This window comes from Danio rerio, chromosome 3 (genome assembly GCF_049306965.1).
Source record: "Danio rerio strain Tuebingen ecotype United States chromosome 3, GRCz12tu, whole genome shotgun sequence".
NCBI classification, from domain to species: Eukaryota; Metazoa; Chordata; class Actinopteri; order Cypriniformes; family Danionidae; genus Danio; species Danio rerio.
The window spans coordinates 37506750-37573575 of NC_133178.1; the positions used below are offsets into that span (position 1 = coordinate 37506750).

The 66826-nt window shown below is 35.7% G+C and overlaps 1 protein-coding gene across 3 annotated transcripts; it reads right to left on the reverse strand.

Annotated features, from left to right (window-relative positions):
* Positions 1-15395: 15395 nt before the first annotated feature.
* On the reverse strand, positions 15396-60399 carry mpp3a (MAGUK p55 scaffold protein 3a). 3 transcript variants are annotated; one of them, XM_021474698.3, is made up of 20 exons: positions 60273-60399; positions 50787-50842; positions 50595-50713; positions 48469-48546; positions 46755-46835; positions 46524-46661; positions 44365-44446; positions 43735-43820; positions 41532-41606; positions 41014-41210; positions 39772-39836; positions 37605-37625; positions 35063-35104; positions 29763-29828; positions 29096-29257; positions 25437-25517; positions 23762-23855; positions 23568-23676; positions 18811-18939; positions 15396-18493 (listed from the first exon to the last, which is right to left on the reverse strand). In XM_021474698.3, the coding sequence occupies exons 2-20, from the start codon at positions 50821-50823 to the stop codon at positions 18314-18316; spliced, it is 1842 nt and encodes a 613-aa protein (XP_021330373.1). In that variant the 5' UTR covers positions 50824-50842; positions 60273-60399; the 3' UTR covers positions 15396-18313. The 3 variants fall into 3 exon arrangements, with proteins under 3 accessions (XP_021330373.1, XP_700838.5, XP_009297940.1); XM_695746.10 differs by lacking the exon at positions 29763-29828; XM_009299665.5 differs by lacking the exons at positions 29763-29828; positions 35063-35104.
* Positions 60400-66826: the final 6427 nt, after the last annotated feature.

The following is a 66826-nucleotide window of genomic DNA, read 5'->3' on the forward strand; positions in this document are numbered from 1 at the left end:
TGAGAGGCTGCTGGCTAATTGAATGGCTTATACTGTGATGATAAGGGCTCTGCACAGCAAACAGAACAAGGCCTGGGGAAATCAATGGCATTTCAAACGCTCGCCCAACAGCTCTAACCATGAACACATTGGTGTCAGCTATTTGAGCCGTTGTGCACCTTTCTCCCTACTGACAAATAATAATCTCAGTATGAGGCATTTACAGCACTTCACACACACAGGTCTCTCCACTGCTCTTCCTTTGGATTTAATATTACTGAATATCCAAGTTAAATACAAATACACACAATAAATATATATATATATATATTTTGAAGGGATTTATTTTGCCACCAGACAGGTTTGCTTATTACTTATTAATATATATATTTAGGTGTCACTTTCTTTTCATGGTCCTTGTTGTTCATGCTGTTGACTATAAGTTACATTGCAACTGCATGGCAACTTATTCTCATTAGGCTATTAGTAGACAGTCTGCTTAATATCTGCTGATACTGCACCATCAAAACATTTTAATAGTGCTGTATAACTGTGAGAAACTATAAGAAACTGACTATATGAACTTTGCAGATACATGCCAGCTTAGACTAACCCCTAACCTTATTATTGTCTGCAAGTACTAGCACTGACACATTATGGCTCGTTTCCACTGACTGGTACAGTACGGTACGGTTCGGTACGGGTCACTTTTATCAGGCTTGCATTTCCACTAAAAGGGCACCCTTTTGGTGGGCGTGGTGTATTGCAGGAAGTTTCAGTTGACGTCATTTTCACTCGAGAAAATGTCCACAGTAAAGCTGTACAGGTCGTTCACAAACCATATGAGAAGCACTTCTCACAAAACCGATGCTTTATACACATAAATACTTCTGTATAAATGTTTATTACTAACTTTTCTATGAACAGGAATGGATTATAACTGTAGATCAATGACAGTGCGAAATAGCCAACTGTAACGCCTGTAATTATATTAAATAAATAAATGCAATATATATGAACACATACAGTTCCTTACAGTCTCATTCATTCGTTTTCTTGTCGGCTTAGTTGGGTATCAAAAAAAGTGTGGTTCATTCACTCTCCAACTGTCACTGAGTTGCTATGGTTACTACTAATGTTTTGGTAATTTATTTCGTACTGTGATCAAAACTGGATCTAGCTGTGTATTAAATGATTTTATTGCACACCTTCCAGTCAATCAATATCAAGAATTTCAACAGACCATGAAATAAGTTAACATAAACAAAGAATATTTTATTCTATTTTATTAGTGTTTTAAATTATTTATTTATTTATTTATTCATTTATTTATTTATTTTAACAAACTGGTTTGATTTGACCAATAAGTTTGCTAAAAGGGTTTGATTTTTTTTAGCAGTACAAGTGCCGTCTTTAGCTTATGATATCCCAGATCTTCTAAAAGAACAGATAAACCGATGATTGTTACTGTCAGAACCAACATGTGATGATGACAGTTTGTCTGAGGCCTTAAATCTGTGTTTTTTATTCAATATATTCTTTTGATTTTAATGACAAAAATCCAATCTGTTGAAGAAGACATGGTGTCTGTTTGTAAGCCCCCTGAGGCTCAATACAACAGGTAGTATGCAGAGAGAGGATGTTCTACAGGAGGTAATTTATCTAAATCCTTCAAAGATGACACAGAGCTTGTATTGCCTTAGCATCTTACATCTATTGAATACTAATATCAGAGGAAAACATTTACTGTTTATGCACCTTTTTCGCTACACTCCATGCTTCGTCTGAATAAATGGGAAACTAGGCTTCTGAAAGTCTGCGAAAAATAAAAACTATGAATAATCAACAACAAAAAAGTCAAAATGAGTCTTGCAGCTAAATTAGCATCTAAATAATAAAATTACTGTAAAATTACACTAATGGAGTACAGTATTATTAATAACTGTACGAAATAGAAAATAATTTGTAGGGAGAGTTTTGACAGATATTCTTGTGATAATAGTGTTGCAGTAAAATATCAAACACAGCAATAAATTAAAAAAAAAATAAATAAATGGGGGGGAAGACACGGTGGCTCAGTGGTTAGCACTGTCTCTTCACAGGTTCGAGTGCTGACTAGGCCAGTTGGCATTTCTGTGTGGAGTTTGCATGTTCTCCCGTGTTGGCATCCAAAGACATGCGCTACATGTGAATTGATCAATTAAATTGTCAATAGTGTATGTGTGTAAATGTGAGAGTGTATGGGTGTTTCTCAGTACTGAGTTGCAGCTGGAAGGGTATCCACTGTGTAAAACATCTGCTGGATAAGTTGGCAGTTCATTCCTCTGTGGCGACATCTGTTTAATAAAGGGACTAAGCCGAAGGAAAATAAATGAATGAATAAAGAGAAAATATGGCATAAATAGATCTATGATGATATTTATTTTGTGTTTGCTGTTATTCTATTTCTTTCTCATTTCTGCTTAAGGTTGTTGGGCCTATTTATTTGAGTGTTCTTGGATTATTTTGATCTGTGTTATACATATATATTGTGTTTTTATCCTTTGCTTGCATAGGAATGCATCTTTGTTTTTAGTTTGCATGAGTATTATATATTTTTGTTAATCGCTTTTGTTTGCTTATTTGTTTCCTATTTTATTCCTAATTGTTGTCATTTATGTAAATAAATAGAAGGGCTGGTGTGTGTGAAATGAATGTGCACGTCTATGTCCAGAGATTACAGCAGCTCTGTAATCCGACACAGTGGTTTGCAAGGATTGCCTGTAATTTTTTTTTGTATTAAAGGTATATTACAGCCAAAAATAATAATAATAATGTCATCACTCTCTCACCATTGTTTTAAATCATTAAAGTTGTGTTTTTTTCTGTTAAACACGAAGGAAATATTCTGAAAAAAAAGCTGAAAACCTGTAAGCATTGACTTCCATTGTAAGAAAAACAAATACTATTGAGACTATTAGTTTTTTTTTCCTATTATGTAAGTTAATGGTTACAGGTTTTCAGATTTTTTAGATTATTTCCTTTTTTGTTCAAAAGGAGAAAGAAACCTATTATTACTTAATATTATAATGGAATATAACTTCCCCCAAATTTAAAAATGATTACCCTTTACTTGATATAAAACAGTTTGATTTTAGAGGATAATGATTTATATATATATATATATAAATTCCCCACACTCATTAAAAAATATCTCTCATTGTCTTCCCTAAAGGTTTGGAACCACATGAGGTTGAGTAAATAGTAAATTATTCTGTTTTGGGTCAACTTTACCTTAACTTGCCATAAACCATCTAGCAGAAAAAAATCTTCATCACACAATTAGCAGTATCTGATTTATTTGGCTTGGTATATAGCTAGGAATGTCAAATGGCCAAAAATGGTCAAATCTACACTAAAAACCAGTGTTCTTAACAAAATATTAAAATCAAATAATATTATAAGGAAAATATCAGTTTGCAGCAGTGAGCACTATAAACTCTTTTGTAGGCTAAAAATCAACAGAAGTGAATGAGAACAAATGTCTTAACACAAGCTACATTGGCTCCACCTCTTCAAAAATAAAGTAGAGAATAATTATTGTTTAAGCCTAAATTGTACAGTAAATACTAATTTACTGTACAACTGTCATTTTAATTTTTTTTAACTTTAATCATTATTCTTCAAGCCATTTGATTTTACCCATTGGATTTTTATAAATTGTTTCAAATATATTACAATATTCTATAATGGCTTATTTTATCTATTTTGATTATTACAGGATGGGGAAAAGTATGTGATTAATATATGTTACATCAAATGATAGAACATGCAATTACAAAAAAATACCATCAAAAAGAGAAGATATTCATCTGTTTGGCAGCACCCGTGTTGCAAATCCTCACAACACAAACACATAAAACACGAAAACGTGCAGCATTTTCTCACAACACATCGGAAATATTTCAAAGGGATTCTAAAACTTGACGGACTCGGCTATTTAGGTTATGGTTGTTTAAGCTAATAAAATTCAAAATACAAGGGAATCAGGATACTAAAATAAACAAACAAAAAAATAACCTTACATAGATCACCTACAACTTCACTGAGCAATAGTCACAGCACAGTGGCATCACGTTTTTGAGTCCCTTGAAACATTTCCACTGTGTTCCGTTCAATTGGTGTTGTGAGAAAATGCAGCGTGTTTTTTAATGCTTGTGTTGTAAGAAAATGCAGCATGTTTTTAATGTGTATGCATTGTGAGGATTTGCAGCATGTTTTATCAAACATCTCTTAATTTGCTGGTGTTTTTTTGAAATTGCGTGTGTTTTCTTAAATTGCAGCACATAAGCTCGCTCGGCCACAGTAGATATTGGATATTTAGAGGCATCAACAGTGTTGCCAGATTTGGCAGTTTCCCACACAATTGGGCGGCTTTGAATTTATTTTTGCGGGTAAAAAATGGTATTATTTGGTTCACAAAATTTGAGCAGTTTTGAAACATAAATATTACATGCAACATTTAACAAAACTGTGTGCTCCGACCAGTGCATAGTGCAAACCGTGTGGGCCCACCCACAAGAGGAGGTGAAAGAAAGTTGTATCAAAATCAGACTCATCTGACTTCACGTGCACGCACATCATACAGCGCCTCACATCAATTTATAATGACACTGATTCATTCATTAAATTTCTTTTTGGCTTAGTCCCTTTATTAATCAGGGGTCACCACAGGAATGAAACTTATCCAGCATATGTTTTACACAATGGATTTTTCATGACACTTTTATTTATCTTTTTTTTCCCCCGCAGTTAATAGCAACATTGAGGCATTATCTGCTTGACAAGCATTACATAATTATGATCAAAAGTATTTAAAATGCCAAATGGGATGATTTTATACCTTATTTGGAAAGTAAAACATACTCTAATAGGCAGTGTAATCAACATTAAGTGTAGTGTTTGGGTGAGGGGGGGCAGTGTTTCAATGTGATCTGGTTATGTTGTGGTTTTGTGATTGCTGATTTTGGTTGCTGTATGGTTAAAAATATGACAGTAAAGTAACTAGGTTAATTTTGATTTAAATAAATTAAAATATTAATATAATTTTTTTTTTTGTGCATTTGGACGGGTTGTGGACAGGAAAAGTCAGTTATATTCAGCCTGATCTCACAAGAAAACATAAGTATTTAAGTGGCTAAATTGTACAAATTCGTACAAGTTCAGTTGTACAAAATTGCACGATTTTAAAAAGGAGGCGTGGCACCTAACCCCACCCCTAAACCCAACCATCATTGGGGGATGAGCAAATCGTACTAAATTGTACGAATTAGATCATAAGAATTAGCCACTAAATGAAAAAGTTACGAATTGCAGTGAGATTGTGTTGTTATATCTGGCAACACTGAGCATCATAAGTATGAAAGTAGTTCTGCATCATAATTACAACAAAAAGTTTGCCATCAGGAGAAAAAATATATTTTACCTTTAGGCATACAGCAGCTTGTCATCAGGGCAGCATCCACGAAAATACACCCGTGTCTGTGCGCTGTGGTACTAATGTACCCTTCAGGCCACCGTGACAAGCTGTCGCACCCCTAAAGGTACAGAATTTCCACTTTTTTTCCCTTGACAGTACAGTATTCTCATTAAGTTTTAACAAGTTACAATGCCATCGGTGCTGTTTTTTCCGTAAACAGACATCACGGCATGTCTGACGTAACAGGCTGATAATCAAGCCTCAGGACACTAGTGGGACATTTTAAATGACTATGTAATGAATATAAAAGCTTTGAGTCAGAACAGCTGAGCCTAATTGTACAGACTGCACAAAAAGATGACGCAATTAGAAAGTCCCTTAGTCCATCGCAATATCATTTGCTCTCATGGCATTTGGTGAATCAAAATAAAGGTAGGCCACGATAAAGGCTACTGTTTTGTAAATGTTATTAATGTTGGCCTTTCGGAGCGTTATTAGCAAAGCTCCTTAATGATACGCGACACAATGCAGTGTAAATCATCATGCTGTCAGTCGCACGCTACACAAAAGGCTCAGATAAATGAATAGAGCAGCTAATGAGAATAGTTTCCCGCACAGAGATGAATGTCTGTTTTACATTTGTGTAATGTTTCGCTGAAGTTAATTGCAGTCTGGGCGATTTAAATTATCGCAGGAGTGTGTTATTAGCTACAGCTCCTGTGTTCTGAAAATGCTCTGTTTATGACTTTACGGGTTTGTTATAGAAATACACTCCTCTGCCAAGACTCCCATACTAATGAGATCAATTGCCACCCGTTTTAATTGTTTTTTTTCGTCGTCTTCCCATCTGTCTTTTAGGCCAGGCAGAATGTTCCAGAACTTAATTGCTCAAGAGGGAGAACGAGACTGAGATGGGATTACTTCAAAGGATCTTTCTGCCACCAAACAAATAAAGGTTCGTACCACGCAATCAAACAAACGTCAATTAGCAAGCATCACATCTCGTTCCCTCTTTCAGCCCAATTAAGCGGATGGAAGTCTATCACACAAACATACCATTGCTTAGAGACCTCTGAAAGAAAACTGGCAAAAGATAGCTGAGCGTCCACTGAATCCAAGCCTTCTGTCCATTTTCCAATTAAAGACCATGATCTACTAACGAACAAGCAAGTCTGACAGTCAATAGGTTGTTTGATCGGACGTTTGGCTTTTGCTGGCTGCTTTTAAAGGATTAAAGAATGCCTCCACTGAGGGAATGCAGCTTCTTTGGCTGTTCACGACTTTTAGGCCCCGTTCACACTGCCAGTTAAACGTGACCCAATTCAGAATTTTTTCTTGTATGTGACACAGATCTGTTCACGGATTTGTTCAATGACCGTTTAAACACGAAAAAAATGCATGAATTCAGATGTTCAGAGATTGGTTTCAGTCCTCCTTCATATGTGGAAATAAATCAGATATAAATCGGATATGTTTCGGGTCCTGTGTTCCACATGTGCTTGTTTTCACAAATGTGACCTTCCCCATGTGCTCCTTTATTCTGTTTCCCACCATTCCATTATGTTCATTATTTCCACCTGTGTCTCACCTCTGTATGCAATTAGTTTAATCATCCCCAGTGTATTAATTGTCCCTGTGCTTAGTTATTCATGGTCCGGTATTCTCAGTTGTTCTTCGTCATCACCCATGTTGTTCCTGTGTCTTCTGTGTTTTTCGATTGTCCGTCCAAGTTAGTGTTTGTAAGTAAATCTACGTGTTTGATAAATTTTGCAATCCTTATGCCTTCCTGAGTGAGCCAAGGCGTTACATAATACCTGACCCAAAAAAAAGTTTGTGGTGTGTTTTCCCTCAATTTTTTAATAGTCTTTTTTTTTTTTTTTGCCCCAGTGTTTTCTATTTATTCTCCTCCGGTTTCTCATGGAATCCATTTACACCCCCGAATTCCTGATCCTCATGATGAAGCAGGGAGAAAGCACCCTCGATGACCGTACAGACAGATTCCTGTTTCTGGTGAATCGATCCAGCTGGCCGGACGACGTGCTCTGCGGGATTTACAACTCCAACTTGAACGTTAGTTGCAGAAGACTGCCGTCCAAAGATGGTTCTTGGGTCAATCTCGCCACTTTTGTGCAGTGGACACTGGCGAGGAACAGACCATCGTTCACCGCCTGTATGGAAGAACTCGTCAGTGCCACTCCAGACCCAGTTACCAGCCCAACAACCATCTCCAGAGCCCACCGCAGACGGAGAGTATGTGAGCCATCACGATCCAGAGCAACAGAGCAGAACATCACTGAACAGGAGGAGCTCAACCAGTTTTGGGTGATGATCACATGGTGCAACTCTCCGCCTGAGAGACAGGCTGCAAACGCTGTTTGTATAATCTTTGTGCAGTGATGATGTTTATATTCATAAAAGGTCAGTTAAGTTTGCATTAATTTGCATGAATTTAATGTTTTAACATTTTAAAGTGTCATGATGTGATAAAATAAGCTTGACATAAAAAGTAATTATTGTAAAGATATTTTATTTCAAACTTTCATAAAAAGTTATTAAATGTAACATTAACTTCAAGTTAAACACAATATTAGTATATACTGAAATTGGTTTTGCTGGTGAAAAGAAGTTATGCACAATGTATGAAACACTATTTTAATCATGTATGGAACACCATTAATACCTATCATCTTCCAAACATATGCTTAGGTGGCACTTTTCCCATCTTTTCTCAAAAACTACTTTTTCAAAAGACATCAATCAAAATTTGGATTGTACAATATGTATTCACGCAGAGAACTATCACACAGACATGCTTACCTGGCTTTCAATGAAGTATTGGTCGTTTGAGTGCGCTGAATAGTGTAAAGTGTATGGAACATGGTTGGTCTACGTTACTTCTTCGCGATTAAATGGCGAAGAAGGAAGAGTGTGTATGGAGACTCCTATGCGGTAAAGAATAACAGGAAGAAACATGGAGGAGGAAAGTGGTCAGTGGTTGATGGCAGAAGTTACCTGCCTTGTTGCCCTGTGTGTGTGGAGAGTCATATCAAGATAAGATTAAAGGGACCTACAGAAACATCTTTTTTTGAAGATATTGTGGCTGCAATGGCCGAGCAGGGCTACAAACATTCCTGGCTACAGTGTCACTGAAAAATAAAGTCACTGAAATTCAAGTACAAAGTAGTGAAAGACCACAACAATAATAGTGGTCACAGGTGAGTTACATCCCCATTTTATGACCAAAATTTGGGCGACAGTCCTTATATAACCCATAGGCACAAGCTGCGAAGACCCTTTCCCTTCTCCTCCGCCTCAAAATCCTTTCAAAGTTTGGCAAACTTTGCATAATTCCCAGAGCTAAAAGCAAGACAATTTCTTTCATCAAGGTGTAAAGTTCTAAAAGCCCCCTTTACGTATGCGCAATGTCGTAAATTGTATGGCAAGTGTAAACACATGAATTAGGTCACAATAAAAAAATATATATAAATAATAAAAAAAAAAAAAAAAAAATTGGAATTAGGCATCAAGACCTGACAGTGTAACCGTGACCTTAGATTGAATTTGGCAGAGATAGTGTCCTCTCAGATTGATGCGAATACCTTTCTCGTAACTTTTTGTTGTTGCTAGTATATTATTTGAAATGATTCATACGAGTGTTGTGGACGTCTCAAATATTTCATCCAGATTGAACAAATCTAGCGTTGTTTATTTCAGTTCTGTTTAAGGACAGCAGCTGTCAAACTGTCATAAATGCAATCTAACATGAGAAGGGAAAACAATAGCCTGTAGAGCTTGGAAATGGGATAACGCAGTCTTGGAGTTGATTGCCCGCAGCAACGAATATATTCATAATGTTAATGTGCAATAGAGTGGCTGACAGAATAATCTGGAAAAGCCGTAGTACTGCTTGCTGTCATTTTGATCTTTTTGAGTCCTGTGAATTCATGAATTTTTTATTGACAAAGCAGAAGCAAATGTCTTGAAATGCGACATCTGAAAATGACCTTATATATGCAGAATAATGGATGAATTTGTATAAAATAATAAACGTGACATGTTAATATGGCCAAAACACAAACCAAAGTGGTCATTACATTCTGGTTGTGCTTTATTTTTTAATTTTTAATATTAAGATTTTTTTCTATTAAAGGTTCTTGTATGTTAGACTAATACAAGTCTTGCTTTTTGCTAATTCCATTATGTCAATTTAGGAACAGTATAGCTTGATAGCAGACTAATAATGTTATTTCAGGAAGGAAGTGAAAACTGTATAGTTTTAGATACTGTACTAAAAGATACGTTTTATTAAAAAAAAAGCAAAAAAAAACATCCAATGGTGTCTTTATATATAAGCTTTGGCTGGAATTAAAAAAAATGGAATATTACAAGCCCTATAATGTTGGCACAAGACTTGGTTGCACTTTAGTTTACAGTATGTGCACTTATATAACAGGGTGCCTATCTAAGTGGTTAATTATTGCGCCCTAAGTCTAGGGGAAACACCATGGGCATAATAAACGAAGAAAAACAAATGTGCTGGGGTGGTGGATTTCCCAAACAAAACAAAAACTTTATGCAAAAAGACTCCCTTCGGTCGACAACCCAACTCAGACACTCAGTTGAGAGTATATATGAATAGATTTATAATAGAAAAATGTGATTAATATTAATGAGCATCTTTTTAGGGTGACCACGGGCCAAAATAACAAACAAAGGAATCTATAAAGTAAATGCACTAAATTACCTATTACTATTTAAAGAAAAATACAAGAAAGCTTACCTTACTCTCTAAACATAAACCTAGTCAAAAGTAATCAAATAAATAGGCAGGTCACCCCTACACGCTCAAACTCTCAAAATATTTTAACGTATGATGAACATCAGTACAATATTGGTTGTTGGTCGTCGGCCGGAGGGGTGAGGGAAACCCAGGTGCTCCACTCCAAACACCGAACACACAGCTCTCCTAACCCTGCCGAAAGCTCCTTTATATACATGCCTCCTAGACCAGCAGCCAATCAGAACTCAAGGTCACGCCGGTATGGGAGCCTATGGAATAACAGAAAAATAACAGGAAGGCGGGACAACGAAAAAGACGTGCAATTGCCAATAATAAATAAATATAGGTAAAAAATATGGGATATTATATTATATTATATTATTTTATATTTTATTATATTATATTATATTATATTATATTATATTATATTATATTATATTATATTATATTATATTATATTATATTATATTATATTATATTATATTATATTATATTATATTATATTATGGGTAAAAATATCTGGTTGGTTTATTTATTATATATAAACATTGTTGGGGAAAGTTACTTTTGAAAATAATGCATTACAATATTGAATTACTCCCCCAAAAAATTAATTAGTTGCAATACTGATACTTTTTATGACAAGTAATGCATTACATTACTCTTGAGATATTGTTGCTTTACTTGTTCTGACCTGGCTGAGGCTTGATATGTTTCATAACTTGAGGGATTTTTTAAGGAGCTCTGCAGTTAACAATGCACCATATAGCATACACCATCATTTATCTAAAAAAAAAAAAAGTAAAAAAAAAAATCAAATATAATGCAGGATAATATTATCTTCTGGGAACTTCCTGACCCTCAAGCTATATGCCATATATACAGATTAATGAAGTGTAAAATAATGTGTTTACTACTAGTAGTACTTTAGTAGTGAAGTAAAGTCACTGCCCATTGAGACAATGCCCTTTTCCCTTTCTTTGATCCATTTAGAATAATAAGAAAACTTTCATTACAGAAATATAAGGCTCTGCCATCTTGGTTTCTGTCTGTTCCTGCATTCTCTCATTGAGTGGGGGATTCAATGTGACTATGTTCATTTAAATTCAGCTGTTTATTTTTAGTAGCTAATTAATCAAACTAAAAAATAATGTGCATTACATTTCCTTTAAAATATTGTTACTTTATTTTGAAAAGAAATGTGTTACTTTATAAGTTACTTTACTTTATTTTCAAGCATTTATACCAAGCCGGTGTGACCTTATACAGTAGCACTCTGTTACCTGTTAGAATTACAAAATGTTTCATCACTGGAATTAAGATTATATTAATTAATTTTTTTAACAACAGCCACCACAAAACCAGACCTTATAACAAAAAAAAAAAAAAAAAAAAAGTTTACTGTTGTTACAAAAATTTACATTTTATTTAGTTGTGAAGGGTGATTTTTGTGGCATTTGCAATAAAAAATACATCTAAGCTTTTGCAATTTTCATTTTTAAATCAAAGCAACTTAAATCCAAGTCAATCACATTTAGTGATCAATAAAACTGTCAATGAAACATATGAGGCAGAATTTTTCAGTTATTTAATGTAAATAATATGCTGTACCAAACTTAAACAAAGTATAGTATATAACAGCAAAAGCAAGAAAATCCAATAAAACCAGGTGCTTTTAAAAGTCAAAAAAGCCATAAAAAGCTTCTGAGCACCGTTATATTGATATTTGAGCATCGATGTGCACATCCCTAGTTGGCATGACAATTTTTCTATGTGATAACAACATAGAAGAACCACTGCAGAAGGCAGTTTAATTACACATTTTTCTCTATAACTGTAACAAATTACTATTACTTTTATTTTGTAATTAAATTAAATTTAAAAAAATTAAATTACGTTACGTGGTTACATGTAACTACTCCCCAACACTGCCAATCAGAATTGCGCAACTGAAATATGGGGAATGCCCACAATAAAAAAAAAAAAAAAAACAGACAAACAAACAGGGAAGCGAACGAGTGGGATAATGGCATCTGCCGCTTCAGAATCATTAATAGGTCCCACTTTATATTAAGTGTCCTTAACTACTATGTACTTACATCAAAAAAATAAATACAATGTACTTACTGTGTTCATAATGTATTTGAGAACACTTGTGGTGCTTTTGAGTTGGGATAGAGGTTGGGCTAGGGACAGGTTTGGTGGTATGGGTAGGTTTAAGGGTAGGTTAAGGTGTAAGGGATGGTCCACAGTGTATTTACAAATGTAATTGCAAAAGTTAATTACAGATGTAATTACATACATGTATTTAATCAAGCATAAGTACATAGTAAATACATGTATTTACACAATAAGTACATTGTAACAAACTATAAATTCCTGTGTAAGCATATATTAGTTAACCCCACTTAATATAAAGTGGGACCCATTAATAGACTAATTAGTATCAAAGAAAAACAGCACGTCACTTATATGGTAATATTTTGGTTTCAAAGTCACAAACACTGAACAAAAACAGGTAATGTGTAAGAGCTGTCGCAGAATTTTTGCCACAGCATGAGGAAATACAACAACCGACACCTAAAAAAGCACCACAGGCGGCTATACAAGGAGCATCTTACTAAAAAGTCAACTAAAAGTATTGCTAGTGACACTCAATCTAGTAGCTAGCAACGGCAAAGTACAATTTCAGAGATGTTTGCCAATATAAGTTCATATCTTTTAAGTTCCTTTTCTTAACTAACACACTGCATTTTAGCAGTAAGAAGCTCCAATACAGATTATTGAGCTGAAGCTGGACTACAAAATTAAATCGCTAATCACATCAAAATCGCACAACCTGTCAAAAAAAATTTAAAATAAAATAAAAATCACAATTAGATATTTACCTCAAATCGCACAGCCCTAGTTCTAACCCCCTGTCTTTATTCGTTATCCCTATTTCCCCCCTAGGCAGCTCTAATGGTAGCTTAATCAGGTACTCTATATAAACACTTAGGAAAGTACTTCGATGTAAAATAACACTGAATAGTCCTTTATGCATTAATCAAAGACAGAAAAAAGATTAAGCTTTAGATTAAGATTCAGTCAAGAGTAGTGTATGATTTATTTGACTTTGTAATTTGATTAACATAAATGTCAGACAGGTACATTCGGAGAATATCACTTTAGGAATGAATGTGCCGATTGTATAGACACACTTATTTTGATTCCTATGTTCTTTGTTTGTTCATTTTACATTTATTTTAGATATAACTGACTACATTGTGTGAGCATTTTGGCAACAACAAAAAAAGTGTATCTGACTATTTGAGAACCAAATAGGTTTGTGTAAAGTCTCTAATGATTGAACATTTGATTGTCAAGACTTAAAAAAACAGCAAATGGTAAACTTAGTGAGGTTGCTGCTCTGACAAGTGAATATTTCCTGAGGTAAACATCTTTTTTTATCGCAAATAATAAATAACTAGTGTCATTGAAAAATAAATTAGCTCATTCATGCCAAAACAAGTGCTTATGTGCCTGCATAGCAGCCTGAAAACAAAATCTGCTCAAACTTCAGTGATCTGTGTCAGCGAACACTTGGTTTTCAAGACTTAAAACACAGCAAATGTTAAACTTTAGTGAGGTTGCTGCAATGACAAGTGAAAATGTCTTTAGAATCTCCAAAAACAAGCACAAGTTAATTATCTCTGTGTGCTTCTCTCTTGCAGTGCAGATGCGATGTACTGATTTGAGGCCATTTGCGCATTGAAAGGTAAATGCTGTGCACTGAATCACTCTTGTTTATTGAATTCTCAAAGGGACTTTTCAAACAACTGTCCCGATCTGTGAATTTATTTAATCATTCAAGCTTCATACTGCAGTAAAAGCAATTTTGCCAGAGCATTACACTTTAAAGCACAGAACCTGTGAGAATGAGTAGAATTATACACAATATTCACTATATCTCACCCTGTTAGGCACATACCCACACAGCAGAATTTCTATGGCCCAGCTCTGGCCCACACAATCAGGTTTTGCTTGACCCACATGCCGCAGTGAATTAGGGCATACTCACACTATGCTCTCCGAACTGTGCCCAGGCCTATTTCTTGGATCGTTTGAGAAGTGTGAGTGCATTGATACGGGCTCAGGCACGGTTCAGTTGGCCGGCCCTGGCCCGGTTGGAAGAGGTGTGCCAGAGCACAGTTTATTTGGGTTTAGGCGCAGTACACTTATAGTGTATAAAGTTATAGTGCAAAGCGTGCCTGAGCCCGAAACTGAAGATGAGACAATGCCTTTTAAGGGACTATTTCTCTACGGAACATGACTGGACCAAATCTGGCTTCCAGACAAGGGCCAAACATGGACCATATCTAGGTCAAGTCTCAGCCAAGTTAATAACTCATAACTAGGCCTGAACTGGGTTAGATAGGTTGGTGTGTCACAATTGCAATGAAATTGATAAACCCATGAAGTATTGCGCTTTAAGCACACTATATAAGTGCTTTTTCTCAAAGTGAACTGATTAGTGGAATTTTTTTCTTTACTAAAAAAAAATTATTGTATTTTAAATGTGGGTCAAGACAGGCCAAACGTACGTTGCCCACATTTACATTTTTAACATCTGGGCCAAATACTGAATTTTACATCTGGCCAAAATCTTGTGTGCCGCCTTAAAGATAGTGCCACCTGTGCGGTTGCTAACTCTTTGCTACCTGGGTACTGTGCAGTAATTAGCAAATGTTTTATAGAGAAACATCCCACACCACAATTATTTGCACTCACACAAATGCTCCCAAATATATTTTCATGTCCCACTGAATATATTTTGGAACCATGAGCACAGTTTTGAGCCTGTTATACAACAAGTCTCTGTGTGCTTGTGTCTACACTGTTTGTGTTTTTGTATAGGAGAATGGGAGAAGGAGATTTTGTGGGTTTTTTTTTATAAATATAGGAAAGTTCCCTATTATTTATCTTAGTTGGTGGGTTTTAGATGTTTTGCTGTCATGGGTTTTAAACACTTTTAACACATCTGAAGTCATTCATGATCTGAGGCTATCATGATACACTAGAAATATTTTTGGTGTGTGTTTCTCTAAAAATAATTGTATACTTTAGAATATTCGTAGAATACTTTGTAGAAGATAGGAGCTAAATGATGTCAAAATTTGTGCTCAGTCAAGACAGGAAACTTTTTGATAATTTTTTTATTTTTTACTTGCAATCAGGACATAACATACACTTAGGAATTTACACCGAACAATGGCAGCTTACAACAAAGGCGACAGATTTCAGTTCAAAATCGGAGTGAGGTAGGATCAAAACAAATTATATGAATCTAGGAAATGGTAGAATGTTTTAGAAAGATGTGCAAGTTAAATGGCAAAAATGCATGAGCACATGATGCAGATATACACAGATGAACAATTACCTGTTCTGTTAGTTTAGAATAAGAGGCATGTTGAATAAGAGGTGTGCGATATTCATTGATGACAGCATCATAACTGTTGAAATTACAGTGTGCGAGTTCACATTATTGAATCACTCATTTTGCAAGTCTTTCAGAACAACCCTATGATTCAAGATATGAAACAAAACATCTCCCTCTATGATTTTTATACATATATATAGTATGAATTAATAAGGAAATATCACACAAGCAAGATTGTTATTGTCCTGAATATTAGCATGTGAGTTTTATCACAAGTGTGATATTGATTTTTTTACAATTCATTAAAAGAATTCTGCCAGAGCAGAAGATTTGTGCATTTCAGAGCAACCATCCTTTCTTGTTCCTGAATAAATCTTTTTTTAATGAATCTTTTGAGTCATGATTAGCATTATTCCCCGAATCACTCATTTAGACAGGACTGTGCCACTAACTACTGGCAGTTTTAGTGGCCTTAACTGGCGAAGGTACCAGAACAAAATCAGACCAAATAGTGTTTGTATAATATTTAACGCATCCCACAACCCCTTTAAAATGTAAAACCAAGAGATATATACAGTGCTCAGCATAAATGAGTACACCCTATTTTGAGAATGAATATTTTTAGCAATTTCTCATTGAATGTGGGTAATATATATTGGTGCATTTAAACAAAACAGATTTATTAAACAGATTTATTAAAATAATATTTTAGTCGAAGAAAATCTTTAGAAATGGAAAGACAATACATTTAAATTCATGCAAAAAATTACAAACTACAAAATTTCAACAAAATTATATATATTTTTTGTTTCTCTTTATATTTTTGAAAAAAAAAATTAATATTATTCCCTAACATACAGTTAAAGTCAGAATTATTAGCCCCCTGAATTATTAGGGCCCCTGTTTATTTTTTCCCCAATTTCTGTTTAACAGAGGGAAGATTGTTTCAGCACATTTCTAAGCATAATAGTTTTAATTACTCATTTCTAATAACTGATTTATTTTATCTTTGCCATGATGACAGTAAATAATATTTTACTAGATATTTTTCTAGACACTTCTATACAGCTTAAAGTGACATTTAAATGGTTAACTGGGTTAATAAGGTGAACTAGGCTGGTTAGGGTAATTAGGCAAGTTATTGAGAAATGATGGTTTGTTCTGTAGATTATCGAACTAATAAATTAGCTTAAAGGGGCTAATAATTTTGTCCCAAAAATGTTTTTTTTTTTTTATTAATAACTGCCTTCATTGTAGCCAAAATAAAAGAAATAAGACTTTCTCTAGAAGAAAAAAATATTATCAGACATACAGTGAAAATTTCCTTGCTCTGATGAAAATCATTTGGAAAAAAATCAAAAGGGGGCTAATAATTCTGACTTCAACTGTATATACATTTGGGCTACTAATTTTTGAAACCTTATTTTAAGTTGTTTAGTGAGATAAGCTCCAGATTTGGCTTCAGTACTAACTAATGTAATATAATATTGCACAAATGTAACATATTAAAGCATCCTATAAAAAAATATGAATTTAAATAAGAGATATGTGGGGGGTGCACTTAAACTGTATATGCTGAGCACTGTATACAGTATATCATTTTTGTCAACATCGCACACCCCCATGTATTACTGTCTCAGCACAACTACACCTAGGGAACTGAAACTCCATGATGCTTAGTTACATATTTACACAGCTTAAGTGCTTTGGCGTGGTATTTCATAACCTTCTGAATAAAGAAAATGTTAGAGGAAAAAAAGCTTGTAACATTGAGACAGTTGTTGGCACAGCAGGAGTTTAATAATTTCCTGTGAAACTATGATCAACCTTGCTCTACAAAAAGAAACTGATTTCTGCAATTAAATTCGACAACAAAAAGCTTGTAAAGTAAAATGTAAAATAATCTTAAATTAAAGACGTTATGCTTGCTAAATGAGTCTCTGCATGGGTATGTGTGGGGAACTGCTTGATTTTTTACAGGGTGACCTGCAAATTTCCCTTTTGATCAAGCCAGAAATTAACCCACAATCCACAGAACATTTTCTTACAAAGGTCAATCCCTTTATGACAGGGGTCACCAATCTCAGTCCAGGAGGGCCGGTGTCCCTGCAGGGTTTAGCTCTAACTTGCCTCAAAACACCTGCCTGGGTGTTTCAAGTATATTTAGTAAGACCTTGGTTAGCTTGTTCAGGTGTGTTTGATTAGGGTTGGAGCTAAAATCTGCAGGACACCGGCCTTCCAGGAACAAATTTTGTGACCCCTGCTTTATGATAACATAAGCTGACAGTTGCACACATAAAGTATTGCTTCAGTGAACCTAGCAGTTGAAACTGCTTAAATAACCTAAAAGGAAGCTACAACGTATCAAGTAAACAAACTATTTTGGCAAATAATAAATAACTAATGTCATTAAAAAATAAATTAGATCATTTATGCCAAAACAAGTGCTTATGTGCCTGCATGACCCAGCCTGAAAACAAAATCTGTTCAAACTTCAGTGATCTGTGTCACTTTAAATCTCTTATTTAGCCTATTTGTGGCTTCTTTCACTGACGGCGGAGCTCCGAGGAGCCTTTCCCAGGAGGATGAGTGCATTTCGGCTGCACTTCATGGAAGAAAAGAAGCTTTCAGTGGAAGTGTTGATCAACGGTCTGAAATGTTGCTAAAGGGGTTGATCTTAGGGTCTGACCCAGCTAATAGGAACCCAAAAAGTCTCCCTCTCCAACCTCTCCAGGATGCTACGTAGTTCTGTGCTGGCACTGGCAGTGTCCTCCTTGATCAGGACCCGATCCACGAGGTGACCGTACTGTTGATCGATCTGCTGCGCCGACAGACGCATTTCCTGTAGGTCCTCCTCCTGGAAGATGAAAAGAGAAGAGAGAGCGTGTGGCATGAATATTAATCCTGACAATCAAACGAAAGAGAAGTCAGCAGACATGTGGAAGAAATATAATAACAATCAAGCCGTGTCTGTAGATTTTCTCTGATTTTCACCCCTAAATTTTGCAAGTGAGACGAACCTTAAGCTGATTTTCAGATCCAGACAGTTGGCAATTTTATTGCAATTATTATTAAATTACACCGTTTGGAGGCTGATTTTTGAGAGGCTGCAGGAATTGTCGTTGATCAGAGTTTCTCGAGAGCTGAATGATGTAAACCTGTGATCAGACTCACTGTGATTCTGCCGTGCTCTCCTCCTCCTGGCGATGTGGCGGCACTGCGGCGTCTGCGGCTCTCTGGGATTTTCGGTTTCACAAAAATGACATAAGGCTTAAATTCAGCTGTTCGCAGGGCTTTCAGAGCCTGTGGAGGACAAGAAAAACAGACAACTGCTCAGGTAGACTGTACAAAAAATTACAATAATGTACAATTTTTAAAAGAAGGCATGGCACCAAACTCTACCCTTTACAACCAATTGTCATTGGGGATAAGCAAACCATACTAAAATGTACGAATGAAATCATACCAATTTATACAAATTAGCCACTAAATCAAAAAGTTATGAATTGGTGTGAGATAGCTTTGGGTAGACGGGTAAATGACACCCACAAAAAAGGGATCAAATATGTCTTTTTAAATCTATCCGTCTGGGTTCCTATTTTAATCCAATTTTTTTTCCCTGGTAAAAAAAAAAAAATCGAAAAGATTTTGTGCTTATATATTGATAATCAAGTTCAAGTTCATTTATTTATAGAGTACATTTAAAAGCAGTCACAAGACAGACCAAAGTGCTGTACATAAGACAAGGTAAAAATAAAAAGACAGAATAAAAATACATAGAAATGAGGCAAGAAAAACATCTGTAAAAATGTAGCAGTTGAAAGGACAATTAAAATAATCTTAAAAAGCCAAGCTAAAAAAATACATTTTAAGAAGTAATTTAAAAATAGATAATGATGGAGCCATTCTAATCTCAAGGGGCAGGGTGTTCCACAACCGAGGACCCGTCACAGAGAAAGCTCTGTCCGTTCTACATTTCAGCCTGGACTGAGGAACTGAAAGAAGATTCTGATCAATTGACCTAAGACAGGGGTTTTCAAAGTGTGAGGCGCGCCTCCCCTGGGGGGCGCCAGAGCATGTCAGGGGAAGCGCGAGAAAAATGTATAATAAAAATATAATTTTTAAGTTTAATTAAGTTTATTGTCGCGCGCGTTCTGATCAGCTGTGTTGTCGCGCGCACGCTCAAGAGCGGTGTTGTCGTGCGCCTACTGAAGGGCGGGACCGAGGGTGTGCCGCGTCGCGGGGGCACTTTTGATCATTTTGGAAGGGCACTTTCTATCCAGGACTAAAAAGGGCATGTGCACTGCACAGGTTTAGCCCTATGTGTGCACGTGCCTGCAATGGATCGGTTTCTGAGACCCCCGATTCAAAGCCTTCAAGTTCAGGGCTTAAACCCAAAAGACGACCATATGATGATCAGTATTGAGTTTAGGATTTACGTGGACAGGACCAGCTGATGAACCACGACCTTTAAGTGTGGTTTGTCAAACTTCGACTGTTTTGACTGGGATGAAGAGTTCTTGGATCTGTTCTATTCATATTAACCATCATCCTAGTTTTAAAAACGTTATATTAAAATACTTGATATTACTCTGTAAATAATTGCACTTTCATGCAAATGATGATAAAAGTGAGTTAACAGTCTGACATCTGTCTGTGTCTTTATATATATATATATATATATGTGTGTGTGTGTGTGTGTGTGCGTGTTTGGGAGGAGGGGGGCGCCAATGGATAAGTTGTGTCAAAAGGGAGGCCCACTGTCTTAGACTTTGAAAACCCCTGACCTAAGAAATCTCACGGGAGTGTAAAAATGAAGCAGCTCTGAGAGATAGCACATCATTGATATATCAATCTATATATCATTGAATAATTACATATGTTAAAAATAATAACGATATTAAAATGATTTTAGCTTGAATATCATTTTCCATTACTTTAATAGCTACTATGAGAACATTAGTGGATAATCTACCTCATTTTTAAAAACAAAAACTAAGATACTTAGATACTCGATAGACACTCTCCCATATTTCAAAACTCAATAGTAGTTTTATAAACTTTACATTTTAGTTTTCTGCCATTTTCTGTCGTAACAGCCTCTTTTTGATGTGGTCATCTTGGAAACCAAAGCTCTTCATATTTATGTCTTCCTGCATGTTAGCCTTAGATAACCGGTACATGCTGCATGTTAGCCTTAGATAGCAGGTACACTCTGGTGGCTGCATTTGGCTTAAATGAGAATCTATTATGCCCCCTTTCACATGATGTAAAATAAGTCTGAGGTCCCTAGAGTGTTTGTGGGACGTTTCAGCTCAAAATACCTCACAAATATTTGTTAGAAATATTTTCAGAAACTGCCCCTTTTAGGCTTTGATCCAAATTGTGTTATTTTAGTGACTGTTACTTTAAATTCAAATGAGATTGTGCTCTTTTCAAAAGAGAGTTAAGCTGCAAATGCCAACATAATGGCAGATACAGAACAGGACTAACGTTATCTCTGTGAAAACCTGAAAAAGTGAAAAGAAGTGTCTCAAAAGAAGGCAGACTATGGAGATTATTGTGTTTATCTATGCATCCTAAACGTCCACATTTAAAATGCCTCTTAGTTACTGTCATTATTTTCAGCAAGTACAGTGCAAAATATCTAATGGTGGAAGGATGCTTCTCATTCAGGGCTGTCCATATTAATGAGGGAGAAATCATTACTAATGGTCTTATGAGAGGGAGAATGTCAAAGAGTTTCTACGGACTGCTTTTATGAAGTGTGATTATGAAAAATAAAGTTAATTAATTGATACCATTATAGGCTGACAATAATCACACACTGTTGCCACACAACTGCGATTTTTGGATAATAGGTCCCCTTTAAGTGACTGCCCGTTGAAAGGATTTAAAATGGAACTGAAAAATACCAGAAAATATGCTCATTTCAAGCGGCGGCCATTTTTAAGAACCAAAGCGAGGCTGGAGTGGTAAACCTGGAAGTATAGGACCAGCACTGTAAACATTGCAGTAACATGCTGTGGACTACAAACCTTTAGCTGTTGCCACAATTTCAAAATGCAGAAATGGTGTAAACATCACTTTAATATCATTCAGTAAGTTTAATTTAAACAATTAAAAGCAATTTAGCATCACACAACATCACAATCTCTTTAAAAGTAATATGCTCAAGTGTCCTCCAAGACTTCAGTTCATGGTAGCAGGTAAACACTGTGGGGATGCTTCCCTGCTTTAACCTTTGTAACCCGGTGAGAGATAAAACACTGCATTACTCTGTAGCACACTCTCGTGTCGTCTGTTGTCCTGGTAGTGAAGTTTTAAAAACGTCCATTTCCCACTAACATTCAAGCACCGCTAAGCACGTTCATAAACAGAGCTGATTTATCATAGTATTCACCAGTGCTCATCAGTTTACCGCTCTTCACCCAGTGCAAACACAGATACACGGACACTGGAGCGTGAAGCAGCAGTGAAGATTAGTCGAGTCATCAAGCAAATCGCTCGTCTGTGTTTGTACTCGGTAAACAGCGGAGGGTGAACTAATGATGTTCTTGGACAATCACAGTTATTTCTGTTGAGCATGTGAACACAATGGCAAATCAGCGCTGTTTTAAGAAAGCCATTAACATTGCCTTAAATGTTAACAGGAAATTGACGGTTTGTCTTTTAATTCAGTATCGTGACAAGTCTAAGATAGAGAAAGAATCAGTTCATTAACCTGAGTTTGATAAATGGCATCTAAAACGTTTGTTTGGGAAAGAAAACATTAGCTAACTAGTGCCATTTCCCTTAGCTAAAAAGTGAGTTCTGACATCCCTTTTTATTTTCACCATTTATTCAGAACGGACCTTCAGGTCACTCGGAAGGCAGTGAAATTACATATTTGTGTCACTTTCTCTTCGCTGATAAGATATACAGCCAGCTACATAACATTCCTATGTAACTCCCAACAATACTTCCGCGTTTTTTCCCACCGCAGCCTTTAAAAGCCTTCGCTCTTAAAAATGGCGACCGCGTGAAATCAGTCTATAGGTGTCAAAACTGCATGATATAAAAATATGGTACTGAAAAATTACATTTTAATAAATTTAAATTACAATTTCAAAAAGCAACAAACAAAAAAACCTGATATTCCATAACTAACCCCCCAAAAATCTAATGAAAAATTCCTGACTTTAATGTCTAGAATAGAAACTTAAAAAATTCTATGATATTAAACAAATTTCTGACCCGTAGAAACCCTGATCTATCATTCTACATAATAGGTCTCAAACTCGATTCTTGGAGAGCCGCAGCTCTGCACAGTTTTGCTCCAACCCTAATCAAACACAGCTAATCTAGTAGGCTCTAGTAGTGTTGAACAACTTGATTAGTTGAATTAGCTCTGTTCGATTAGCATTGGAGCAAAACTTCATTCCAGGAATTGAGTTTAAGACCTATGTTCTTCATACTGTATATCTACTGTTAATAACCAACAAGTGATGTTAAATATATAACTAATTTTAAACTTTCAAGTACATCTACAAAATCACACATTACGAAGATTATGGGCAATGCATGCCCTGATAAACTTTATGTTCAGTTTCAGTCAGTAGCAGTGAAATTGAAAAAAGAAATGTCTGAGAGCAAGTGTGAGGTAAAATGCCTCCCCATGACTACAAGACAGATTCCAGCCATTGGGTCTAAAGTGCAGCTTGTGGTTGAATGACTAATATGCTTGTTTCAAAAGGCAAGTAGCTCCACCTGAAGGTGATACCAGTCACTGCACATCAGCATTGGAGATATTTCTTTAGGTTATATACTCACAGAGAAAATAAAATAAGCAGCACCAATTGCATAAATGCATAAAATAGGCTACTTTTTTGGGTCAGAAAATAGTTTTGAGGTTTTAATCAACTCTGAGGGCAAGTACTGCATTAATTTACCTCTGGCTGTACATCTACAAGACACATCTTGTTTTTGGCTTGAACCGAGCGGATGGCCTCTATACTGGTCCCATACAGATTCTCCTTATATTCTCCGTATTCTATAAATCTGCAGACAAAATTAAATCAGGCATGACAGCGGGACACAAATGGATGAAACTTATTTAGCAGTAGCACATCACAGCATCTCTTACTTGTTATTCTGTGCATCTGCATCAAAGGCCTGCTTAGTCACAAAGTGGTACTCCACTCCCTCCTTCTCATGGCTCTTTTTTGGTCGTGTGGTGTCTGTGATGGAAGACAGAGAGACACAATCGTCATATGGTTTAAAGAGATTATCATTTATTCACCTTCATGTACTTGCAAACCCATATGACTTTCTTTGTGTGAATCACAATGTGAAATTCCAGACTGTTTTTCATGCAATTATAATGGCACTGAAGCTTTCAAGCTTAAAAAAAAAAAAAAAAGAAGGAAGGAAAAAAAAAACACAAAAGGACCATAAAAATATCATCAAAGTGGTCCATATGTGCTTTTGCATCCTTTTGATGCTCGGCAGACCTAATTTTATTTCATTCTTATTATCAAACAAGTCTGAAACTGACCTGGATATCCTTCAAAAACCTACATTTTGTGTCATCGAGTTAGAGTGTGGTGATATGACAATTTTGGTCATTTAAAGTCAACATGAATTGAAAAGCAACAGCTATTTTTTCATGCACATCATTATTTTGGTACACTTTTTTCAGTTCTGTTTTGCAAGTACATATTATTGTCATTACATAACTAGCATCCCTAAACTTACACCTGAACTTACAGGGAAAGTTCACCTAAGATGTAATATTCTCTCATATCCTCATCCTTTACTTATTTTAAACCTTAATAAGTTTATTTCTTTCCTGTAACCATTGATCTCCACAGTGCTTGTTTTTCCTAATATGGAGGTCAATGGTTACAGCTTTCTTCAAAATATCATCTTTTGTTTACAAAATAAACTAATAAAGGTTTGGAACCACTCAAGAGGAGAGTAAATAGTGAGTCAGTTTTCATTTTGTTTGAAAACTATCCTCTAAACCCAGTCATTTAAGTATGTACTACCCTGCAGGCACAGGACGTCAACATGACGTCATATTGAGGTTGTACCCCAACGTACCCCAACATCATGGGGACGCTAAATTTAGTTTGTAGATGAAAATCGGGTTGACATCAGAACGCAATGTCAGGCTGACGTCAATGTCCAGCCTAAAATCAACCAAATATCAACATCTGATCATGTTACACCTTGATGTTGTGTGGACATTACCACTGTGACATCTATCAGATGTTGGATTTTGGTCACTTTCCAACACAACCTAAAATCAACCAAATATTCACATAATTTAACGTTGTTCCTAAATCCAATCAAATATTACTGTCTTATGATGTTGTGTGCCTGCTGGGCAAGCACACACACTGTAAAATTAAGTGTAACCTTTATTTCTTTCAATTCATACACCCTTGCAAACTTTACTCACTTAACTTCGCATTCATCTTGAATCTCTTGTTTACATTTATGAAAGTCGGACAGCCTTTCATTCAAATTAGTTTTACTTATTGCAAACCACAGCCATCCAGTCTAATCTCAATGGACAAAATCAAGTCTTGGTCTACATCTCTTCTTTTTCAGGAAGCCATTTCACTCAAATGTCCATCACTATAGAAAAGGTTATCAAAATTTCTAACCCCTACTGATTGTAAAAAAGTTCACAGATCATTTCTAACGTTAAATAGGTTTCACAGTTTGTATTTATGGTTTAACAGAAGTGTATAATTTAATGTATACCTTAAACACTTTTTAAAGTCCTGAATAAGAAATGAGAAAAGACATACGGGGTACGGCCACAGCATAACGATGGGGATTTTCTGCTATCACTTTCTGCTTCAGTTCGTTGATTCGTGCTCCCAGAGAACCTGAACAAAGATAGTTAAAATGATCACATGGCTCAGTCCTGAACTGTTGGTACATTTTGGGTCTCCAAGACAAACCCTCTATTATTTATAAACTGTTTTTAATAATAACGATATATCTCTGAAAATAATGTTTGTATGAATGTTTGTATACGTGTTAAAGTTTTTTTTTTTTTTTTTTTTTTTTTTGTAATTTGTTATTTTGTTTTTGACAGGTTTTTACCTGTCATATATACAACACAAATAATTAATTAGGAAAAATTAAGTTTAATTAAAATAATAATAATTTATCGGTTGCGCAGCATGATGGCTCAGTGGTTAGCACTGTCACCTCAAAGCAAGGTCACTGGCTCGAGCCCTAGCTGGGTCAGTTGGCATTTCTGTGTTTAGTTTGCATGTTCTCTCCGCGTTGGCATAGGTCTCATTCAGGTGCTCCGGTTTCCCCCACAGTCCAAACACATGTGGTACAGGTGAATTGGGTAAACAAAATTGGGTAAACCTGGTACAGGTGAATTGGGTAAACGCTCACGCTCAATCTGCCCAGTTGGTGGAATGAACTCCCTAACTGCATCAGAACAGCAGAGTCACTCGCTATTTTCAAGAAACGACTAAAAACTCAACTATTTAGTCTCCACTTCACTTCCTAATCTGCAATTGCCTCTTTGAATATCACACTAATTGTACAAAAAAAAAAAAAAAAAAAACTACTAATACTTCCCTTCTTAGACTTTACAGACCTGAAACTTGCCTTTAGTACTTATTCATTGTTGCTCTTAGTTGTGTAAATTGCTTCCTTGTCCTCATTTGTAAGTCGCTTTGGATAAAAGTGTCTGCTAAATGACTAAATGTAAATGTAAATGTAAAATCGACCATAGTGTATGAGTGAATGTGAGAGTGCATAGGTGTTTCTCAGAACTGGGTTGGGGCTGGAAGGGCATCCGGTGCGTAAAACATATGACAGAATAGTTGGCGGTTCATTCCACTGTGGTGACCCCTGATAAGGGAGTAAGCCAAAGGAAAATGAATGAATTTTGTCTGTTCTTGTATTTTGGTCAATTCTGTTACATTGTTTATGAAAAAGTATAACAATCTGTAAAGCACTGCTAAAAAAAGCATGTAACTTTTTTAAATGATGTAACTTGCTCCGACAAGAAACTTTGGAAGGCATTAAGGTGCATGTTCTTTATTTTTCTCATTAATTTGCAAAAAATAAATTATTATTTAAAATATTGGATTCACTAACTAACAATAGATTAATTATTTGTCCACTCTGTTACTGTGATTTTAGAGTGTTTTTTTTTTGTATTTTTTTTTTTTTAACAATAATATGATGACAACACATAAGATTTTGTTTTAGACATGCTAAAGCATGGAAAATGTCAAATCTGTTACTATGTTCTCTGTTGTGGTTTATAAAGTGGTTTGTAGACCATTTTAATGTGGTAATGTCATTGACCCATGAACATTTCCTGCTTGTTATCAAGATATACTGTAAAAAGAGGCAGTTCAATCAGAACTTAATGTTAAACAGCTATCATAACATTATTTATCAATATGTGGCTCTTTTTGGATTCTCGAAAGCTATAGAAATAAAAAATGTAAAACAAGAAATACGTTGGGACCATTGTTTTTGTTTACATCCCTCAAAATGGTCTATAAACGACAATTAAACAACAATTAGTAACAGAATCAAAAGTTCTCCATCATATTTTGCGTTAATAATGCATTCACTTTATTCTAACTAACACATTTCGTTACCTTGGAATTTTAAGTTTCTATCGGCATTCTGAAGGATTTTGGGATATTGAGCTTCAAAGTTTTTGCATTCCATATAGCAAACAATATGTGTGTAACATTTCTCTTTCATACATTAACATGACAGCGACCCTAAATGTGCTCTAAATGTAAATGATCAAAGTTCTTACATTTGCAAATTTGAGTAAAAAAACACAGTAAATGCAGATGGAACCTTCTAATTGTGAAAAGCCATTTTCCACTTGGAGTTATAAGGTTCTATCTTGCAGATCATTCATTGAAGCATTTTTTTTTTCAAAAGAAATACAATCAAAACATATATAATATATATATAACATATATAATACATATATATGCTGTAACAATATGCTGATGCTTAAGAAAGTTAAAAGTTTTGCTTTCTATAACATTTATTTAATGTTTTAGAATGAATCTTTTTTCTTGTTCAAATTAAGCATACAAGGCCGTGCTGAATATTTTGTCCAGTGCAGATGATAAGTTTATGTAACTAATATGTAAATATTTATTAAAATGTATGCTTTACATGAACTATTGAATTATATTTACTGAATTATCGGCCCCATGAATTGAATAAGTTTCCCCTTCAAGGCTTAACATTAAATTTAAAGACTTTAAAAGAAAACAGACAATGAGCAAATGAGTTTAATAAACACTGGAAAATGTTTCACTTACCATATATACTCAAATAAAAATCTTTCACATTTAATATAAAATTCTTTCTGGTCATTCCCGCTGTCAATGGAGCAGTTTGGCGAAATGACAAAGAAAGTTGATCATGCTTGGTCCTCATGCATGCATTCGAAATGCTGATTAGTTAACAGAAAGAACCTTATAGAGCCAAGCTAGAGTTTGACTTTGTAGATAAACCTTTTTATTAAGTCTTAAAATTTATTTATAAAAAAAATCACATAATGTAAATAAGTTGTCATTTTATAAGAATATGTCAATAACTCAATTTTGACAAAAAAAAATGGCAGATAGAATCTTATAATTCTAGGTGACGATTTGTAATCATTCCAGTTGAAGGGAAATGAATAGAAAATGCTTGGACTGTAACTGTAAATCTAGAATTAATCATATATACAGTAGCATATTTTCATAAAGTGCTACATTACAAGAAATGGTGTGCCAGACAAGGACTAAAAGAGCAGAGAAATTCTGAAGTGGTGGGAAATCACTTTTACCACTAGAGGTCAGTATATCTTCAGAATGTGTAATGCAAGTAACCAGGTTGTTAAAGATTTTACTGGTAAAGAACACACCATTTACTCAATCTCAATTGGTTCCAAACCTTTATGAGTTTCTTTCATCTGTTGAACACAAAAGATATTGTGAAAAAAAAAGCTAAAAAGCTGAAACCATTGACTTCCATATTTGGGAAAAAACGACACTATGAAAGGCAGTGGTTACAGGTTTCTAACATTTTTCAAAATATCTTATGGTGTTTTAACAGGAAAAATAAACTCACAAAGGTTTGAAACATGTAATAGGCGAGTAAATAATGAATGAATTTAAGTTTTTGGGTGAATCCTAACTTTAAGCAGTTGTTTACTGAAGATGCTGTGCATTTTAAAGACACGCAATGTGCTTGTTAATTATGAACCATTATATAATAACTAAGAGTTTTGTTTTTCAACAAAAATGTCTTTACAAGAGAGTGCTGTCATAGTAAATGTTTTAAATGTGCATTCAGTTTATATTTAAAAAGTTTTTGATGGTTTCATTTAATCCGTGGGCTATTTATTGCAGCAAAATTACACATTGCACAATATAAAAGATACAAAATGTTTTGAATATGATCTTACCAATGAGAACTACTAATCGAGGTCTTTCATTGGACCGCTGCTGGTAACGTGTCACTTCTTCATAAGTCAGGAAATCTGTGTCATTCTGATCAGAAACATTAGCCTCTCCTGAAGATCCGCGACGGTCCTTTCGACTGAGACGGAAACTTCTCCTTAAACCAGCTGAGACAAAATCGAAAGTTAACAATTAAATCATTATTTATTTATTATTACAGTTAATTATCAAGTTAAATTAAGATTTATACATTTGTTTGTGTACTATCACTGTTTAAATTTGGTCTCAGTAAACTTGTATATTCAAATATAAAGGTTATTTATTTATGAAATACATATAAACTAACAAAATTATATTTCAATTTTATTAGACTTTATACAATTAAAAAAAAGTGTTATGACAATATTACTTAAAACACAATTAAACATAGAGTAAACATAGTTAAAATTAAGCATTAACAGTAATTGATTTACAAATAAGCACTCACACTTTCTCTTCATATGTATAATGCTAAAAACATTCCCAATTGAAACCATAACCAATAACACTTCCAGTTCAACTCCTGTATCGTAACGCTACACTTCACCCTGCTCTCCAACAACATGATCTAATGAAAAGTGATGTACAGTGAGTGTGTTATTTTTAGGACATGGAGGTTAGTGGGGACTGTACCTGAGTAAAAATCCCAGGAAAACACTTGGCCACAGGAGGGAGCCACTGCATTACACTTCGAAGAGACTACAATGCGCATTAGACCACCTCACACTTGTGCATAAACCACACTCTGCCCTCAACAACTGACCCAAAATCAGCTTGCAGTTTAAACTTCAGGTCATTTATGACTGTGTGGAACTCTGCACCAGCACTACTCCAAAATTTGGTGAGCACGGAATCTGCACTACACATTTGTGAAGGAAACTCTGCAGCATGCATGATTTAAGTTAAACAAAATGTGCTTAAATAAAACACTCCCAAAATAAAAGTATACTTTTTTATTTTTAACACATGCTAGTATAATCGCGGCCAAAATACTTTAAATTTAATATGAAATGAGAGCATGCAGATGCAGCTTAATCAGTGCATCAGTAACCAATGAAATTACAATATTTGAGACCGCATTTGCATATGAGCATATTTGGATGGATGGATGGATGGATGGATGGATAGATAGATAGATAGATAGATAGATAGATAGATAGATAGATAGATAGATAGATAGATAGATAGATAGATAGATAGATAGATAGATAGATAGATAGATAGATAGATAGATAGATAGATAGATAGATAGATTGATTGATTGATTGATTGATTGATTGATTGATTGATTGATTGATTGATTGATTGATTGATTTTGCCTGCTAGAGCTAAAATCTGCAGGACAGGTCGCTTGGGAATTTCCAAAAATCAAATTCATTTTATTAAACTACTAGAATTACCGTATTTTATCCATAAGCAACAGAAGAATAAAATAGTAGCTACTACATAAAAAAACAATGCAAATTAATACCATCAGCCTTTCCATTTTTTGCGACTCCTGAGGTGATTATGTAATTTTAAAGACACAGCACATTGATTTTAAGGCACTAAGCTAAACTTTCTGACATCTTTAAGGCACTCATGTACAACAAACAAAAATACAGACCACAACTGAACATGGAGAAAGGTCTCCGAGTGGCGTTCATCAAAATTAAATGATGAACAGAACTGGGCTTATTGGTATATGAGCGCCAGTGTGTAAGGTTTATATATTTAAAACCACCTCTGAGTATATTGGGGGTCACTAGTCAATGGCATTGTCATTTTGGGGGTCGTGGGCTGAAAGGTTTAAGAGCCCCTGCTCTATGTCACCTCATGTACTGCACACACTTGTCTACAATGTGTTAAATTTCTGTTCTTGCTATAGGAAATTGATATTTGGTGGAGGTTGTTGGCTTCGTTTAACACACTACTAAAAATAATATATAGGCATAGGCCGACATAAGTTTCTGATGGTATGATAACCCCGGATAAAAATATCACTGTTTCACGGTATTGTGATTACTGTTCTCAAATATGTTGTTTTAAATGTCTGGGTAAAAAAAATTTTTAATTAATTGGAACAGTAAAATAAAAATAATTTAAACAAAATAATAATATTTATTTTATTTAAATATTTATTTAACAAAATAATTTATTCACTTCTTCTTTCTTCATTAGTATTTATCTATAGCTTCCAGAAAGCTTAAACCAGTGTTTATCAGAAAAAAAACTGACTGTAAATAGGAGACTGTCTCAGATATTAAAGATTTGCCAGATTTTTTACACAAATCTGTGAAGGCAGATTCCATGCTTTAAGTAAGTCTGATTAAAATGTTGGACAGTTCCAATACTAAAATCACAATGCACATTTACAAAATATATCATTTCAAAGCTGAATTATATAGATAAATGATAAAAAGCCATAGTATTTCAGATTGTAGAACATATTCAGTATTTTAGGCAGGTAGCAGAGTAGCTAATGATTCAGAACCGTAATTAGCACTATTCAATTAGTAAACATACCAGGTCAGTGTTTGTGGACTGAGAGTTGGCACCACACACATGAGCTCATCACACACCAGACTGAGTGAGTGAGTGAGTGAACAGCCAATCGTGCAGGGTTTAATGTGCATAGTGTCCAATAGAAGGGCAGCAGCTTTGAGTGGGTGGGGTTTTAGGGATGGAGGACTAAATAAAGCAGAAGGCAACAGAGCAATATATTCATACAGAGACTGGGTTAAGGGAAGGTATTGCCTGCCAGAGGGGAGGAAGGTAAGGTGAATTATTCCCTCCCAGTTTCATTGGGAATTCAAATCTGGTTACATTAGAACCAGAGAAAAAGTCGAATTAGAAGTCACCCACCCGATTCGCAGCTTCAATAGTTTAGGGTCAATGAGATTTTGAAAAAAGTCTGTAATGGCCACTAGTCTGTGCTTTGTCGTAACTAAAGTAAAACAGTAATGATGTGTAATAAGTTCCAATTAAACACAGCTTTCTGACAGTTTTGTTTTAATATGTTTAATATCCCTGAATTTCAAATATTTTTAATTTCCCAGAATAATAATCTTTTTTTTAAGTTATCTTACAGTGTCCTTGCTTATTACACCTATTCCATGAGCTTACAATAGTACTAATATATGTAAATTTATATGCAGCTAATCATATACTGCATGAATGTAATTCATTGATTTTACTTAATGAACTACATGTACTACATGTACAACAACCTGTAATTAAAAGTAGTAGACTGTAACAAGGACACTGTAAAAATGCCCTAGCATTTCAAATATCGTTGCTATACTTATGGAAGCCACCCACAAAAAAATCACAGAGTCTCAATTTTGTCAAGCTCATCCTCACAGACTGCAAGGAAGAGACTTGAGGTGTCAGAAAAAGTGAAGAAATGCAGATGAAAAGCTGTCAACCTGCTGGTCGTCCCCACTGACACTTTTTCAGCAAGACTTCCACAGCTGCTACTCATTCTGAAAATAACGATAGCTTGTGAATGAAATATCTAACACTATGAACTGAATATACCACATTCCTTTCTTCACTCTTTTAACAGCTCCTCAAATTAGCGCTTTATTAAATTAGCTAACATTTTACTGCTATCACTTTTGATAGTGGGGCAGGGCATGATTTTGTCTAGAGCAAAAAATTAAATACTGTTCTTAAAAGCTATTTACAATAATTATGGAGAAGTGGCATATACTTAAAAAATAAAAACAGAAATAAATTATTGCATAATAATTTATTATTATGCAATAATAATTATTATTATAATTATTTAATATTATTAAGTATTTATTTATGGAAATATTTGAGAGTGGTCAAAATGACTTTTTTTATGAAAATGAAGGGAAAATATATGTTTTCCAAGCATAATTCCACTTAAATGCATAAAAAAAAATGACATTTATGTATTAGACACATTGACCATACTCAAACTGTTAAATTTTTTGTTCCATTATGCATTTTACTTTTGACCAATTTAATTCATCTTAAATAAAAGCTCAATCTCTCACTTATTTATTTAATTTATCACTTTAGTATTTTAATCTTACTCCAAAATGTTGAACGATAGTACATAAGGTATTAGGGTTTAGCACATTTTATATTATAAAATAAAAAAAAAATTTAATAAAAAGATTTATAATGACAGAAAAGAACACATTTAAAATGTTGGGTCACACTTGATGGTTCATTTGTGGAATTTAAGTTACATAGCATCTACATGTCAACTAATTCTCATTAGATTATAAGTAGACTGTTAGGTTGGGGTTAGGGTCCTTTTTAAAATTTGTTGACAAATTTTTTTCAATTTTTGTGACAAACACGTTTCTACCGTCGAAAACTATTTGAAAAATGATGATGACTACTACTATAATTAAAAATATTGAGTAATGTTTTTTTGGAAAATATCTAATCAGAATTAATCTTGGTGTGTGATGCATGAGGAACACACATTTTATAAGTAACGGATCCGCAGTAGACACGAGATGCAATTACATCATCATAAGAGTAGAGTAGACTAAGTCGACTAAAATATTATGAAATTTAGTCGACTAAGATTAAAATGATTCAAAAGACTAAAATATGGCTAAAACTTCAATGGAATTTAAGTCAAAAGACTAAGGCTGCGTCTAAAACCGTATTCTTCCATACTATATAGTACACTAAAATAAGCACACGAGCCGAGTAGTATAGCTGATGATATTCGAAAATCCGTATGCAAGAAGTACCTGGACGACTTACTACTACCGGCGAGATTCCGAAGTGCTTATCCCATGCACGCTGAGCTATCCCAAGATGCCCCACAAAAGAATTCTTGAATGGGAGTGAAGCGACGCAACTGATGCAGATAGGTCACATGACCATGACAGAATGGCAGATGAAGTACGTCCGAGTTTTATTCATACTTATCACATTTGAACTTATCACATTGGAGCTTACTTTTCTAATGCCAGAGTAGTATGTTTAAATTCAAATGCAGTACCTAATGAGTAGTAGGCGGTTTTGGACACAGCCCAAGACTAAAACTAAATCAAAATTTGCTGTCAAAATTAACACTTGTTAGGGTTAGTGTAAGTTGCCATGTACTTGCAAAGTTTGTTATAGTCAGTTACATGTCTGTTCATCAACAGATAATAAGCAGACAGTCTACTATTACTCAAATGGACAATCAAAATAAAGTGTTACCAAACGTTGTATAATAATTATTAAAAAAAATTGCAATATTGCTATTTTTAAAATGCATCCTTATTGAGAATAGTCAAAATTATTAAAAAAAAAACATAAATAAAATAGTTTATAAACAATGTGTATATACAGCCAAGGCTGAAATTATTCCTACCACTGTTAAATTATGACTTAAAGTTACATTTAGTCAACCAGCAAGTTTTTTTGGACCGGTAATGACATGCAAACTTCTCTTAAAAGATAATAAGACAATAAACAAGAGGCATCTTTGTGGAAAAAAAAAATCTCTGCTATTTTTACATTTGAACAAGAACTTGTGACTAATGAATAATTGAATATAAATATAAATAATTTTGGGCTTTATGCTATTACTGCAGCTCTGCTTCTCTGCAGTGTTTAAGCAATGTGAAATGGAAAACCTGTAGTGAATCTAAAAATCTAAAACGGACTGACCACTCAGGTGAAACTCCTGTTGTTCCACTCCACTCACAAACTTTTTCTATCCTTATTCTAGATCAAAGCTGTAAAACCCAAGTCTGTTTTTCAAAATCCCTCAATGCACCACTACAAATTGGTTTCACAGTAAAAGATTGACCTAAAATTCCCTTCACGCTGCCACAAAACTCCCCCAATCCGGCCTCCCCTCTTCATGGGCTCAGCCAGGGCTCTTGGCACAGAGACGGGCAGCAACAGAAGCTCACTCAGGCAGAAGGTTAGTACGTGTGGGTTCAGGAGGGCATGCAGGCTCTCACCTATGTACTGTCCATTGAAATAGCCCTCACAGTCACAGTCTTCTGTAGGAGGCAAGCAGGGAGAGACAGGGAGTGAGCAGAGGAAAGAGGGCTCAGGAAAGGCACTTACACAGGCAGGATCAACAGTTAGACGGGTGGGTAGGAGAGCGGGCAGCAGTCTAGGTTTGTTATTTGGCAGGAAGAAATAAAGGATGACGTGAAAGAGGTTGTTTTAATCCAACTTTGGGCTAAAAATGGACAAATACCCTAGTTTCCTTTTAACGTTTGGTTTAGTAAAGGCAATGCTGTTAAAATGTTTTTCAATTTTTTTTTATTGCATATATATATATATATATATATATATATATATATATATATATATATATATATATATATATATATATATATATATATATATATATATATATATATATATTATTTTTTTTACAGCTTGATTATTATTTGCAATTCTTTTATTTTTTTGTTTGCAAATTTTATTTTTATGTCTCAAAAATAATTTTCCCTTTGATGTTTTTAGAGATTTGCATTTATTTATTTATTTTTTCTCAATACTTTATTTTTTTTTTAACATTCTTTTATTTTGCAAGTGTATATGGCCCTAGATTGACTCCATACATGTCTAAACAAATGGATATAATGTGTGTGTAAATCGATGCACAACATGTTGTGCATAAAAGTATATTAAAAAAAAATGTAACATGTTAAAAACCGGTCGATCCATGAGATTGATGCTTTTGTTTGTTTGGTTGGATGGTTTTTCAAAATGGTTATGCTCGATTTTTTTAAACTAAAGCTCAATTTCTCAAAATAAAATAAAATAAAATAAAATAAAATAAAATAAAATAAAATAAAATAAAATAAAATAAAATAAAATAAAATAAAATAAAATAAAATAAAATAAAATAAAATAAAATAAAATAAAATAAAATAAAATACACAAATCTCAAGTATAAATGCCGCTCAAAACACTGCTCTCATGTTTCTTGTTTGTTTAGTTCAATGCAGCACAGATGTTTGTGGCTGTGTACATTTTATATAGAGCATGTATTAGTCCATCTCATGAGGAAACAGAACTATTTTACTCTTTGTCAGTTTAGTGGCTATTTCATATGAATTTGTATTCATGATTGAGTTCAGTCATACGAAAATGTACGATTTTAAAAAGGAGGCATGGCACACCCCACCTCTAAATCCAACCATCACTGGGGGATAAGCAAATCGTAATAAATAATACAAATGAGTTCATACTAATTAGCCACTAAATCAATAAGTCACAAATTGGAATGAGATTGTGTTGAAGCATTCAGTGTATATTTTCATAAATAAACATATTGTGTGCTGGTAAATATTTTTGTTCTCAAAACAATGAAATATTATTTTAACTGAATTTCACATAGGGGTTCATCAGTAACAGACAAACAAAAGTCTCAGTTATCAGTAAATGATGAGTCATTTTGGGTGTAAAATGTTTTCCCTATTAAATGCATGAGCTGTTAGTTTTGCCAAATTATGATTAACGGCATGGAAACTTTCACAGTATGTTTGATAATATTTTTTCTTCTGCAGAAAATGTTTTGTTTCGGCTAGAATAAAAGCAGTTATGCATTTTTAAAACACCATTTTAAGGACCAAAGTACTAGCCTCTTTGAGCTATTATTTTATTTTTTTTACGATAGTTTGCAGAACAAACCGTCGTTAAACAATAACTTGTACAATGACTTCAACTATATATGCCAATTTCCATTAATAGGGTACAAAACATGACATTAAATTAATAAAAAATAAGATTGAATAAGAATTAACCTCTGAAGATCAAAAGTGATAATGTTTGCTTGTTTGTTTGTTTGTTTGTTTGGTTGGTTGGTTGGTTGGTTGGTTGGTTGTTTGTTGGAACAGAAATTCAGATATTGAACAGATAATCAGTAACTTTAAGTAATATGTAAAACCAATCAATGTTTTTAATCAAAATTAAATTAAATAATTAATTTGAGTACAAGCATCATTGACATGTTATTATTTTAATTGTGTAAACATGTATTTTCACACGACTGTATATGGGAGAGTTTATCCTCTAAAAATTATTTACTTGTATAAGGAATAAGTGTTCATTATTCCAGGAAAGCGTCATGCATTGGAGTCTCTTGTTGAGTGTGTGCACATGCGTGTGGCATGTAGACTTTGAAGTGACCAGAGAACCGACCTTAATTTCTTTACTTTGTCATTTGTGCATGCTCATGTGTGTGTGTGAGTGCGTGGTTGTGTTTGTGTGTGTGTGTGTGTGTGTGTGTGTGTGTGTGTGTGTGTGTGTGTGTGTGTGTGTGTGTGTGTGTGTGTGTGTGTGTGTGTGTGTGTGTGTGTGTGTGTGTGTGTGTGTGTGTGTGTGTGTGTGTGCAGTTCTACAGCAATTGTAGTTTAGGATTTAAAACAGATTAGGTGACAGACTGGCCTAATATCCTATCCCCATGAAACCTGTGAGCTTGCATGTGTGTGGTGTGTGGTGAATTTGGGTTTCAATGTAATAACTTAGATCCTGAAGACCCACCTTTATCACACCCCTGGTCATCTGATGTCAGCGGTAAAAAGAAAGGGAAAACACATGATGATGAAAGAAACCAGAACCACACACTTCATTTATACTGAACTAGAAAAGCCAGGCCTGGAGTTCAATTATTGAATTGATGTTGTTTCATAAATAGCATCATTCCTACAATATGCAAGAAAAGGTCAGTCCAGCAGTGAAGACCAACACAGAGAAAGAAAAAGAGGAGTGATATAGCGCACATAACAATAGTAAAAGATACAGAGAGACAGAGAGAGAGAGAGAAACAGGCCTGTTGTTGTACTGCAGATGTGTCTGTTCTCTAATCAGCTTTAGATTAGTCAACATGTAGCACTTGGTTAAAGCTCAGTAATCACCTGGCCACTTCACACAAGCCACATCCCCAAATCCTGTCTCTCGTTATTCAACAATGATTAATAACTAAAGATTTTTCATAGATATTTACATTAGATGTCGCCTAAGCCAGTGTTTCTCAACCACGTTCCTGGAGGACCACCAGTGCTACACATTTTCCATGTCTCCTTAACCAAACACACCTGATTCAGATGACCAGCTCATTAGCAGCGACTGAAAGACCTGTAATAAGTGTAATGGGCAAAGGAGACATCCAAAACATGCAGTGCTGGCAGTCCTTCAGGAACGTGGTGGAGAAACACTGGTCTACGCTATTGTTGTTTATTGGAAGGAATGTGTCAATAAAGCCACTATTTTAGTATAGGGTAGCGCTTCTTTGAAATTAAGGCAGGACCAAAGTGCAGTGGAGGACTGGCCATCTGGAGCCAGAGATGTATGCACGTATGCATATATCTATAATCGGGAGTTTTCCCAGTGGTCAGTATGCAAATATTTATTTAAAATTGCGAAAATTATAATAAATCCATCTATATCGATGGATAAGTGACCGCTCGGGCATTGCCGACAAAGAGTATGTGTTTGTGTGCATGGAAATGTATTATACTCCCTCCCTAATCCATGTCCTGAAACACACCTCCAGTCCTGCTGTCACTTTAACGAAGGGAGTGATTCATTTGTGAATGAATCTCTGTTATGAACGATTCATGTGAACATTAAGGGTGCTTTCACATCTGTAGTTCACTTCATTTGGTCCGAACCAAGGGTAATAAATGATACATTGCTGCATTTTCTGCAGTCTTTGAGTCATTTTCACACTACACTGCTGGCTTTGGTCCGAACCAGTTGAAAGAACCAAAAGACAGTCATCTGACAAAATCCACATCTCTCATTGGCCAGATGTTGTTGAACATAGTTCCTAAACTGCTTACCGATTAGTCAAAATTCAAAAATTCATTCAAGTAAACAAACCGGCAGACAAAAATGTCATTTTTTACTATGGAAAGACGACTGCACTGACTGACTGTATCACTAGTTTAGACAAACAATACATTTCGAGAATGAAGTGCGGCCGCAGCTAGAAAACAATGTTTTAATGCATCACATGTCACTTCAAGAGTAGGCGTAAATGAATTCAGCTACACTGCGACATGGTCATCTTGCAGAAATATTACCAATGAATACTGCTCTTCAAGCAGGTCTCGATACGCTTTTTAAGTCCACTTTTGGAGCGCACTCGAGTACGATTGGTACATTCACACCTGCCCAAATGAACTGCACCAAGAGGGAAAATGAACTCTAGTGCGATTCAACCGAACTAAATAAGGCAGGTGTAAAAGCAACCTGATATCCCTGCGTCGTCAATGCCCCGTGATGCACCGAGATGTCGAATTTAATCGAATCGATGGCATGATAATCGTAACCGAACCGTGAGACCATTGTGGGTTCACACCTCTATCTTTAATGCTAGTTGCTGCTACTTTGCCTCATGGTCAGTGCAGTAAGTGACTGTATTGTCATCAGTAAAGTTACTTGTTTAGCACAAACACTAAAAAATGGAATATTACCAATGAAATGCTATGTCTTTATGGTTTGTTTTCTTTGTTTGCTTGTTACTACACCCATACACAGCGCTAGAATCCAGCATCTTCAGATTGGCTGGTAGATCTGTCCTGGGAGCACAGTAAAAATGTGGCGGCAGTATTGACGCATGCTCAGGGCCTGTATGCGATATCTAGTGTATATATCTATGATGCTTGTTTTCAGTAAGAAGGAAGGAAAATACTGAAATACTCACAGACAGCTTTTTTGGGAGATTTGGAGTTTTGAAGAGTGCCCATTTTTATTCTGTAGGCCAAGCGCCTGAGGGGAAAAGCACATGAGGAGAGCTTCAAACAGTGCAGAAAAAAAAAAAACATCAGATCCCTTGACATCAGACACTGGTCTGATTTGATATTCCTGTCTCAGGAGACATCAGATATACTATTGAGCAATATCAAACAAACTCATTGGTGATAGGGGGGAAATAATCTCCCATTCTTAGCATGAGTGTAAAGTATATCCAGCCAAGATGCAACCCACTGTGATGAAAGAATGGACCAAAAGACAGACTGGCCCATTTTTATCCACCTAAAGACCTAAAGGGGAATCATTTGAAATTAATTTTATTGATTTAGCCTAAGGAAATCGCTGTATGTACTGCTGTTTCTAACAGTGGTACAGCAGCTACACTCTCTATTAAACTGTACTCACTGAGCACTTATGTGCAATATGTAGGATTTATTACATGCTTTTATTGCTCACAATTCACATAGTTTTCTTTTCTGGGTGAGTTGGAGGGAATTGCTGTTCTAATAGAGGCTAATGAAGCACACAAATGGGCCATGTGTGACTAGAACAGACATGCAGCCTGTTTCCCATCATCACCAAGGTGAAAATAAGCTTATCTGGCACACTCGGTAGATGTTCAGGGATTTTTAGACACTTCAATCGCATTAGAGAGACTGCTGTGTTTTTACTCAATTTTAACTGAAAAAGATAATACACATTTTTGGAGGACCTAGAGATGAAAAAGCTAATAAAAGCTAAACAAAGACAAGGCAATATTTATATTCTATAATACTATACTATAATAATGTATGTGAAGCAGCTTTTACACAATCTACAAAATAATTCTTGACAAGGTTTTTTCACATTCAAAGTTTGACATAGTTTCCCTCTGAGGGCTGTGTGTAGGGGTAGTAGTAAGGTAAGGCCATTTCAAAGGTGTTTTTTCAGTATAAATACATTATAATGTAAAACACTTGGTGGTTCATTCCACTGTGGCAACCCCTGAAGAATAAAGGGACTAAGCCAAAGGAAAATGAATGAATGAATGAAAATACATTATGCTGAAGGAGAGTCCTCATTAATCACCAAAACTAGCCTATGTGTGTGTGTGTGTGTGTCCATGTTTGCATGTGTTGAATTTTGTGGTTTCATGCAAACTAAACAGTTTTGAGGCCAGGTGTATTTTTACAGTACGTTATATCTGCTCCACCTTTCTTGAAACTGCTTGGATGGGACAAGTCCTGCACGAAGATTGCAGTCACCAATTCTCTTGGCTTGCCACCATGTCTGATCATCCTGACTGACCACCTGCAGGACGTCCCCACGTTTAAAAGGAAGTCCTGCCTCCTGACACGGTGTGGCTTTGTCCTCCAGTGGAGTGTAATCAAACAGTGCCCTCATGTAGACCTGAAGAAAACACCACATATTCAGTTGATAAGACCAATATCGTGGAACAGGCGTGGGCAAACTTGGACCTGGAGGGCCGGTCCCCTGCGAAGTTTAGCTCTAATCAAATACACCTGCTTGTAGATTTATAGTGATTTTAAAGACACTGATTAGCCTGTTCAGGTGTGTTTGATTAGTGTTGGAGCAAAACTGTGTAGGACACCGGCCCTCCAGGACTGAGATTGCCCACCCCTGTCCACCCTGCTGGACTGATTAATGTTAAATCATTTAATCATTTTATTTATCGTTTTATTCTTTGTTTTTGTTTTTATAGCTCTTCACCTTGTTCTCTTGCAGCTTGTCCTCTTCTTTTATTGCCGGGATGATCTTCAGTGTGATGGAACCTTGTGATTGAGACTAAGAAAAAATTAAAAAAGCACTTTTAGGCATAAATGCGAAAATAAATATTTATAATTTTTTTTATAACCAATTGTGGCTTTGAACCACAAAACCAGTCTTATGTTGCATGAGTAGATTTGTCATTCATTCATTGTCTTTTTGGCTTAGTCCCTTTATTAACCTGGGGTCACCACAGCGGAATGAATCACCAACTTATCCAACAAATGTTCTGCGCAGCGGATGCCCTTCCAGCTGCAACCCATCACTGGGAAACATCAATTCACACTCATTCACGCACATACACCATGGTCGACTTTAGCATACCCAATGCACCTATACCACATGCCTTTGAACTTGTGGGGGAAAACCTGAGCACCCGGAATAAACCCACGCCAACACAGGGAGAACATGCAAACTCCACACAGAAATGCCAACTGACCCAGCCAAGGCTTGAACCAGCAACTTTCTTGCTGTGAGGTAATTGTGTTACCCACTGCGCCACTGCTTCACCCATGAATAGATTTGTTGAAATAATTATAATAATTCCTTACATTGTATATAGCGCTTTTCTGGACACTCAAAGTGCTTTACATATTTTTTATGGGGAATTTTTTATGTTACACACCAGTGTGCAACATCCACCTGTATGATGTGACGGCAGCCATATTGCGCCAGACCGCATACCACACACCAGCTGATTGGTGGAGAGGAGACAGAGGGATGAAGCCAATCATGGTATGGGGATGGTTGGGAGGCCATGATGGACTGAGGCCAGTAGGCAAATTTGGCCATGATGCCAACTTTTTTTGAAGGACATCCTGGGATTTTTAATGACCACAGAGAATCGGGACCTCGGTTTAACGTTTCATTCGAAAGACGGAGCTCACTGAACAGTTAAGAGTCCCCATTAAAAGTCAAGTCAGGTTGGCTTTATTGTCATTTCAGCATTATACAGTGCAATACACAGTGAAACGAAACAATGTTTCTCCAGGACCAAGGTGCCACATCAAACAACATAAAATGACAACACAACAGGACTCCACACTACTATAAAAATTTAGAAGAATAAAAAAAAAGACAAACTAAAATAAAAATAAATAGAATAAGAGCTCAAAGTGCAGTTTGTGCAACATTTAGTGCAATGTTGTGGTGTCCGCCGTCTAGAGTCTTGTCTGCACACAGTGTGGCTAACCTGTCTAGCTGAATAGTGGCGTCCAGAACTCTGCCACTCAGCCATGTCTCTGTGAAAACAGACACAGCAGTCTCTGTACTCACTCCTTGTGGCTTGCAGTAGTCTGATGTAGTCAAGTAGTCTGATGTAGTCAAGGGAGCATGTTTGCAAGGAAGACAGATGAAAGAGCAGGCCAGCTAGGGTTAGTTTTTAGCCTAGCATTAGTCACATTCCCTACTTCTGATCCCTCTCGCACCGCTTTTGATGCACCCTCCTTCGCACGGCTTCTGGCGATGCTGGGTTCTGAGGGCCTGGTCCTTGAAGCAAGCCGAGGTCACGAGGCTACTCCCGCAAAACATTGCTAATGCTGTGTTTGTCGAAGTTCCTAAAACTCGCATAGCATAGCATGGTGGTACACAAGGACATCTGTTGTTCTGGTGTCCATTTGTTGCGTAGGACAAGATACATAATAGAAATAGGACCATTTGAGATACGGAGCGGCAGCTGCGAGCTACTGCCACGCCACCATTTTGGATCAACATACAGTACTGGGCCATTAGGACCAACATAGCCCTCAGGTTGACCACCCCCTGCTGGTCTCACTAACACCACTTTCTAGCAGCATCCTAGCTTTCCCATGTGGTCTCCTATCCAGTGGACGACTATGTGAGAGTAAGCCAAAATACATTTTATGAGTCAAAATGTTATTTATTTTAGTTTAATTTCTTATTGTAAATACATTAAATTAAATACATTAAACATGATTTCTGATAAGTAATATACATTTCCAAGAACCTAATTTGTCTCAAATTAAGTAAATTTTTTTAATATCTGATTTTTTGTACACTCAGATTACAGTTATTTTTTTTATCAGATTTTCTCAGCTAAATACAGTTTTTTTTAAATCTTTTTATTGAACCTTGACTGATTTTGTGAACCAGGATCACAAAAATAAAAAGCAGAGTCAACTATTACCAGTAGCTGACTGATCTCATCTGGCCTCTTGTGCATCACAGAGCTTCCGTTAACCTCTCTCAGTTCATCACCGACATGCACCAGGCCTGTAGGAAAAGAAGAACTGCCTAAATTACACATTCACTGCTCCATGTTCAAGCTCCACCTGCTGCGTGACACACTTCATAGCCATAGTTCCAATGCATTTTTAATAAGCAAAAAGATTATTCTGCACACGCACGCACTGTACGCGGACCCTATTCCCATGGCAACAGTGGTGGTCAGGTGGTTAGTGAGTCTGTTTGATTCTCTTGATTGGGTCTCTGGAGGCCATTTCTGACCACACAGATGGGCCATGTGTGACTAGAGCAGACAAGCAGCCCATTTCCCATCATCACCAAAGTGAAAATAAGCTTATCTGGCACACTCAGCAGATGTGCTGTGATTTTTCAGACACTTCAATGGCTTTAGAGAGCCTTTGAAGACTGCTGTGGTTTTTCGCAGATATGCTCAATAGCAATTGAAAGAGATAAGACACGTTTTAGAAGGACATCGAGGGGAAATAGCTTCGCATTGTGATTATTATGGATTTCTGCATAAAGAAAGGCAAGAGATGAAGATTAGAGGAAAATTCTTTGAAGTGTCACTCACCACTTCGGTCGGCAGCTCCTCCCTTCATGATACGAGCCACAATCACAGCCCCTGTGGACTCATCCCGCCGAATAGTGGCACCCTGAGAGATGCAGAAAGACAAAGAGAAGGTTCAGCTGCAGAAAACAACACACAATGACCTAAACACTGGTAGGTGTTTTTTTCGGGAGGAACCTGATCAGTCAGGTGGGTCAGTCAATCATTATGTGTGTATATAGTTGCGGTCATTGCACTGTTTCAGTTGACTTTTGTTCCAGCATCCCTCCAACTCCTCCTGTTTTTTCAAAATGTTTTAAAAAGAAAAAAGGGGAGACTCATACGTGGAGCTTGAGTCAAGCATCAAGCCTTTTTCAAGGATGGGAGGTCCAAGCTCTCTTACGGGTTTGATAGCTCGGGCCCCTGCTTCAGGACAGTAACGGCAAAATCGTTTACCATGTTGATGCAATAGATTGAGCAAGAGAACTTGTGAAGAACAATGTTATTTTGAAGTCCAATAATTACATGAAATGATGTTGCTATGGTGTTGATTTTAGGTTGTGTTGGAAAGCAACCAAAATCCAACGTCGAGCCAACATCATATTGACGTCAAATTCTGACATTTATTCATCAGCTATGGAAGCCAAAATCCATCATCAGATTGGTAACCTCCACACAACATCAAGCTGTAACATCATTACACATTGATATTTGATTGATTTTAGATTGCATTAAAAAGTGACGAAAATGCCAAACCTGTCTGACATTGACATCAATTAATTATATAGCGCTTTATATGGAGCATTTCTGGACACTTAAAGCACTTTACACAATGAGGGGAACCTCCTCATCTACTACCTGGAGATTTTTATTGACCACAAAGAGTCAGGACCTTAGTTTAACATCTCATCTGAAAGATGCTCACTGAGCAGTATAGAGTTTTTTCGGGCAGCAACCTAGCTTTCCAATGTGGTCTCCCATCCAGGTACTGACCGGGCACAGCCCTGCTTAGCTTCAGTGGGTGACCATGTGAGAGTTGCAGAGAGCTAGCAGCCGGCATAAACGCCAAACTGATTTTCATTTCCAAAAAAACATTCAGCGTCCCACGACATTGAGGTACAATGCCAATCTGATGTCATGTTGACGTTGTGTGCCTGCTGGGTTTATACTAGTGATGGCTGCTTTTGAAGCACTGCTTCATGAAGCTTTAAAACTTTTACAAATATTTTGTTTAGAATCAGTGGTTTTGGAGTGTGTATCAAATTGGCAAGGTTATGTGATTTCAGTAAACATGGCTCTGTTATATCATAACACTTTCTAAATGTTTCTCCATAAGGGGGCCATCTGTGTAATACCCACAGACTGTGTAGGTAATACCATAAAATTCACATGAATCATACAGCTTAATTCAGATTCACCCACCAGTGGTGAATCTCTGAACAGGTTTCATAGCAATCGTCCACATACTGTAATTAGCTAGTCATTCACTGTTTCAGTAGAATTTTCTTCCAGCATCCCTCCACCTCCTCCTCTGTTTTTTAATAAATGTTTTAAAATGGGAGTTACTTATGCTTTAAGTCTCGAGCCTCCTTCAAGGATGGAAGGTTCGAGCTCTCCAAAGGGTTTGATAGCTCGGGCCCCCGTTTCAGGTCAGCACTGCCAAAATCGGTTACCATGTTAATGCAATTGATTAAGCAGGTGAACTTGTGAACGACAATGTTATTTTGATGTCCAAAAACGATGTGAAATTATGTTGATGTTTTGTTGATTTTAGGTTGTGTTGGAAAGTGACCAAAATCCAACATCGAGCCAACATCTTAAACCAACATCATATTGAAAATCCAGCAATACCACTTGAGCCTAAAATAAAGCTTTATGTGAATTACAAGAGTGTTCATAGTGAGCTGAATTTACATTAATCTTCTTGTGACATGAAACTAAACTTACATGACTAAAGCACAACGTGTACTCTTCCTCATGAAATGAGTTTAAGGGTAAAATTTTGCCTCAAGATCAATTTGCGAGAGCATTTTGAAAATCTCCGTTTTTCAAACTATTTTTCACCACAGTCACTGCTTTCATAAGCTCAACAGAAACATATGTGATTGGTTAAAAGACTCATAACTGCAAGTAAAATAACACTTGGTCGCTGTTCTCATGCTGTAGTTGTTTCTTTCTCTCACCAGTGGTTCTTTGTTTTTGACGAGGCGGACGATCTTGACAGACTCCTCGTCTAGTTCATCCTCAAAGTCATCAGGCAGAGGAGGCAGCACAGGGTCAAAGTTCTTCTGTGCCACTGTGTCATGAACTGACAAAACCGCCTAATATCCAGAAGGGACATGAACAGGCACAATTAGTTTTACACTGACAGTTACAGTATAGTGAAGCTCTGAAGATGAAGGTGTTCTTTATACCTTGAGATGAGGAGATGTCAGCAAATGTAGCAGCTCTTTTTCCTCAACACTCATTGGTCCACTTTGCAACTCCTCTGCAACCTGCCAATCAGTAAAGGTAGACATACAGTAAGTTAATTTAGAGTAATTAAAGCATGGCATGAAATGGATGATGTACAGTATATCTAAACGAAACAGATTCTTGAACATGAGGAAATACAGAAAATACAGGTTAATTTTGTGGCATTGATCGGATGGTTGGATTGTTGAGAATTGTTCCTAGACATCTAGAAAATAACAGCTTTTCATTTACCGAGGGTTAGGGCAGCACAATAAATCAAAAAAGATCACAATCTCGATTCAACCCTACACATGATCTTAATTCAGCATTTCTACGATTCAGCCAATTATATTTTCAAGGTCAGGAGAGAAGCAAGGCAGTCGCACAAGTCTTCACAGCAACATTGACACCTTCAAATGGCGTTAAAAGTGTCACATACTGTATTAATAAGGTATAATTCACCCAAAAATGTCATTTCTTTCTCCATGTAATGATGTATTCGCGGACAAAAAAATCACACATGAGCTGACTGCCAGCTGTTTATCTACCGAGAACGTGCGCGTGCACGCATGATGCCTACTTTAGTGAACACAACCTGCATAGGCTGTGAATAAGAGGTAATGAAGTTACACAGAGCAATCGTTTGAGGGCCGTGCGGAAGGTTTGATTTGCATGTATGTGTTTTTTCTCATGGTGACAGCAGCCATGAGCCGCATTAGGAAGTGAAAGTGAAACCTGTGCACACATCATTTAAATGATTATATTGCTTTTACAGTTATGATTATGACAAGCATTTGATATGTTTTTTTCTTTCATAGCAAACACAAAGTGTTGTGCATGAAATAAATGTTTACTGTGTCAGTATAACAACCCTAGCCTATATATAATGTTGAATATAATGCAAGAAGGATACTGATAATGACAAAATTAAAATTTTATTTGTGAAAACAAATGGTCTAATAATGTTGTCAATGGCCGATGACAAGCACATGACTTAAACATAATAAATCATATTATTATATTAAACAGACATATTGAAAATCTGTTCAAGTCCACCATAATGTCTACACAAAGCTTTGCATTTTAAACAACAGTAGAGCTACACATAGGCCTAATATTATTATTGTTGTTTTACCGTATGTTTGAGAATTAACAATAATAATAGGCTAATCATATTAACCTTATTTTACATTTACAGAATCGTAAGGAAAATTGTGATCTTGATTTAATGCAAAAAAAAAAAATCGTGATTTTCAAATTTTTGACAGAATTATGCAGCCCTACCGATGGTCTACACAATGTAACTAGAGAAGAGTAAAGCTTTAAATAGTAAAATTATCAATATTTTTGACTCCTTTTACAGTGAGATGTCCATGCTTTATCTGATTCTATTCTATCATCTATGCTAAGCTAAAAGTGCTCCTACCAGACCCAGAGACCAGCTGAAAAATTTCTAAAATTGTAAAGCTTAAGTGTTTAGCTAAAAGGAATGTGTAAAATAAAAATAAATAATTATTAACTTTTCCATGAAAATGTACCACAGAAAGTTGCTCTGTCACACACTGTTACCCCCTCATTCCCTGCAGATGTCATGAAACTCTGGTCTCATGTATTACAATAAAAGATCATTAATCTTGCTTGTGGTGATGTGATATGTAAGGCTGTAGCACTTACATCCTCTGCCAGCGTGGAGGCACTGTGGAGAACCGGGGTGGGGCTCTGCTTCTCATACTGACGCAACTTCTCATGAATCTAGCAAACACACAATGCACATGTATACAGAACATTAGGTGACTAGCGTCTTACATATTTGCAGCTATATATATTCTGTCACTAGAGTGGTACCCTTTCAGACAGTGCACATGTGTACATAAAGGGTCTTTATTGGTACCTTAAAACCACATACAGTTGAAGGCAAAAAAAATAGCCATCTCATACTATGTTAATGATTAAAAAATTACTTTTAATTAAAATATTTCCCAAGTGATGTTTAACAGAGCAAGGATATTTTCACAGTATTTTCTATCACTTTTTTCTCCTTTCTTTATTTTGGCTGGAATAAAATCAGTTTTTGATTCATTTACAGTTGAAACCAGAAGTTTACATTCACTGTATAAAAAGGCACATAACCATTTAAAAATTCAGATGTTAATGTGACTAAACTTTTTCTCTTTTAGGCAAGTTAGGATTATCAAATTTGTTTCTGTTATGCTTAATAGCAGAATAATGAGAGAGATATTTTTGAGAAATTGTTATTACTCTTCTTAATAGTCAAGTTTACATACAGTACAATAAGATTATTAACATTATCTATTAAAGAACATTATGTAGAAATACTAAAGCAACATCTCAAGTCATCAGCCAGAAAATTAAAACTTGGCCACAAATGGGTCTTCCAAAAAGACCATGACCCTAAGCATACTGCCAAATTAGGTAAAATGTGCTTTAAGTACAACAGAGTTAATGTTTTGGAGTGGCCATCACAAGGCCCTGACCTCAATCCTATAGAAAAAATTGTTGGCAGAGTTGAAAAAGCTTGTGCGAGCAAGACAGTCTACAAATCTGACTCAGTTACACCAATTCTGTCAGGAGGAATGGGCCAAAAATCATTCAAACTATTTTGAAAAACTTTTGGAAGGGTACACAAAACATTTGACCAAAATAATAGTTTAAAAGCAAATCTAAAAAAAATACCAAGTAAATTTATGTAAACTTTTGACTGTCTAGAAATTAATAAAAATTCTCTTTAAAAAATGTTCTTATTATTCAGGCATTTAGCAAATGTAAATCATTTAGGTAGTCCTGACAGACCTAAAATAAGAAACGTTTAGTTTGATTTACCATCAGACGTCTTTTAAAAAAATTGTTATGTTCCTTTTTTAGAGTGTATGTAAGCTTCTGGTTTCAACTGTATATACATCGAGAGAGAAAGAGGGAGTCAATATTATTAGCTTCCTTATGATTTGACAAACCAATGACTTGTCTGAGTAAATTTATACAAGTCATTTAGACTTGACTAAGTTATTTAGACTTTTCTAAATAAACCAAGGGGGACATGGTGGCTCAGTGGTTAGCACTGTCGCCTCACAGCAAAAAGGTCGCTGGTTCGAGTCCTGGCTGGGCCAGTTTGCGTTTCTGTGTGAAGGTTGCATGTTCTCCTTGTGTTGGCTTGGGTTATCTCCAGGTGCTCCGGTTTACCCCACAGTCCAAAGACATGCACTATAGGTAAACTGAATAAACTATGTTGCTCATAGTGTATGTGTGTGAATACTGTAAGTGTTTATGGATGTTTCCCAGTAATGGGTTGCAGCTGGAAGGGCATGTGTAAACATATGTTGGATAAGTTGGTGGTTCATTCCACTGTGGCGACCCCTGATTAATAAAGGGACTAAGCCAGAGGAAATTGAATGAATGACTAAATAAGCCAACGTAAAGTGAGTGAGTCAGTGAATAAGGTTAAGTAAGTTAACTAGGCCAGTTAACTTAATTAAACCTACCCACTGACTCACTCACTTTACTTGGCTCATTTCCTGTTTTATCAGGATTTTGCCTTGAACTGTATTAGTACCAAAAATGTCAAATTATATAAAATATATTTTTGTACTGTCTGTAACCTTTAAGCTATCTATATCAGTTTGTGACAGCTTGTGTACTTCTATTTCTAAGAGAATAAGTTACTCACCTTTGGCTTATTCTCTCAAAATGTACATTTATTTGCAAATAATGCATGTTGTAAGCAGTACTTGTATGAAGCAAATTCAAAGTCAATTCAAAATACTGCATAAAACTCACAAGCCCACCTTCATCAGGCAGCTGAGGCTCCTCTCACTGAAAACATCCCTGAGGAAGACCATGTCCTCTTTATGATTGGCATCTGGACGCAGCTGTGAGGTCAGCAGGGCAAGCGTCTCGTGCAACCCTGCATGTAAACAGGAGATGAGTGAGTGTCATTGTGGCTGTACATTAATAAGTGTGTTTGTTTGGATCTGTACCTCCTCCTGCAGAGAGGACTGGCATGGCTTCTTTCATTGATCAGGAAGGGGTTGACCTAAAAGAGAGGTAATCAGTCGTTAAAATTATTCAATAGCATTCATCTTAGATTTAATTCTGCAATAAAGAGCTTGGCCGAATACAAATATTGGTGATTAGGGACTATATCAGAGGCCATATCAAATAAAATAATATTTTAATGTTATCTTTATTGGTCTGATAACAAAATTGGGGAAATGTCTTTAAGCCAATAAATGAAGTATTTTCTGCAAGTTGAACCACTTCACGTCATAGCTATCTACCACTTTTTTATTATTTTACTGGAATTTAATATTGGTTAATCTTTAGTGACTTGGTTGCTTTATTTTTGCTGGGAAGTAAATTTTATATAAAAGAAGGTTGGCCATAGAAAATAATAATTGATAAATAAAATTCAATTCAAGATCAATTCAAACTTTTCTGAAGTTAAGGTTTTAAAAAAGAATCAGGTGTTCGTTGTTTATGCTTGCCTTTTGCTTTTTGTTTACGCAATCATGCAGATTACAATATATACAATTTTATTTACAGATTTACAATAAAATTACAATATATATATTTATACAGCAGTTCTGTCTGGTTCTCATGGAAAGCGGATTAAGCGTCAAGCGCGAGTGATTTACATGTTAAGTCAATGCAAAGGTGTGAATAGACATCTTGTGGCGCAATTCGTGCTACGCCATTCGCACACAAATGGCGAGGTGTGAATAACGCAATATGCGCGAATATCGCGGCACGAATTGAGCGTTTTATTGTTTCGCGCAAATCGCTCAAGTTTGAAAATGTTAATTAACATGAGCTTGCTCTTGTGGGGGCGTGATTATGACGTAGCGCCTGTTGTTGGTGTCCCAGGGGAAAATCCCCCTGCACGCCAGAAAATCAAATGAAGCGAGTAAACTCAAATGTCTGGTGTCTATTTACGTGCGAATAGTGCAATTTGTACGCTTACTCCGCTAACATAGAGTGACAGCAGATCAACAAACTCACTACAGTTTGACAAATATTGCAGCTGTTGGACAACATGATGTACTTTTAAGGCCTTTTTATGCTGGGCTTTTTGTGAGTGACTTTCTAAGTCCATCTCTCTCTTTTGTATGTCGTAGTGCGGTATTCACACCATAGTAATTGTAGTATGCAGAGTGTGAGATGGCTCACAAATCAGGAATGTATGTATTTTCTGTTGGTCACTCTTTATATAACCCTGAGTTACTTTTTGTTTGGCCATATGTTTGTTTCTAATGAGTCTCCTGTTTTTGTTCCTGCAGAATAGTTCATTAAAAAAAGAAGAAATGCCTGCATGTGTTTAGCGTTTTTCTTATCGCAAACACAACAGTAATCTGGTAGTGTTTGCACTGTTTTGGCTTTTTCAGAGTTAATTATTGTGATCTCCCAATTGCAACAGAGAAATACTGGGAAATCTCTGTAGACCTCAGCCTTATAATCTTAAAATGTCAGCAAAATCACCTGTTTTGTCATTATTTTAGACATTAGGCTAGAGAATCATTCAAATACTAGCTCAAAAGTGACGTGTAAAGTAGCAACAGTTTCTGCTTTTTTATATACAAAACAGCTAATATTAGACTATCATCCTCCAAATTTAAAGTTATCGGTTATGAGTACCAGTCAAAAATTATTGTCAGATCATCTCCCAAGTTAGCATCTTTAGCATTACAGTATTGAAGGTGACGACTATGACAATTTATATGAGCACAATTAATTACTAACTCCTGTTAACCAATATGCTTTCAAGCTGTTTCTAAAAGACAAAGACACACTAATAAACAAACAGAAATGGGTAAAAAAAGTATCCCATCAGCCATTTGCCTTGAGGAAAGATGTGTATTTAGCCTGCACTCTTAGAAACAAAGGTACAAAATCTATCACTGAGGTGGTACCTTTTCAACAGGTACACTTTCGTACCATACAGGGGGACATAAGCATCTTTACTGCACACTTTTGTACCTTTATGTTTCACTTTTTTACCTTTAATGTACAATGAGGTACAGTACATATTTGTACTTTTGTTATTGATATGTACTTTTAAAGACCTAACAAAAATGTACCTTTTGAAAAGGTACTGCCTCAGTGACAGATTTTGTACCTTTATTTCTGTGTGGATTTAAAAATGTTTATAGAAGAACCTTGCCTTATGGCAATAGTGTCAATAATATTCCAAAGCCTGGGGGGACAATCTCCATTACATTTAAGCCTTGATTTAGAAGTAAACAATTAGATCCTGGTTGGAGAAACCAAGGGATCTAGTAGGTTGATGCTCAATCTAAAGCTCACAGAGATAAATTGGTAACAAACCATTTTGACATTTGTAAATAACAAGCTGAATTTTAAAATCAAATCTAAAACAGGTAGCCCAGCAGTGTAGTGAACAAAACCGAAGTTATATGCGTCCTCCCTATTTTTCACCTTACTCAAATATCAAGTCGCACCACAGGCCAAGCTGCATCCCAAAATATAGTTGCAGTACAGTTCAGCCTATAAATAAAAGCATGAATAACATCCTCAAAACCAAGAGAAATTTTGCAGAATTTGAGCAATCAGTGATCTTTGACATAAAACATGTCAAAACACGTTTGAAGTGCCCTAATGGATTTTTAAATATTATCATTCATGCAGCGTGTAACATCGAAATGCATAGAACAAGACAATAAAAGTGTTTTTAACCTTAGACTGCCAGTTGTTGGGAACTGCAAACCAAATAACCCAATCATTTTATAACCCATAATGGGGCATTTTAAAGGTGGTAATTCTGAATATGCTTTAGTATCCATCATGATCTACAAATTTATCCTTCACAAGTTTACATGTCATCTGATCTTTATGTATATGGCCCAGTGTAGAGTCTCAAATATAGCATTATCTGGAGATTCTTGAAGAGACAATATAATCGATTAGTAACAGGTATTCTAAAAGTCTAGAAGAATATGTCAGATTATAACTGAAATCCTTGAAGTTTCATCCTTGTAAAACTGAGATTTGAAACTGTAAGTGAAAGGGAAACAACCTCTAAACAACAAACATTTTGTTATGATTAGGCATTTTATAATTTGTCATGGCAGGGCAAGTTTTGACATCAGCACTGCTACTTGAACTTGAACTGAATGGAATCAATATTCAATTGAGCTCCATAATTACACTTGCCTTCCGTAAAGCTTCTATTAGCTGAATTGAACTTGTTCCATTGGTGATAAACCTTGCGACACTAAAACAGTAATTGCACTCAACTGAAACAATAATGGATCACACTGCCCAGCAAACACTTTTGTGTTAAATAGACATCTAATAGACATCTAAGCGTAGACAGCTTGGCTAAAACAAGGCTTAACTTGGGCTGTCAATGAAAATCTAAAAGTCGTCTAAGAATAAGCCAAAACTAGATTAGTCATCAAATAAACAGAAATGAATGACTACACATATAAAGTCTGTCTAATCTGTCTATTTGACGACTAGGAACAAAACTAGACTAGTCATCAAATAGACAGACTTTATATGTGTAGTCATTCATTTCTGTTTATTTGATGACTAGTCTAGTTTTGGCCTATTCTTAGACTTCTATTAGATTTTTATTGACAGCCCAAAGTTAGCCTTGTTTTAGTCAAGATGACTATGTTTAGACGTCTACTAGACATCTATTAGACATTTTATAAAAACAAAAAATGCTTGCTGGGTGAGCTAAATAATGACACCAATAATGTATTTCACAAAGCTGCTTAATATTACATATTGCAGTTAAACTCAGTTAATCTAGTACATTAAAATCCAACTAAACATACAGCATGACCAGACACCATGCTCCAAACAAACAAAAACATCACCGATAACAAAAAAAAAAACTGCACAAAGGTGACACCTATGGCTTCATTTTATAATTTATAATAACCATTTAATCCTCCATCAGTCTGTTCGTCTGTCATTTTGTTTGTGTGTTTGCTTGTTTGAAGAGTTCAGACATCAAAAAAAGTGTCGTCAGAAGTGTTTTTTTCAAAGAATGTCTTTCAAAATGAGCATTTTTTTTTACATGTGTAGGTTCAGTAATTTATTTTTTTTTATTGCAAAGCATAGTTTATTGTCATTGTCTTGAACCTGAAATAACTTTTTAACAAAGTTTTAAATTTAGAAGAACATCTCAGATGGCACTTGGCACTTTTTTCATAAATTAAATTAAATTAAATTAAATTAAATTAAATTAAATTAAATTAAATTAAATTAAATTAAAGTACAAATTAAAGTATGGTTGCAAAGCTGAAACATAAAAAATGAACAAATGAATTAAATTAACAATTTTTTAAATATATTAAATTTAAAATATAAAAAATATATATGTTTTTCTTCTTCTACTTTCAATCTCTTGCTGGTTTCCTGTAGGCTCTGTAATCTGTTTAAATGCCTGCAGTCAATATCCCATCACTTTTAAGCATGCAACTTATATTTCACAGCGTTTTACTGAGTGTGCATTGCCTTGATATGATTAACAAACCTTCAGCCATGATAAAGTGCTAGAAGAGAGAAGAGAGAGAGAGAGAGAGAGAGAGAGAGAGAGAGAGAGAGAGAGAGAGAGAGAGAGAGAGAGAGAGAGAGAGAGAGAGAGAGAGAGTGACTGGACGAGATGAGTGATGCTGTTCTGTGGACGCAGAGAGACCAGGAACACAAAGCTCAGAGTAGTGCCACAACTTCCTCTCTTACATGCTTTTTACCACACACACACACACACACACACACACACACGCACACACACACACACACACACACACACACACACACACACACACACACACACACACATACACACATCTCAAAGCAGTTCAGTGCTGCCATACTTTCAGTGTGCCCAGTGAAACAGAAATAGCATTCTCACAAGCAATGATCCAACTGGAAAAGAGGCGAGAGACAAAAAATAGAAATACTGCAGTTTCTCTTCCACGTAACACTCAACAGAAGGAGTGCTGCAATGTGGGCCGAGTTGAACCAGTTCAACATGAGCTACAGAGAAGCTCACCTCTGAAAGTCTACAAAGAATACTGATGCAGACAGAATGATGTCAAGACCGAGCTCATTGTTTACTTGAACACAATCACAGATGAATGAAATCTAATCAAGCTACTAATTTTACAGATCTCATGCATCACAATTGTGAAAATAATTAGATGAACATCTGTGACTGTTCCATGCAGTGACTCATAATGCAATATCATATGCATTTCCCGTTGTCCCTGTAGAAAATAATAATAATATTTACTGTATTTACATATAAAAATACACCTGTCCAACACTGTGCTTACAATACATAAATCACAAATATATACACTGTAAAAGACACTTAACTGGAGCCAACTATAACAGCATAAAGCTGCATTCAATTCTCTGCAGTATCAGAAGAGTGAAAGTGAGAAGTAATAATCTCATCATGGCCACCACAGACAGCAATCCACAATCACTTTTACTCTAGAAAGGATGATGTCATTCCACTTTCTGCTGTTCTGGTAATGATGTAATTGGCAAAAGAGCTTTGTGGAAGCAATACACAGGGGTATGAGGTGTTTTAAAGGCTGTTAATGGCTATGTGTGGCATGTGTGTGTGTGCCTTGTATTCCTTACATTGTGAGGATGAGATGTTTCAGCAAGTATAGTCATACCAGTACATTTGGACTTTTTTGTCATTATTTTTGGAATCACACAGAAAGAAGTATTTTCCAAAAGTAAATATTCTGGTTGCTTCCCGTGAGGTTTTGGTTTGGGGCTAGGGGGATAGAATACAGATTGTACAGTATAAAAATTATTACATCTATGGGAAGAAAGGTGCGTGTGTGTGTATGAAAAATATACAAGCATTCTATCTCTCCAAAACATCCCTATTCTTGTTAAGTTGTCTTGTTTACACTCTAGATAAACAATAATAAAAAAATAATAATAGATAAACATATTAATAGTTGCCTTTTCCATTTATTTACACTTTCAAATTGGACCTTTTAAAGTACAAAATGTTACTCTACATTTCTAACAAAGTGATAAAGTGAAAGAACATCATGTTTTGAAACAATATTATAGACAATAATACATTTACTGAAAAAAATCCTTTACCAGAAAAAGTACTGGCAGCTCATTATCCAATGTTTATACCATAATTTACCAAAATTCTCTTTGTTCAAATTTTCAAAAGCAAAAGTTAAATACATAAATAAATGTAAAACACCCATAAATTATAAACCATTTGAAATCATAAACAAATACATGTTTCAACAGTGTGAAATCAAACAATGTACACTCACCGGCCACTTTATTAGGTACACCTGTCCAACTAATCGTTAACGCAAATTTCTAATAAGCCAATCACATGGCAGCAACTTAATGCATTTAGGCATGTAGACATGGTCAAAACGAACTGCTGCAGTTCAAGCAGAGCATCAGAAAAGGGAAGAAAGGTGATTTTAAGTGACTGAACGTGGCATGGTTATTTGTGCCAAATGGGCTGGTCTGAGTATTTCAGAAACTGGTAATCTACTGGGATTTTCATGCACAACCATCTCTAGGGTTTACAGCGGTCAGAAAAAGAGAAAATATCCAGTGAGTGGCAGTTCTTTGAGCAAAAATGCCTTACTGATGCCAGAGGTCAGACTGTTTTTAACTGATAGAAAGGCAACTGTAACTCAAATAAGCACTTGTTACAACCGAGCTATGCAGAAGAGCATCTCTGAACGTACAAAACGTTTAACCTTGAGGCGGTTGGGTTACAGCAGCAGAAGACCACACCGGTTGTCACCCCTGTCAGCTAAGAACAGGAAATTGTGGCTCCAATCCGCGCCATGCTCACCAAAATTGGACAATAGAAGATTGGAAAAACATAGGCTGGTGTGATGAGACTCGATTTCTGCTGCAACATTCGTATGGTAGGGTCAAAATTTAGCATCAACAACATGAAAGCATGGATCCATCCTGCCTTGTATCAATCGTTCAGGCTGGTGGTGGTGTAATGGTGTGGGGGATATTTTCTTGGGCCCATTAGAACCAATTAAGCATCATGGTAACGCCACAGCCTACTTGAATCTTGTTGCTGACCATGTCCATCGCTTTATGACCACAGTGTACCCATCTTCTGATGGCTACTTCCAGCAGGATAACGCACTGTCATAAAGCGTGAATCATCTCAGTCTGGTTTTTTGAACATGACAATGAGTTCACTGAACTCAAATGGCCTCCACAGTCACCAGATCTCAATCCAATAGAGCATCTTTGAGATGTGGTGGAACTGGAGATTCTCATCATGGATGTGCAGCCGACAAATCTGCAGCAACTGTGTGATGCTATAATGTCAACATGGACCAAAATCTCTGAGAAATATTTCCATTACCTTGTTGAATCTATGCCACCAAGGATTAAGGCAGTTCTGTAGGCAATAAGGGGTCCAAACCGGTACTAGTAAGGTGTACCTCATAAAGTGGCCAGTGAGTGCATATGCTTTATACACATATAAGAATAATTTAGAATTAATTGTAAACAATGATTTTGAATGCAGTTGTAATGAAAAAAACTAATGTTTAATGTAATGTAAAATCAAATTTGCATGGTCTGTCCATTTGCGTTTTGACATAAAAGCATGAGCACTTCATCATGTATGCTATTTCTGTCCAGCACAGCTTAGAGGCCGTTTTTATTTATGTATTTATTTATTTATTTATTGCTTGAATCTAAGAAAGCCATGAAAACACACACATTCAAAAAAATCTCTGCAGCCTTATTGTCTTTGAAGGTCTGTTTGGGTCACACAATCTTCAGAAGATCTGTTTGGTCTTCCCAAATCTCACGGATATGCTGCGCTTCAGAACACTGAATCCAGTCTGGTTGTTAAAAAGGTTAAGGGTGTATAAAACAGAGTTAATGTAGTTAGTTGAATAGTGCTGTCTGCCTGCTGTCTGGAGGATATTTACTCACTGAGAACGATTAAGGGAACCAGGGGGAAAATCTCATTTATATGGAGGTTCGTGTTTCCATAAAACCCCTCCACAATTTTATTTATTTGAAATAATAATTTTCATTTAACCTCAGTAGACTTCATACTTTTTTTTTTTAACTGTGAAGTTTCACAAATTATTTTTGAGAGGAGCACGTGATTTGATTGATCACAGCTGGTCTCTCATCTGTAATTATTAGTAAACCAAGCAGATTATTCCAAATTCACTATGAATAGTCCGTCTAGCATTACTCCCTTGTTTTGTTTTTTGAAGAATTCCCCCATCCACCCCATCTCCCCTTTTTTCCTTTACTAGGTGCAGCTCTTAAGAACTACCTGTATGCCCACTGACTAGGTGGGAGCCCTGGGCTCAATTATCTCTGAGCTCAGGCTTCTCTGCCAAATATTATTATCAATCAATATCTGTGAACACTTGAAATATTATAAATGTTGGATTCCTTATTATCAGGAAATACTCCTGTATGTGTTAAAAGTAACTATTATTTTACTTTTTTTTCAGCAACCCAAAAATCACAGATTTTTTTTACAGTGTATCATCATCCTATACCTGTTGTAGTATTTCGCACAGAACAACAGAACCAGAGCTATATTACAATATCAAAGGAAACCTAATCTTACTTTTAAATACTCCAGGGCCCTTTCAACGAAAAGTGTCACATCTCTGTGACGTCCAGGAGCGAGACTTCACATAAGTGCCAAATAGGATTTATAAATAATAATCTAACCCCAGGGTGTGAAAAGTCAACCATCACAACTGAAGCAGAATGAGAGATAAGGATGCCAACACATTATCAGACATCTGTTCACACATTTTCCTGGACCATCTTCAAAAACGGCAAACATCTGATAGGAATACAAACCCCACGCATGTCAGATTTTTTGCAAGCAGAAACTCATCAATAGTTCAACTGCCTGTTGGCATGAATCAAACTCAAATAAGCGATGCTTCTCTAACCCTGCGCCCACATCTAAACATACCCTGACCATTAGAATTCAACTCGCACTGACCTAATTCTCTTTCACTTTTATTGTTGCATTGCCATGTGCAACACATTCAGGAATGCATGCACAAGCAACAAACAAATAGATCAACTACTACTGACAATAATGCATCCAAAGTGGCACGTTTTCCTCAGCAGTGTTTATGAAAGCATCAATACTTTCACTTACTTTCTCTTTCTTCACAGATGCCTAAAGCATCCCCTCTCTCTCTTTCTCTCTCGCTCTCTCTCTCTCCCATTATATTATCTGAATCTCTCTCTCTTCCTCCATCTGCACTGCAGTGCTGATTTGCACATATGCCACTGATTGGCTCCAATAGTAGAAAAAAATCCCCTCAAAATCAGATAATCACCATAACACAGACCTAACACACAATCACACAAGATGCAGGATCTCAAACCAGGCCTTGCTTTGTTTAGCTCAGGTGTAAAGAAGCTAATAATCATAATAAAAAAACACAGCAGCCTACCTCTGTCTCTGTCTTCTCTCTTTTTTTCCCCTCTAGTGTCTCCAGATCTGTCGCTCCCAGACGGTTGCCTGACTGATCCTTCCGCGATGAGTGACTCTTCCTCCGGCTGCCGCCCCTTCCGTCTGTCGCTTTTCTATCTCTCTTGGTCTCTCTCTATATTCCACACACACAAACACAAACCCCCTCCTCCCCTTTCCATCCTCCATCCACTCCTCCCCTCTGTTCATCGTATGCTTATTCTCTCTCTCTCTCTGTCTCTCTCTCACTCGGCTGTCATTTTTTTTTTCTTTATGTCACCAGAGACAGAAGCAGGTGGGCGCTGTAGGACATGCACGGTTTGTGTTTTCCTCCAGTGGGCATCTTTTTCTCTCCCCCTTCTGTCTTTTTTTCTCTTTAGATTATTGTGTTCTCTTGAGCAGCTCTGAAAGCCTGAGCATTCATTGACTCGCAGTCATTTAGGAGATATGGAGGCAGTAAGTCTCTCTCTCTCTCTCTCTTTCTCTCTCTGTCTCCCCCATCCCCCGTCTCCCCTCATCCAGAGTGTTTTTGTGTGTTTGGGTGTGAGACTGTTGCTGTTTCTTTGTTGTATGTATAGGAGAATTAATGCACTGTTCATTTTCAGTTTTTATTTTTATTTTATTTTTTATAAATATAAGTTGTTTTACCCCCCAGAGGTAAAGTATGGTGTAGAATGTGATATTGAAAAATATTGTTTTTCTTTTAAATATGCACATGAAATTTTTTTTAAATATTTGCTTATTATGCACATACATATATATTAAATGCATATACATTAGATTAGTCATTGAGCCAAATCTGGAGCTTATTAAACTAAATAACTTACAAATAAGTCCAAAAACCAGTACACCCAAATTTATGTTATATTAAATACACATTTAAAAAGAGGGAAAATCATGAGAAGAAAAATATTTAAAGATTTAGTTGACATTTTGTAGATTGTACCTCATTTTTGCAATATTTTGCTTAAATTTTATTGTTTTATCTTTCAGTTTCTAAGTATGTTTGGCTTCTAAAATATATTTTAATAAATATATCTGTTTAATAAATCAGTTTTGTTTAAATGCACCAAAACACATTGCCTTTATTCACTGACAAATATATGAAAATATTCATTTTCAAAATGGGGTGTACTCAATTATGCTGAGCACTGTTTATATTTTTGTTCCCACTTTTTATTAAGTGACCCTAACTACAATGCACTTGCATCAAAAAATGAGTACAATGTAATTACTGTGTTCAGAATGTATTGCAGAACACTTCTGGTGCTCTTTAGGTGCCATACGGCAGGCCCGGATTGGCTAATCGGGAGGACCGGGAGAATTCCCGGTGGGCCGGTCCGGTTTTTGGCCACGAGGGCCAGTGTCCCTAGCTGCTTGCACTCTCAGCAGTCGCACTTTTTTTCATTTTTTTATTTATTTGACCATAGCCTCACTCTTTCTATTCATTATTTTGCCGCAGCTCCGCGCTTATTATTTATTTTCTCGCAGCCCCGTGAGCAAAATGTAGCCTGCAGGTTAATGATGACGTAACAAACAGCGGCACCTTAGTGAATATAAGAATTCAAATAATTAATATTAATGAATATTACACCTGCTCAATGAAAATCAGATGATTCACTAAATTAATAAATCTGACATAAAATGATCAGAAATCCATTGTGGTCCAGTGGTCAGCACGTTGCGTTGCCACACTGCAGGACCCGAATTCGATCCTTACCTTTCTATATCAATTTATTTTTTTATTTATTTTTAAAATTTTTATTGTTAAGACATATAATACTGTTTGGGTTGTTGAACATTTAAACTTATAAAGCAGCTGTTATCTTAAAAAATACGTGATCGTGTAATTAGAAACTGAATTCGAAATGACGTTGTTTTATTATAGTCAGTCGTGAACTGAGGTGGGCCGGTCTAAGGCTTATAACTCCAGGGCTGAAAAGGAGTCCCACTCCGGGCCTGCCATACGGGTAAGGTTAGGGACAGGTTTGGTGGTCTGGGTAGGTTTAAATGTGTTAGGAATGGTCAACAGTGTAATTAAAGATGTAATTACAGAAATTGTTTACAGATGTAATTGCATGCATGCATTTAATCAATCAGGAGTGAAATGTAAAAACGTGTTTGCACAGTAAGTACATTGTAACTAAGGATTAACTTCATTACATATTAGTTAACCTCCTTAGTGGCCACATACGTGGACAGCATATTTTAGCTTTTATGTCTTATGATTTATATTTTTTTACAGTCATACAGTGTCATCCTGCAGCATATGAGATGTCCCAACACGATTTTAACAGACCAAAATGGACAAAAAATTTTGTTTTTACTGATTGATAAAACATGTTAAAAATATGTGTGTATGTGTTATTAATGCATTGAAAACAGTCAGAAAAAAAACTGCTGTGTTCAAGGCAGAAATTAAAAGTTTTTATTTTATTACACAAAGGTGACTTTATTGTGCTTTATGGAAATTCGGACCACGAGTCCACATATATGGACATCCTTTTTCTCTAAAAGTAAAAATCATATCAAAAGACGGTACTTGGGTTTTATTCTAAATAGGTTCCAATAAGCCCAAAAAGCAAAGAGAAATTAAAGAAATGCATAAAAAAAACAGCTTGGGCAACCCTCTAAGGCAGGGGTGTCAAACTCAATTCCTGGAGGGCCGAAGCCCTGCACAGTTTAGATCCAACCCTGCTCCAACACATTTACCTGTAGGTTTCAAACCAGCCTGAAGGACTCAATTAGTTTGATCAGGTGTGTTTAATTAGGGTTGGAACTAAACTGTGCAGAGCTGTGGCCCTTTTGGAACTGAGTTTGACACCTGTTCTCTATGGCATACATTTTTGTTTTAGGAGTAAAAAAAATATTTCCCCCAGATTTTCTGGGTGCTTAAGGGTCCCTTACAATAATTTTGAGATTTTGGTTTGTTGCCTCAGGGCATCAACGTGCTATTAGGGCACTAAAACTCCAAGGTTTTCTGTATCTGTATTATATGTGAAATGAGGTACAAACAACCCACAAATACATAGAAAACATACATAAACAATATCAACAAGTAATATTTCATCAATAACTAGCCATAAACGGCTAATTGTGTGTTGCTGTGCGGTACCAATCAAATGTTATCTTTTTTATTTAGAACCTCTGAAAGCAGTTGTTGGTGGATGTGAAGCAAAGGTGGGTGCCATATTTTTATCATTTGGTTTTAGGTCAGGAGTGCCCAAACATGCTCCTGGAGGGCCGGTGTCTTGCAGAGTATAGCTCTAACCCTAATTAAATACACCTGATCCAGCAACTCGAGTTCTAACTACTAGAAACTATTCTACTGCCTACTACTAACTACTGCCTATATACTATTGGCAGGTTGGCAACTAAACTCTACAGGACCGTCCCTCCAGGACAGAGTTTGGGCACCCTCCTTTAGATGAACATTTGCATCCGGGTACTCTATCTCCGTTTCTGTGTGTCCATGACCATCAGATGTACAACAAACTCAGTTCCTGGAGAGCCACAGCCCTGCAGAGTTTAGTTCCAACATTGCTTCAACACAGTTACCTGTTTCAAACAAGCCTGAAGAACGCGATTAGTTTAATCAGGTTTGTTTAACCAGGGTTAAAGAAAAACTGTGCAGAACTGTGGCTTTTTGCAAGTTTAATTTGCATCTTTGAATAGAAAAATATAGCTAATGTGACTTTAAGCTCGCTGTCAGAAGGAATGAGCATAACTGCTTAATCTTCTTCTTTACCTCCATAAAATGTTTCAACATCCATTTCCTGAGAGTAATAGGATACAGTAAAGCAAAACATATATATTATGATGCTATACATATCTGCACATTTATAGGATGTTATTGTTTTTACAAAAAATGGTCTAACTGCACAATGTTTTGCCCTGAGACAACAATCATAAAAAGTGTATTTTCTCAATCAAATATGCTTCACATATTTATGCATATCACACATATTTTTAATATAAAGATATTTAAATTTAAACATGTTAAAAAGTGAAATCTATCTTACAATCTGCCCGCAGTGTGCACAAGCAGGCTATGGTTCCTAAAATGGCTCTTTTGTCCCTAGAAAACAGGTCAAATCCACACCCATCTTAAATTTCATTGATTACCAACTTATTATTGGACTTTTTTGTGATATTTTATTTTTAAAAATGTAAAGGGGGTTTGTGGGCCAAAAGAATAGTTTGTTGCCTGAGGGCAACACCATGCCGGGTTAAGATCACTTAATGGGAGAATATTTTTTTATATTCAATTCACATTGCAAACTTTTGTGTTTTAGGGTTGTCAAACAAAACAGAAAACATTAGCTTCATTTTAAATGTGAACATTAATTTGTTTGTTTTAATGTAACTTGAAATAAATGCATTAGGCTTAGGATCCATTTGCTCAAATTAAACTTTTGTCTGAAACGATAAGATTACAACATGAACACAATGAACAGCAAATTTCACTAAATAATAAGATTACATCCACATGTGCACAGACTTGCTAAGTGTATTAGATCTCATTATTAAAAGAAGTGTGAACTCTTAGATTAATAAGAGGCTTACAGGTTTAAAGCTGTGTGTTTTCTATAGGGCCATATGTGACACAGTAACCTTGTTTAAATCATCTGGATGTGCCTCAGTCAGAGCCTCACATTAATGGTGCAGAGGTCATTAAGAGTTGAAAGGGTTGTTTGGGGACTTTGGTTTAATTAATTCAGAGACATCTGTTACACCCGATCTGACTCTAACAAAAGAATTACAAGTGCCTCTCTGTCAGTGCCTGCACACACACAATCACAAGGAATTAAGTCACGTATACAGTATAAAAAATACATATATTTTGAGTCTATAAAGAGTTTTTTTAAGAGTAAAAAGACTTTTAAAAGCTATTTTTAATAAGAGTCTTATATAAAAATTTAACTTTTGAGAGTTAACCAAGGTAAAAATGCTGATGGGTCATTAAATTATTAGACACTAATGCACATTTTGTCCAGAAATCAATATTTTTTTTTATCATAAAAAGGGTAAAACTTTACAATAGTGTTCCATAATTTAATAATATATTTATTAATGTGAACAAACAATTAGCTAATTAAATACAATATTTATTCAAGCTTGTTAACATTAGCTAATTTATGTTAGTTCAACAATGCATTAATATGTCATCAAGCACCACATTTAATTTTTAATAATGCTGAATTTTTTTTGTAATTTTTTTTGTAATTTTAGTAAATGCTGAACAATGATTATTAAATGCTGCAAATAATTGCTCATAATTTGTTTATGTTAGTAAATACATTAACCAATGAAACTTGATTGTAAAGGGCTAACCAAAAAGTCATAAAAAATAGTACATTTAATTAAATATAAAACAGACAATGAAGTGTGTAAACATGTTCTGAATTAAAATGTATCCTTTTAAAAGAAAGCGATATAAATAGATATAAAACAAATACTTATTTTTTATTTTATTTAAATGTAATCATTTGTGTTAAATATAAAACTGAGCATTTTATTTGCTATAGACAGTTTTGAGAGATGTAAACAAAAACAATGGTGCCAACATTTCCTGTTTTACATTTTTAATTTCTATAGTTTCCGAGAATCCAAAAAGAGACTTATATTGATAAATAATGTTATGAGATCTGTTTTAACATTAAATTTTGATTGAATTGCCTCTTGTTACGCTTATGAAATAGTTTGATAACAAGCAGAAAATATTCATGGGCCAATGACATGACCACATTGAAATTGTTTGTATCAGAGATGTCCAAACTCAGTCCTGGGCCGGTGTCCTGCTGAGCTTCAACACACCTGCCAGGATGTTTCTAGGTTGTCTAGTAAGAGCTTGATTAGCTGCTTCAGGTGTGTTTGATTAGGGTTGGAGCTAAACTCTTGTTGGAATAAGTGCGCTATTATTCCATGTGTGTTCAATACAAACTCAGGAGGTGGAGATCAATTTCAAAAATATAAGTAATTTATTAAGTACAAATAAATAATTTGATAAGGGCCCTTGGTCGCACAAATGTGTCCCATTGGTTATACAATGATTTCCAAGAGAACACACCAGGCACTCTGTGAGAGTTCTCTTAACACTAAAGACCCAGTTTATATTCACAGAAGAAGGAGAAGGCGGGTTGTCTCTGTCAGCTCTGTCTCTAGTTCCTCTTTTCGGCACAGAAGAACTGGACCAGGTAAAGAGACCTCTATAGGCTCTCTAATGTTTTATAAATGGTGACACAGGAAATCAGAAGCAAGAGACACATGTTATTTTTATTGTTTCTGCTGCATATTTCTTGTCTAAGATAGCTCTTTCTGCAAAATGCTTCTTTAGTGTGCAAAATACTTCTCCTCAAAGGTCAGTTTCAGTTAGCATATAATTTCACAGAGCATACAAAATATAGTATGAAGTATAGAATATAAATATATATAGTAAAGAATGGCTTTAGGGTAAATAATTTAACATCACTACACTCTCAGAAAAAAAGGTACAGTGAAGGTACAATTTTGTTCCTAGAGGGAACAAAATATAAA

What these genes read in the sequence shown, in the direction of transcription:
- mpp3a (XM_021474698.3), bottom strand. Translation starts at nt 50,823, where the DNA reads ATGAAAGAAGCCATGCCAGTCCTCTCTGCAGGAGGAG. An exon ending in AGTCCTCTCTGCAGGAGGAG is followed by an intron (nt 50,714 to 50,786) that starts GTACAGATCCAA and finishes GTTTACATGCAG; the next exon opens with GGTTGCACGAGACGCTTGCC. An exon ending in TGACCAGGGGTGTGATAAAG is followed by an intron (nt 35,105 to 37,604) that starts GTGGGTCTTCAG and finishes TGCCTCCTACAG; the next exon opens with AAGACTGTGACTGTGAGGGC.